The 67,804-nt window shown below is 42.1% G+C and overlaps 3 protein-coding genes and 1 pseudogene across 4 annotated transcripts; 2 read left to right on the forward strand and 2 right to left on the reverse strand.

Annotated features, from left to right (window-relative positions):
- The first annotated feature begins 5,336 nt into the window (after positions 1-5,336).
- LOC308078834 (complement component C7-like) lies at positions 5,337-17,858 on the forward strand (annotated as a pseudogene). Its single transcript has 16 exons — positions 5,337-5,375; positions 6,536-6,677; positions 7,175-7,319; positions 9,364-9,502; positions 9,939-10,067; positions 10,991-11,238; positions 11,694-11,803; positions 11,988-12,154; positions 12,893-13,121; positions 13,764-13,935; positions 15,261-15,282; positions 15,431-15,563; positions 15,790-15,981; positions 16,508-16,607; positions 16,895-17,053; positions 17,583-17,858. The product of its transcript is annotated as a complement component C7-like (transcript).
- A 375-nt stretch (positions 17,859-18,233) lies between these two features.
- c6.2 (complement component 6, duplicate 2) lies at positions 18,234-41,410 on the reverse strand. Its single transcript, XM_080420180.1, has 18 exons — positions 41,289-41,410; positions 40,052-40,299; positions 38,808-38,964; positions 37,889-38,033; positions 36,352-36,490; positions 35,679-35,838; positions 34,603-34,800; positions 33,233-33,473; positions 31,733-31,855; positions 30,872-31,038; positions 30,163-30,388; positions 29,469-29,637; positions 25,090-25,201; positions 23,434-23,566; positions 22,129-22,326; positions 21,187-21,274; positions 20,124-20,359; positions 18,234-18,792 (listed from the first exon to the last, which is right to left on the reverse strand). The coding sequence occupies exons 2-18, from the start codon at positions 40,207-40,209 to the stop codon at positions 18,617-18,619; spliced, it is 2,826 nt and encodes a 941-aa protein (XP_080276306.1). The 5' UTR covers positions 40,210-40,299; positions 41,289-41,410; the 3' UTR covers positions 18,234-18,616.
- On the forward strand, positions 25,851-28,016 carry LOC308078632 (E3 ubiquitin-protein ligase TRIM39-like). The gene has a single exon (XM_080419881.1). It carries the CDS (start codon positions 26,086-26,088, stop codon positions 27,742-27,744), a length of 1,659 nt encoding a protein of 552 aa, XP_080276007.1. The 5' UTR covers positions 25,851-26,085; the 3' UTR covers positions 27,745-28,016.
- Positions 41,411-43,009: 1,599 nt separating the features above from the next.
- rnf180b (ring finger protein 180b) lies at positions 43,010-57,768 on the reverse strand. Its single transcript, XM_080419882.1, has 9 exons — positions 57,668-57,768; positions 56,303-56,413; positions 55,390-55,488; positions 53,797-54,594; positions 51,923-52,054; positions 49,897-50,104; positions 49,224-49,349; positions 47,350-47,558; positions 43,010-43,107 (listed from the first exon to the last, which is right to left on the reverse strand). The coding sequence occupies exons 2-8, from the start codon at positions 56,384-56,386 to the stop codon at positions 47,368-47,370; spliced, it is 1,638 nt and encodes a 545-aa protein (XP_080276008.1). The 5' UTR covers positions 56,387-56,413; positions 57,668-57,768; the 3' UTR covers positions 43,010-43,107; positions 47,350-47,367.
- Between the last annotated feature and the right edge of the window lie 10,036 nt (positions 57,769-67,804).

Raw genomic sequence — 67,804 nt, forward strand, 5'->3', positions numbered from 1 at the left:
GGGTCATTATAATCGGGATATGATCTGTGGTGGCCAGATCATAGCAGATAGTTATTTTATCAACAGAAGCATGTGCATCAGCTGTGCATATACAATGGTCGAGCCATGACACTGTATGCCATGCTTCACTAATATATGTATAGCTTTTCTCAGGTAATAGTGATTTACTTGTCAATATGAGATTATTATCATTACAATATTGCAGTAGACATTTTCCAAACAGAGATTTGTCATCCGATATATCAGCATTCATGTCACCAATGATATAGACACTGGTTGTGGCATTGTCCTTGATGAATGCATTAATAAATGCCAATCTATTGCGATATTCGTCTTCATTTTGATATGATTCATAAGGTGTGTATATATTTACAATAATAAATGACCTATTTCCATACTTGATCTCTATACCAATGGCCCAGTTTACCTCTAGTCTAATCACTGTAACCAGAGGATCATATTTACTGTTCCAGAGAATCGCCACACCACCTGGTATTCTACCATGAGCTATTCTATCACAGAGGTCAGTAGTAGACTCTCCAACTCCATGAAAGTTAGAATGCAGTGAATTCAGCTTTTCTAGGTCTTGTTTAGGTAGCCATGTCTCTTGTATGCACAGAATGTCACATTCCTCCAATAGTTTGTCCACAACCAGCCGCCTCGCTTTGTCACCAGCACTGTGCCCCACACGTAGGCCCCGTGTGTTATAAGACACCACCCGCATCATACTGTTTATGTGCTACGGGCATTTTCATCCGTAGATGACTGATCCCCGTGTTGTACAGAAGCGATCACTTTATTTATATTATTCGTTATAGTGTTTACACCTATAAGCGACCCACTGGTAGCTGGCCGTCTTGGCTCAAAATATCGTCTCACATAGATGCCTGCTGGCCACAGTTCTGGGTCGTACATTTCAGCCACTTCATTACATTCAGCAGTGATGTGAAATGAGCTGAATCTACTCTGATACTGCGACTCAATTTTCCGACAAGTAACTGTTCGGTTAAGTTTCTCTTTCAGATACACAGCTAGCATGTTAGCTTCCAATTGTGGGGCGAACTTAGTGGCAAACACACTCACCATCTTCGTGTTTACAACATGTATGTCAGAACTCACAGGGCCGGTTCCAACAATACCTGGCGTCTTCTTCCTCTCCCGTTTCTGTGGTGCTTGAATTCCACGTTGGCGTGCAGCTGGTATTTGCTCTGGTGTCGCCTTGTTGCGTCGGTGTCCTGCCTTCACGACCCGGGACCATAGGGGAGATTTAGGTGCCTGTGGTGTAGATGTTACAGTATGATTGGAGAACCAGTACGATTGAAGAATGCGCGCTCGTTTTTACCACCCACCCAGCACTAGAGGGAGCCACAAGCCAGGCTTGTGCACAAACATATATGGCCACACACACACACACACACACAGTCACACACACACAAACACACACGCGCACACACACGCGCACGCGCTCATGCTTTTTTTGGTTTATTGAAAGCAGGACTGTTTAGATACTTTTATTGTGTTCTGGCTTTTGTTTTACTTTCTCCCTGACACACACACACACACACACACACACACACACACACACACACACACACACACACACACACACACACACACACACACACACACAGTGATCCATGAAAAGAACTATTCTGTCCCTATCGGTTTACAAATCAAACGGCGCTGAGTCGACTAGTGGAGCGTCGGCCGGTCACCGCGGGCACTCGCGCCTGGAGGCGCGAGGGCGCGCTTCCTCGGCCTCAAGCTCCACTAAGTCGGCGCGCCGTGCGTGTGAACGCGTGTTCAGCGTTCCCCTCATAGATATTATGGTTCCCCTAGCGTAGCTTCCTGGTTGCTATGTGGGGGGGAACAACAAAAGACAGGTCTCCGTCGGCGCATCAAAGCCCCGCCTCTCCGCGCTCTCCTTCTCCTCCTCCTCGGAGGAGGAGAAGGAGAGAAGGAGAGGACGGGACGGTTTAAAACGCGAGGAGGAGGAGGAGGAGGAGGCTCCTCTTCCTCGCGAGCCTCGCGTAATAACCCCCCGCCTCGCAGCGCCGTCCTCCTCCTCCTCCTCGCGAGCCTCGCTAATAAACCCTGTCTCGAAAAGCCCCGCCTCGCCCCGAAGGAGCCCCGTGCCTAAAAACGAGCGCTCTGTCTTCAATCGTACTGGTTCTCCAAACGTACTGTGACATAGACACAACTCCCTCTACGCTGCTGGAGCCTCCTCCAGCCACTGCTACCTCCTGGTCGGCGTTCTCAGCTGCTGGCCTCCGTCTCTTGCATGGCCGCACGTACCCAGCCCCTGGGTCCACGCTGGTCTGTCCACGGGGCCTCTCGATTGCCGACACTCTGTCGTCTATGGCCATGGTTGTCGCCCGTAGCCCCTCACAGGCATCTGTTTGAGCTTCGAGCGTTTTTTTCACACAGCACATATCTTTATTCAGCTGTTCCATCCGCCCCAGTAATGCCGAAACATCAATGTGGTCATATGATACTGGTGGGAGCTCATCCAGGTAGTGGGATACGAATCTTGGTATATTCTCCCCACATTCGTTTAGCACCTTCAAGCATGTCTTTATGTTGTTTGCATCCTTCTGCACTCCTTTATGAGCAACACAGCGCTGCACCGTTTGAGGACACATCTCAAACAGTAGTTTCTTCGAGGCTTCGATCCACTCCGAGTTGAAGTTATTTGAGGCCAGCAAGACAATGTCATCATGGTTCAAGGTTTTCATTTTGATAACAAGGAAGTTCAATAGTTCATCTTCCACAATCACCTTATTATCTGTCGTGCGGTACACTTCAGGCTTAGTACGGCCGGAGAAGCTAGCAGCCCCCCGCCCGGCTGCTGCCGCCATCATACAGTATACAGGTCCCGTAGAGAGTTCAGGGCTCTTGTATGGAGTGTTCCCTGCTCTTGCGGTAGTATCCCCCGGATCCTGGCTGAAAACGAGCCACACCGAGCTAGACTACTCACGAATTGTTTGTTATTATTCCATGCGGTTAGCTTTAGCACAGCTAGCACTCCCAAGGGAGCTACTGCTGCTCATGCAGAATACAGGTCCCGTAGAGAGTTCAGGGCTCTTGTATGGAGTGTTCCCTGCTCTTGCGGTAGTATCCCCGTCTACTCCAACCCGGATCCTGGCTGAAAACGAGCCACACCGAGCTAGACTTTACTATTCATGGAAAAATTCACCCCCCACGTTTGTCCCTATCATTTCTGACGATTTTGTAGTTCTCTATCTCAATCTCAGAGTCCTTTACAGAATGATCAAGTTTTTTTCCCCGGTAATGGTGGGGGGATGGGTGAAGGCGTCTGCCGGAGATGGGGGCACGGGGGGGGGGTCAGCTGGTTCTTTTCCTGCATCAGGCCATCGTGATGGGGGTACCGTAGTTGGTCTTTAGCCAGTTATTCTCCAGGGTCAGGTTATCGTTGTTGGTCTTTAGCCAGTTATTCTCCAGGGTCAGGTTATCGTTGTTGGTCTTTAGCCGGGTATTCTCCAGGGTCAGGGTATCGTAGTTGGTCTTCAGCTGGTTATAATCATGTACCAGAGTGTCGTTGGTCATGCTGTTACTGGGTGAATGATCTGCAAAGTCAGAAATGGTGATGATAAAGTCAGTTGTTGCTACTGTTCATGATGAGGTCAAGCATCTGTGTGTGGAAATTTTTATTTGAGAAGAAGAAAACTCAATGTTGTTATTCCTATTTACGTGATTAAAGTCAACACCACTTTATTCAGCATAATTTGCAGACGCATGCAATAATACACACAAAAAGAAACAATGAGAATTCGATAATAGAATAAGTCACAAGTTTTGGGTAATATACTTTGGTGGCCTTAATAGTTGTCACAGCTAGAACGTGTCAGGCAACAACTCCCTGTGATGTGGTACAGTAGTTTTGTGACATGTAATACTCACAGTATACGACCAGGCCAGTGATCACACCCAGCAGCATAAGAAACAGCATCCCCAGACACCCAGCACCAACAACTATAAAATGCCTTCTCTCTCTTTTAGAGCGCTGTCCTGTAACAGAAAGTACAGCTAATAGATGTGCAGCGACTGGGAGAGAAAGAAAAACAAGACTAGAGAGTCTAAAAGCCCTTCTTTAAATAGGGCTGTATAGGGGTGTATAGTTTTAACAGACCACATCTTTAACATTAGGGGAAGAGATAAAAAGACACGCACGCACTGCGCACACACACACACACACACACACACACACACACACACACACACACACACACACACACACACACACACACACACACACACACACACACACACACACACACACACACACACACACACACACACACACACACACACACACACACACACACACACACACACACCAGGCACCACAGAGCCAACCTAGATGATGCACGCACGTTGAATGAGCACACACTCTGGTTCTACACAACTGTCTATTTGCATTTATAAGAAACCAACACACAGCATCATTTATTTAACTGAGTAGAAGATATCAGCTCTTAAAGTATTTCTAAAACAGTATTTTAGGTTGTATCAGCCAAAGGGATAATATTGTGATAGACATTGTTATGGAAAAACACGTTAAAACTGCCAATACATATGGCTTATGGAATAATGACAAAACAACTGGTTGCAACCAACCAACAGAAAGTGTAACAGAAAGTACAGCTACTAGATGTGCAGCGACTGAGAGAGAGAGAAAAACAAGACTAGAGAGTCTAAAAGCCCTTCTAGAAGTGAACAACATCTCTCTCTTTTTTTTGAAAGAAAGACAATGCCTACTGTAGTATTTTTCCAGTTTAAACAGAGAAATCACCTTGACAACGATTCACAACTTTATCAAACTCACCCTGAGTCTGTCTTCCTGCTGCGTTGTCCCTCATGTCCTCCTGTGGTCCAGAGACGATGTCATCCACACTCTCATAGATGTTGTCCACCATTCTCTCCTCCAACTCTACACTGTCAGTGTCCCCCCTCTTTCCTCTGTCTCCATCCTTCTTTCTCACCTTCTTTGTCAAGTCTGGCTTGGCAAAAATATCTGTAGACATCGTAAGTATGAGAGGCTTGAAAAGTAACTGTTGTTGAGTATAAATAGTAACTTTGTTGTATTTGCTGATCCTGTATTGATTAGCTATATCAAACTTATTACATGAGCTAGATAACCATAATGATACTGGATTAGCAAAATATGACCATGTCTGCCTGTGGCTCATTTGGCACAATGCTGCAGCATTAAGGAAGTACAAAACTTTCTCAGACCTTATGTTATGCAAACGTGCACACGCGTGGAGATGCACCCACCCACCCCCACACACACATTAAACGTGTTGACATCGACCATGCAGAGCACAGTGACCACAGAAGGGACCACAAAGGAAGTTTGGAAACTTTATATGTACTGAAAAAATGTTCAGCAAATTACACAAAATTTTGATTCACTATCAGAACCCATTCAATTGTTGACCAAATATGAGTCCACAGCACTTAAAAGTATCTGACCCCACTTTTCTTTCTTTAAATAGGGGTGTATAGAGGTGTATAGTTTTAACAGACCACAGACCACATCTTTAACATAAGGGGAAGAGATAAAGTGTGTGAGCCTGATTCTTATGACCATTTGGACTCTGGGTACAAAAATCCCATTGGGTCACAAGTTCTGACTGACTTGAATGAGCCCTTGTGGAGTCTTAATGCTCTGAGCCCTACTCGCCCACTTTGCCTTTGTTTGTAAAGTGTGCCTCTGTGGGAACAGTGGGTGTACAGTAAGTCGGCCCAATTTCATAGACCCCGCTCACCTTTGGGCCCCTGGGATCCAGCTCTGATTAGTTAGGTCATCAAAGATGTGACACCCGTCCTCCATCTTACTTGTGTTTTGTTTATCATTGGGCCTACCTATGAGAAGCAATATGACTGACCTGTGTAGCACTTAATTTCTTACTAAGTAGGTTGGTCGGAGTGGTTTATTGTCTAGTGTGTGTGTGTGTGTGTGTGTGTGTGTGTGTGTGTGTGTGTGTGTGTGTGTGTGTGTGTGTGTGTGTGTGTGTGTGTGTGTGTGTATGAGAGAGAGAGAGAGAGAGAGAGTGTGTGTCAACGCTGATCTGTCCGATTTTTCATAATCCATCCTGTAGGCTAAGATTGGCATCTAAAGTTTGCAGGAGTGGCTTGTTTTGAACAAAATGCCTCAAATCATAAACGCAGCGTCCGATTGAATTGAAACTTTGCATGCACATTCCCACTAGGCTGATGAACACATGCAACCCTTTTCACGTTGTCCTGGTATAGTGTCACCAGGAGGCCGATTTCTGCACACATTTTAACACATTTTTTTATATTAACAGATTTTGTCCAAACATCACACAAATCAGTACACACTATCTATAATAGTCATGTGGTCAAGTCGGATCTGTCCGATTTTTCATATTCCATCCTGATCGGTGAATTTCGAACATTGCTGCCTCACAATAACCTACCTGACCTGGTGGAGACCTGTGCTCCGAGAAGCACTTTTTCTAGTTCTGTTTCTTTTGTTCCTGTCCAGGTTCGCACTCGGCGAGTGCAGGTGTATGCTCAGTATAATGGCATGCCATGCCCAGGAGCCGCCACTGAAATTATGCCATGTGTTGCTGAAAAAGGATGTCCCCTGGACCCCGGTTGTAGAGAACGGTTCCGCTGCACTTCAGGTAGGGCCAGAACACGTTCAGCCTTATTTATACTTCTCTATGAGCTGCACAAGCTCAGTCTACTTAAGCTCAAGCTATGCGTTGTGAGCTTGTAGATTCGCTATTTTGGGCAGAGATGGAATATAAAGTTTGTGTCATCGAGCTTATGGCCTCTGAGTACATCTTGGTTGTAGGGATGAATGAACAGAAAGTGAAGTCTCCTGATCTTTCAGCATTCACCATTAGTTTAAATATAAAAACGCTGATGCAGGGGTCAGGCTATTCCATTAACATTTATGAAGATAAATGTCACAAATGAAAAATGCCTGAAAAGGACCATTCATACTTGTGTATATACAGTATACTTTATATGTCGGTGGCTTAAGTTTATCATTCAGCATCTCATTAAATACCCTTTTCATTGTCAGGCAATCACTATATTTTTTAAAGTGTCTGTTTTAGTAGTGGATATCTATGTTGCTGGGACCATATTTTGACAGTGATGACTCTTGCTGCAGGTCGGTGTATCAGCCCGTCTCTAGTGTGTAATGGGGACCAAGACTGTGAGGACGGCCTGGACGAGAGAAGCTGTGATGTGGACACCAGCCACCATGTGTGTGACATGAACCAAACCCCACCCAACTCTGATTTCACAGACAGAGGGTACAGTATACTACATTGCCTATTACTAATATAATGGTTTCCCAAACATAGGGACTAGCTGGCTTTTATTGGTCACAAGTAAATAACCTGCTTTTATTCCGTGAACTTTTGCACGCACATTTCCACTAGGCAGAGGAAGAAAAAAAGGCCACTCAAAAAAATTCACATCAGTCTCATGGTGGTTCTTTTAACTGTGGCAGAGTCACTTCATAACTGGCACTGTAGCCCAGGACATACAGTACACATACCCACCCCCATAAGTGCAACATGTAAAGGCTGTTTTTCTATGTATTGAAAGTAATGTTGACCACAGATGTTCATGTGTTTCGTGAGAACAAGGTCTAACTGATCTCTACGTAGGTGTTGCTTTGCGCAAAGATGATGTGGTTAATGTGTGAAAAAGCACTGTTTCTCTCTCGGCTGCAGTTAACTGTTTGATGTCTGGAAGTACATACAGGACTTCCGGTAGGGCGCATTCAAGACAATCACGTTCCATAGTGTTCTGTCACTATTACGTCAGATCTAAAAAATAAAATAAAATAAAAAAGAAATATGCGATCTAGCGCAAGGCCTATTGGCGTGCGTTTTTAGCTGTGGCGGACCCGGGATTGAGTTATGTAATTTTTCTACTGTACCATTCATCCTAGGATATCATAACATCATAGAAAAGGTAAAAAAACAGTGGTCCAAAATTCCCCTTTGATTACAGCGGCCCTCATATTTGTGATTAAATAAATAATCATAATGATAAGTAGTGAAAGCTCAATCAAATAAATACAATACAATCTATAGGGCAAGACCCCTACGGTCTTTTTTACAAACCAGTATTGTACTGCACATGGCTTATGAAATCTCATATTTTGACTATACTTGCCTTTTTTATGTTATGGGAGGAAACTGATAACAAAAAGATAAAATAAGAGAGAACTGATCAGTTACAGAAGTGGTCAATTTCATCATCAACTTTATGTTGAAATTTGTTTCACACTAGATATACTGTAAATGGTGCTAAATAGCAGTACAAGTGGTTCTCTGGCTGTGTGTGTGTGTGTGTGTGTGTGTGTGTGTGTGTGTGTGTGTGTGTGTGTGTGTGTGTGTGTGTGTGTGTGTGTGTGTGTGTGCACTATGCAGTAACAAGAAGATACATAGGTGGAGGCATGATTGGTACAGTATCAATAGTCCAGCAAATATTCAGATGGATTGAAAAACGTATATATTTGTGACAACACTAAAACTGCTGACTAGAAACAAATGTATGTTTTCCACTGAAAATATAATACATTCATATTATTTTTATGATTATTATTGTATTATAAATGGACTGCATTTAAAGGTTTGTTTTTGTCTGTCTGGCCATTCAAAAGTGCATGTAGTGTAACCTGTGTAGCATGCAGTGTAACATGGGGGTTACGGGACGTCAGAATAATGGGCTGTCTAAATAATGACATGGCACCGTCAGCACTCACTATGCAACACTTTTAATAACACACAGCAGCAGAAGGATTGGACACAGAATTGGACACATGTATCAGACATGTGGGTGTGAACTGTGGTTTACAATATAGTTATTATTATTATTATAATTCGAGTCAAAAGTCCACTCAAAAGTGTGGAATTGGTACTGCAGTAGGTTCTGCTGACGGGCTTTTTAATGGGTTAAACTGTAAAAATGCTTAGGGCTTATCAATAAATCATTATCATTCATTTGTGTAACTTCTATAAAGTAGGTACTGGACTGGGTCTATACTGTACTGTATGTGGTGGAGACCTGTGCTCCAAGGAGCACTTTTTCTAGTTGTCTGTATTATTTACAGAAATTATCCGTAAAATGTTTGAATATTATACTGTACAAAACTATTCAATATGTTTACATTGTTTGTTATGCTATTATATTTTATCATTACTGTATGTTAAGTTGTGTTATTGTATGTTGTGTTATACTCTATTTTATTATGTTATACTCACGTTATTTCACGTTATCGCCTTTCTCCTCTCCTCTCCTCTCCTCTCCTCTCCTCTCCTCTCCTCTCCTCTCCTCATACAGATATGATGTGTTAACTGGAAAGTTGAAGTTGGGGGTCATTGACACTCTAAGATTTGGAGGCCAGTGCAGAAAGGTGTTCAGTGGAGACCATAGAGTATTTTACAGACTGCCACAGAGTATCCTCAGATACAACTTTGAGGTAAGTGATACCCTGCGTCTTTTAACCACATGAACCCAAGTGTCCCTATTCTGAGGCGAACATTCTGCAGCTCTACAAACTCACAAGGCGGTTTCGAGTTTGTAGAGATAGACTATTTTGCGCAAAGAGATTTGGTGTAGAGGAGAAAAAGGAGGGGACCAACAGAAGAGCCCTGGGGAACCCCGGTCAACTAGGGTTTAAGTGGTTAATCACTGCCCACAGCTCAGTTAGAAAAGGTTGACTTCTCCACAGTAAGTATAAAGATTTTACTGTATATTAGACAGGGTGAATTAGATACTGTACATAAATAAATCTTGATTGATTGGAGTTACTTGAAGTCAAATTTGAGCAGTTACATGTAATTACACTAGAGCCCTGCAGTAGTGAATGGTCTGAGCAGAATGCAGACAGTTGAAGTGTGTTCTTAATGCTCCAGGTGCAAGTAAACAATGAGGAGAGCGATGAGACCTATGACAGCTCCTGGTCCTACATGCAGCACATCCAGTCCAATGCTCTGTTCATACACGACCGACGCACCTTCCACAAAGAGCTCTCTGAAACCAAGGTCAGCAAGCACACATTACTGTGAGTTTGTAGATCAGCTGGGGTGAAGTAGTGGCTTACTACTTAAAGGATGACGTCATCTGTTTTCGACCTATCTTTTCATACTAGAAAAGGTGCTCCTCGGAGCACTGCCAGACACCTAGTGGTTGAAATCTGAATGGCCGGACTTCGCATGACGTGTGTGCAGAGGAAAAGAGGGACAGACCGACCGACCGACCGACCGACCGACAGACAAAGCCTCATGTAGGCCGACCACCTGGGTCTGGCAATAATTGGTCCTCACTAATCCTCATTATAATAAGGTCCCATTTTCGTCTATTCGGTCTGTGTCTCAGGAGGTTCAGTTCAGAAACCCGCCTACCAGTGACATCATCGATGGGAAATCCAAGCTAATAGAAACGGCAGGCTTTCTGTTCCTGGAAAGTTAGCAAGCTATAATGGAAGCCATTGTTTTCCCGTTAATTAAAAAAATACATTTTAAATATTCTTTGAAAAAAAAGAGGGGAAAAAACCTTCCTAATGATGATGTCACTGGTAAGCGGCTTTCTGAAGTGTCCACATCCCTTCTATGAGACACAGACCGAGTGTCATGAGCATTAGTGAGGACCAATTATATGAATTCTACAGTTGTGAGCTATTTTCAAATGGCCGAAATGTAAATAGGGCTTAAGTAGTTAATATATGTTTTGTAATTATAATCAAAATCTACGAAGTAACTAGTAACTAATAATTGTAGTGGAGTAAAAGTACAATATTTGCGTATAAGTAAAAGCACAGAAAATTGGAAAAACTCCAGTAAAGTAAAAAATACCTAAAAATTGTACTTAAGTACAGTACTTGAGTGAATGTACTTAGTTACTTTACACCACTGGAATTCTATTCACTTGGAAATGACCTTACAGTGTGTCTATCCATCCCAATAAGGCTCACAAGCTTCTAATCCTGAAGAACCGAGTGCAGCTCGCCCAGTTCCAGAACTCCGCTCTGCAGTACCTCCCACTGGCTGAGGGCTTCTGGAAAGGCCTGGCTGCGTTGCCACTGACCTACGACTACTCAGCCTACCGGCAGCTCCTACAGACCTACGGCACCCACTACATGTCAGAGGGCTCTCTGGGAGGGGAGTACCAAGCCCTGCTGGATTTTGACCTGAATGCAATGAAGCAATCCAGTAAGTAGATAGAAGAATGTTCCCTTTCACATCATGAACAAAGTGCACCCACATCGGTCTGGTCGATTTATCAGGCATTATTCTGCTTTTTTCTACAACGTTGGCATCGGCAATAAAGCATCTGATTTTATTTATTTTTAAAGATTTATTGGCTTTTTATGCCTTTATTAATAGTACAGTAGGTAGAGAGGAAACGAGAGAGAGAGAGATGGGGAGTGATTAGAATAGATTTTGTGCTTTTTGACAAAATGGTCAAAAACTAAACATGATCAGACCTAAACATCTGGCATTGGTACCAGTGGACCTCAAAGAGATACATTATTCAACTTATTTTGGAGAGTTCTGACAAGACGCTGTAGTTATGCAGAGCGACTAGTGGAATGTGAATTGACTCAGTTTGGTGCTTTGACAGGTATATAAAGGTGTCACTTCAAATTGCCTCCTCTCTTGTCCATATACAACAGACATAGATTACCAACGGTGCTGGAGGAAGGTGAAACGTCGTTTATTCTGGAAGAAAGTCAAAACTACATGTGAAAAACTTACTCAGGCTCTAAAATCAAGCAGTGGTAAGTTTTAAATTTAACACAGTAACTTACAGTAAAATCTTCTGAATTATATACTGTACGTACACAATGTATGCTGCAATTGTTCAGTAGAATCTTTACGTTGAATACAATTCAGCGACTTTGGGATTACATTTAATCTAAAACCGATGTGAAACCAAACAGTCAACTGGCATCTTTCTTGCAGGGCATGACTTACAACATCTGTCTGTGAAGACCAACACCATCGGCGGGGACCCGGCCTTCTCAGGAGCCCTGGGCGTTCTGGATCTGGAGAACCCAGAAGCTAACAGAGACTCTTATGCCACGTGGGCCTCCTCTGTCAAAGACTTCCCTGATGTCATCAACCAGAAGGTACCATGGACGGACATTTTAAAACCTACCTACTGTAAAGTCCTGACAGTGTTTATTTATCCATTTGTAACTCTGAGAGTGTACAAAGGGTCCATTTGGTTACATTCGTACTCTCTCAAGGCCCTGACCCGCTGAAAGTGTCATTCATGTGAGCGTCATCTAGCCCGCCTGTTCACAAATTCTATTTCAGTGGTTCTCAAACATTTTCATGTCAAGGGCCCCCAAATTGATATGTATTTGTGTAAAAGTTTCCAAAAAGTATTCCACATTTTTCAAACATTTTCAAAATGTTTCTAAAATAGCAAATCTACAACATCTCACAACACACAAATTTCCTCAAAGGCGTCAACAGGTTTTCTTGGGCGCAATTGCAGATATTTCTTTTTTTTGTCCAATTGTGTGTGTTTTTTGGCATAATAATATTTTATACATAGTAATAATATTTATTTATATACTGTAGCACCTTCCCTAAGAAGGCTACAAAGTGCTTTTACATAGAAAGGAAATAAAAGAAACATGAAGAAAGAAACAATAGACTAGACTAGAATAGCTATTGATTTGATATTTTGTTTCATTGCATACATAAAATCCATTTATGCCAGCTGTATTGTCTTTTCTTCATCATTATAAAACTACAGACACATGCATACACGGACAGAGATTTTGCACATTATCATCATCATTCAACATGTTATGTCTAAATGTTGTCACTCACAGCCTACATGTTGTCACTCACAGCTGCGTCCCTTGTATGAGCTGGTGAAGGAGGTGCGTTGTGCTGGCCTGAAGAAGATGCTCCTGAAGAGGGCGCTAGAGGAGCTTCTGGCTGAGGAGCACCCCTGTCACTGTGGTCCCTGTGGCAACAACGGCCAGCCTCTCCTGACGGACACACAGTGTTCCTGTGTCTGTAGGCCTGGCAGCTCAGGACTGGCCTGTGAGAGGGGGACAGTCACTGGTGAACCCCCTGGTAATATACAGTGATTCTCCTTTTTTATTCTTTTCCAGGGACCCCCAGTTTGACATGCATTTGGCCACAGACCCCTATGACAAATGTTATCTCTGGGAACCCAATGTATACGCTGTTTATTTAACTCTGAGAGTGCACAATTAGAACCAAATGGGACCTTAGCTTCCTTGAGACCCCCAGGCGTCCTTGAAGGGGGGTTCCAGGGGGTCCCCAGCAAAATGAGGCCACATTTTATTTTTTGGCTATTTGAAAATCACTCATCTACAAGCTCTCAACGTGTCACGACACAAGGCAATGTGAGCTTGTAGATTGGCTATAGTTTTTAAAGATGTTGACAAATGTTGATAAATATCTTATGGGGGTCCCTGGCACAAAATCTTTTGGGGTTTGTGGCAAAATAATATATCACTTAAGGAGTCCTTAACATGTTTGATAACCACTGATACACACCATTCACAGTCACACAATAAACTAGTAGTGAAGTCTGATTGACCGGCTTTGGACCCACTGACACCACACAAAAGACTGATTTATACTTTGTCAAATGATGGTGTTTCGAGCCAAAAAAATAATAAGAAGCTCACAACTTGTATATAGGCTACCGTATATATTATCTTGTTAACGTGGATATTGTTCTTTTAGGAGTAATCCATGGAAGCTGGAGCTGTTGGTCGTCATGGAGCTCCTGCTCTGGAGGTCAAAGGTCGAGAGCCCGTAGCTGCAATAACCCCGCCCCCAGCAGAGGAGGACAGCATTGTATCGGTATGGAAAATGAAACCTCAGCATGCGAAGACCCAGATATACACTACTTACAGTAAGGAAACACACTCTGAAATAAGCAAGTGCACACACAAAACAAAACTAAATCCACAGAAGTGTATCTGCATTCATAGGATTACATCAAAATTGTTAGAGCCAAGTATATCTGAAATACTACATAACATGGAATTTTATGGCCACTGAATCTGGGGTGTGTGTGTGTGTGTGTGTGTGTGTGTGTGTGTGTGTGTGTGTGTGTGTGTGTGTGTGTGTGTGTGTGTGTGTGTGTGTGTGTGTGTGGAGCGCCTCCAGCCCTGAGGAATGGATATGTTGTGGTAAGGAAGGATTTTCCTGGGTTGTCATTACTGTCACTGCACTACTGTACACAGTACGTGATTCATGAAAATGTTGGAAACCATTAAAAAAAATCACAAAAGACCCCAGTGTAAATGAACCAAACGTAGCAGTAGTCTAATGTTTTATCAATGTATGTCAGCAGCATTGTACTGTATAGCATTGCATGTAGATAACAAATAAAGGACCATCGCTAGAGGAAGAATATATAAAAGAATATGAAAGAAGGTTAAACACAAAGAGCAGTGCACACCAACATACCTACAGTAGGTGGCGTCCATCTTGTTTGAGTGAGGAGTGTCATGAGGCAGCGGTGGCTCAGGAGGTAGAGAGGCCGTCTTGGAATCGGAATGTTCCCGGTTCGATGCCCGACTCCTATTGGCTTAGTGTCGGCACTAAGCCAATAGGGTCGGCAATCATCAGCACTAACCATCTGGTTGGGGACTCAAGTGTAGAGACAACTGCAGTTCAATTAAAGAAAAGTTTATCACAGCAAAATGAAAACCCATTGAAGTCCCAAAGAAGACCAGAAGATGAATCCAAAATCAAACGCTCAGAAGTCCTCACCGAAAGTAACAAAATACAGGAGAACAAAACACAAGTAATCCAAGTGAAAAGCAATGTCCAAAAAAAAAACACGATTTCTCAGGTTACGGCTAAAGTCGTACTCGGTGTACCATTCTTTAGAGACAAGAGTCGAACACAACAGTGAAGCCTGAGAGACAAACGTCATACACACCAGGTGTGCAAGTTATCAAGAAGGCACACATAAAAGCTGAATGTGACCAGAAAAGGCCACCAGAGAGTGACAAAAGCCCAAAATAATGACTGGAAGTCACGATGACATAAACCTGATATACTTAATTGACTGGAGTCCCCCAGGGGTCTATTAGGCCCCCTCCTGTTTTCGCTCTACACTTAATATCATCGGCGAAAATAGACGATCTACAAGCTCAGTATCACTAAAATCATGAGAATCATTTTGCTAGGATGCTAGGATTCACGTGGTTTCTTGCTCCTGAACAGACTGGTGCCTTTCATGGTGGCCGTCAGTGTGTGAAAGTGTGTGTGAATGGGTGAATGTAATGAACATTGTAACGCGCTTTAAAGAGGGGCGCTACATCTATGCACTATTTTATCATTTCATGACCGATGTGTGTTTCTGTTGTCTTGTGCTTTGTTGTGTTTTGGCTGAGAACCCCAGAGATTTCTACCTGGTGGGGAATAGAATCGAATACAGCTGCATAGACGGCCACTTCCTCAGTGGAGATGCTGTGGCTGAATGCACTGACAATCAGAAATGGACGACTGGACAAATGGTTTGCAAGAGTACGTGTTGCCACCCTCTCTCTCTCTCTGTCTCTCTGTCTTCATTAACCACTTATATAATTTATTGACAAATCTGCTTGCAGAAAATAGGCAACCTACAAGCTCATGTGTCCTGTTGCGATGCGTTGTGAGCTTATACATCGGCGCACAGAATGTTCGCCTATTTTTACATGCCCAGAATAGGGATGCTGTGGTTAATTTAATAATTCCAAACTGTGTCCCATAGGTGCAACATGTGGGGTTCCTCCACTCAGCAGTGATGTCACATTCACACCGACCAAGGCAGCCTATCAGATCGGAGATAGGGTGACCCTGTCCTGCCCGGTGGGAGGAGCTTTACAGGGTCACGTGACAGAGAGCATTTGCAACCCCAGCCTCCAGTGGTCCCCCTCTCTAGAGGAGGCCAGGTGCATGGAAGGTACACCTGAAGTCTGTATGGTGCTTCACTTCACTTCTGACGGGCAGAAACCTCTCATCTCCATATTTTCACTTTTTGTGTTTTGCTCGTAAATTAATGCCCTACTTGATCATACTACAGCGTCACGCAAAAGTAGCAGATCCACAAGATCAAAACGCGGCACGTTTTGAGCTTGTAGATCTGCTACTTTTGCCATTTTTGAATTTGAATCTAGAAAAGTACCAATTTTGGACATATGAGGTTTCCAACCGACAGAGAAGATATGCATCTACAAACAAGTGAATTTAGAAAAAAACATATTTGAAAATCTACCAGTGGATTTCATGGACCTTTGGGGGTCTTAAAAGTTCTTCCAAAATCTAATAAACAAGTAAAGCAAGTAAATACATGACATTTTTCAACTTGAAAATGTCAAAATCTTTTCAAATGGCGGTGTGCGTCCAAATACAATGTGGGGGTCCTTGACATGAAAATGTTTTAAAACCACTGACATTATTATCACTCCTGTTGCCTTTTTCTCTAACAGTGCCAAACGTTGCTGCCACCACTCCACCTGGTCTTAACTGTAAACCATGGCAGACTGCAGGAAAGGCTCAGTGTGTATGCAAAATGCCATTCCAGTGCGAGTGAGTATATGCTCCTGTTGTTGTTTCAATATATATGGAGGTGTAAATAAATAAATAATATGTCGTTGCTGTCAGGCAGTAACCTTGTATTTCATATTTAATTTTATCACCGTTGTCGGGCGGAAACCTTGTTACAAAATAGCGAGAATAGCAGATATGCTTGTATAAAGTATAGAATAGGGCATTGATGTATGGAAAAACATTAAAAGATTAAATATTTATGGTAGTGAAAGTAGATGCTCTACAAGCTGAACACCTTGTTATTTATGAATGTGTGTGTCTTGCAGGCCATCAGTGAAGCTGTGTGCTAGACTGAGCTCCAGCACGCGCCTCCTGGGCTCCTGTCAGCTGGGAGCTCTGCAGTGTTTAGGGCGGAGCTTCACTCTAGCCAAGGAAGGACACTGACTGTGATTGGCCAACAGAAACGTTCACTTCCTGCCAAAACTGCAATCCAGCGTAAAAGTGTAATGGTTAGTGTGTGTGTGTGTGTGTGTGTGTGTGTGTGTGTGTGTGTGTGTGTGTGTGTGTGTGTGTGTGTGTGTGTGTGTGTGTGTGTGTGTGTGTGTGTGTGTGTGTGTGTGTGCGTGCGTGCGTGCGTGCGTGCGTGCGTGCGTGCGTGCGTGCGTGCGTGCGTGCGTGCGTGCGTGCGTGCGTGCGTGCGTGCGTGCGTGCGTGCGTGCGTGCGTGCGTGCGTGCGTGCGTGCGTGCGTGCGTGCGTGCGTGCGTGCGTGCGTGCGTGCGTGCGTGCGTGCGTGCGTGCATTAAATCTCCAATCTTAATTCACAATATGAAATTAGACATTTCATTAAAAATGCTTAAAAGCAGGACACTAGGGACTCTATACTTTGTGTTTAATTGTAGAATCAGCTACGTTTTTTTGACTGTGTTTAATTGTAGAATCAGCGACAAACTGCGTATGCCGGGACCCCACGGAATGCCCCGAAGATTCCACCCAATTGTGTGTCACCCCGGCAGATGGGAGCGTTGCCGTGACGATGACAGAGTGCGAGGTGGGGGCAAGGAGGTGTGCTGGGGAGCAGGTTACAGTGGTCAACCTGGAGGCCTGCCAGTAATAAGGATTTTGTTCTGACTTTTATTCCATTTACTTCTTTACACATAATGGTAAAAGCCTCAGTATTCATTGATTCATACTGTGTCACTTTTTTAATTAAACAAAAGTTATTTCGGATATCATCTTTCACTGGTATATGTTTCATAATAACCATTCACATACATGTGTCTGCCCCCGACACTCACGCAGAAATGTTGTAGGCACCAGAAATGTATCAGAAGTAAAATGAACATTACACACAGTATGACCTTAACTCTGAAGAGTGCAGATATAAGGCATGTAATGTACAATGGAGTGTGCATTAGTACACTCTTTGTACACTAGAGTTATATTAACTCTAGATTTTGCTGAGTATATGTACAAGAGGACTTTGACTATTTTCAATTAAATGTATATAGAGAGAAAACACTTTATTAATGTAAATATATAATGTCTGCTTTTAGTATTTGTTCTGAAATGTCAATGATGGATGATAGTCGATGAGAAGATATTATGTAAGTTGATGTTTAACTGACAAGTTTAGACGCTTTGTCATTTATTTATTTTTTAGACATTTTTTTTAATTTATAACAGCATAACAAAACGGCAACAAAGTCTCAAGCTATTTCAAAAGAGTGCACTCAATGGGATTATGCAAAGTACATTACAGAATAGTGATTTCTTACATGTTTTGGAAGTAGCTAGAACTGGTCAACCTAGCAAACAATAAAATGATGTCTTATGTATATTATATTTTGTGTGTGGTTTTCTTTTCTGAACATTGTTGATGGAAGCAACCAAACCCATTTGAAAAATGTACATTTTCTATTGCAGCACCAGTACCTGTGCAGCAACGCAGTACCATACTGGTACACAACAGGTTGTATTGTTGTTTACATTGTATTGGTCCAACCTCTGGACCAATACCACTGGACCCACTGCATAAAGGTCACAGTGATCATCTAGCCTCACAGTTACCTTCGTTGAGGACCTCAAACACATAGTTTGAGCATTTGAGCGTGGCCATTTTACACAGGTTCATACTCTTGTTTTTGTTGCGTATCTTCAGGCAGTACATACTGTCTGTACCTCCGTGGCAGTCTCGTGTAGCTATGCACTCGCACCTTTCGAGCGCTGAGAAAAGAGAGTAAATAAAAATGTAGAAATGAGTCGAAAGCTCAATGCAGCAAAAATATGTTTTACTGCTACTGAGTTAAAGCAGCGCTTTAAACACATGAACCCGTCATAGCGTCCCTATTCTGGGGCAAACATTCGGACAAAATTGAGGATCTACAAGCTCACATAGATCGGCAATTTTCGGCGAAGAGATGATGTACAGGGGGAAAAAAGAGTGGACCAAATACAGAGCCCTGGGGGACCCCAGTCAACAAAGTATTGTTGGCTCTGTACTCGGTCCGCACAGTTTTCCCTCTACACACCAAATCTCTTTGCCAAAGAATTGCCTATCTACAAGCTCACAACGTATCGCTGAGCTTGTAGATAGGCTATTTTTGGTTCCCCCATAACAGGGATGCTAGGGTTCAAGTGATTAAACTCCTCTGATGAATTATTGTATTAGTTACATAAGTGACTTGAATAGACAACAGCAGGTGAACCAACTAACTAACTCAGTGATACCCAACCTGTACCTGGACTTTAACCCATTAAAACCGGGAACGCATCTGTGTCATTTTAAGAATTATTTGACTAATCAAAAATAGCAGATCTACAAGCTCATAGCAACCGAACCGAGTCCATTCAATTGTTCAATCTGTCAGTAGCAGATTTACAGTACAATCAGTTTACAAGCTCAAAACGCTTCGCTTCGCGCCGCGTTTCGCGCTTGCAGATCTGCTACTTTTGATACTCTTGTGTGACACTGTAGTGTGATCAAATAGGGCATTAATTTACGAAAAAACACAAAAAGTTAGAATATGGAGATAAGAGGTTTCTGCCCGACAACAGCGATAAAGAAGCAGTGTCAAGTGATTTACATATAGGGTTTCATGGTAGTCATAGGTCACTGCCTGTGGGGCGGCAGTGGCTCAGGAGGTATAGGCCACTTGGGAAACGGGAGGTTCCCCGGTTCGATCCCCGACTCCCCCTGAGTTAGTGTCGAAGTGTCCTTGAGCAAGACACTGAAAGTTGGTGAGTGCTACATGTACAATATATAAAAATTGGGCGGATTTTGTTAGTTTCTTTTCGGTTTTTGGTTACTTTATTTCGGTTTTAGGGTTAGGGTTAGGGTTAGGTTAGGGTTATGTTATTTAATTCTTATTTTTGCCTGATTTAACTGATTTATTATCAACAAATTAACTAAATAATGCTGCGCACATATATTATATATCATTTGCACAATTCCCAGAATTTCCCAGCATAACATTTGGGAAGGCTTAGCCTACCCTAGCCTTCATTACCCGCCGCCTATGTCTCTTTGCAAAGGATCAAGGGCGGTTAATACTCACCAGAGCAGGTTTCCCATTCGTAACAGCGGTCCAGTCCACAGGGGACATTAGTGGAGCTGATGGAGGACATTTGGGCTCTAAACCTGGCCCAGTCCAGTTTGGTGTCATCACACTTGCCCTCGTTGACAAAGAAGAGGGGATCGCCGTGGCATCGGCCAGCGTGGAAGGAACAGATGGACATGGGTACTGTGACGTTGACGTCCACATTTAGCACGCAGATGGCTTCCTTAAACGAGCTGAAATCATATAGAGAAGTGTCAGTGAGTGGTGGAAAAAGTACTCTGATTATTTACTTAAAAGCAATACCACAATGTAGAAATACTCTGTTACAAGTAAAAGTCCTGTATTGATTACTTAAAGTATCAAAAGTAAAAGTTTTTTCGAAGGTTTTCAAAATCTGTCAAAATCTTTCAAAAATAGCCAATCTACAATCTGTACAAGCTCATAGCGTGTTGTGATGTGACGTGTTGTGAGCTTGTAGACAAAGTACACAATAGGGGTTAATGCATGTTTTGTAATAATAACTAAATCTGCAAAGTAACTTGTAACTAAAGTTCTCAAATACTAAGTGGAGTAAAAAGTACAATATTTGTAAGATGTAGTGGAGTATAAGCATAAAGTATTGGAAAATGGACATAGTAGTAGAAGTAAAAGTACCTCAAAATTGGACTTAAGTACAGTACATGAGTAAAAGCACTTCCACCACTGGCGATAAGGATAAATAAATGCATTATTTACTGTATGCAGATTCCTAAATATATACATACACAGTATGGAAGCTACATTTCTTGGTACTTTTATCTCAGAATATTGTTTATTTTTTTCACAAATGAGAAAATACATAGAAAATACATAGAATACAAATATTATTATAAAACTACACAGAGATATGTCAACTGTAGAGAGAGAACAGTGGCTTCACTCAGCTGCTGAGCTCTAAGACATGTCATATCATTGATATTTATTATATCTTTCCTATTGATGATGGACAAAACCCTCAAATTCCATTGTAAATGTTCTTGCAATAACTCTACTGACTAAATCAATATGGAATGTCACTTACAGGCAGCTCTCACGTCGAACGCAAACACACTGACCGCCCTCTAGTGTCTGTCCCAGATCACACTGGTCCTGAACAATATATGGATTTTCTAGACAAACACAAGAATATTAGTTTGTTAAGATTCAGGTTTAGATATACGGTATATCTTATAGTATTATGGTACCCGCACAATGTCAGATTTAAATTAATCCTATGGATTTCCCACTTCGTTTCACTGATGAATTGAGTACAATAGACCACAATGGAAACCGGGGCTTTGTGTAATCCTTTTAGCATAAACTTTGACTGTACTACCTGTACTGTTAACCCATTAACCCATTTAGACCTGAGGCCGATTCTAAAAACGCCTAAATCCTGACCTAAGTTTTCTGAAAGAATTACAACAAATGTATGTTGCTATAATACAGTACATAGATAGCAACAAGAACCCCAAAAGGGGTTCCTGTCCTTAAAGGTATAGTTACAAATAGGGACTGGGAACGCATCTGTGTCATTTTTTGATTTATTTGGCTATTAAAAAAATAGCAGATATACAAGCTCATAGCGAACATTGAACATTTTTGCTAATATTTTTGTAACTGTCAAAATGTCTCAACAAATGTGTTAATTTTTCTGAAAAACTATGTTGCTATATCAGTGGTGCTCAAACTTTTTCATGTCAAGGACCACCCAAAATTATATGTTTTTGGCCACCGATCCCCATCAAAATATGTTGTTCCAGGGACCCCCCAGAAGCAAAGATTTGAGTTAAAAATGTTGTTTCAAAATAATATATGTATTCGGTGCCGTGCTATGAGCTTGTAGATATGCTATTTTTGAATAGCCAAAGTATAAAATAATGGTTTAAGTGGTTACACAGATGCGTTACCGGTTTAAATTGGTTAACAAACATGTTAATAAATTATTCAATCAATCAATCAATCAAAAAGACTATTACTGTACCGTCACTGCAACGTAAGTCAGCAGGTAACGGTGGTTCCCAGGTGAGTCTCTCGCTGCATCTGTAGAAGCCTCGTGGAATAGGGGCCAGGCCTCGCTCCTTACAGTTAAGGCCAACCTCTTCCCCCACACGGTACACCTCTTTGGTCGGGTACAACGTCATCGACTCAGGCACGTTCTCAGGAGCAAAGCACTGCTTCTCTGAAAGACAAGAAGAGTAAGTGGTGTAAAGTACATTTACTCAAGTACTGTGCTTGAGTCAAGTAAGTGCAATTTTGAGGTATTTTTACTTTACTGGAGTATTTCCAATTTTCTGTACTTTTACTCCACTGCAACTCAGAGGTAAATATTATACTTTTACTCTACTACAATTATTTGAAAACGTACTCGTTACTCGTTACTTCATAGGTTTTGATTATTATCACAAAACATACAGTAACCACTTCAGCCCACACATTTCGGCCATTTGAAAATAGCCGATCTACAAGCTCATAATGCGTTGCGATACGACGCATTGTGAGCTTATAGATTTTGATACATTGTTTGAAAACGTGTGAAATGGGACATTCTGCATAAAGAGTACTTTCTACTTTTGGTACTTTAAGTACATTTTTATACCAATACTTTTGTACTTTTACTCAAGTACATTTTTTATTCCGGACTTTTACTTTTGCAGTATTGATACTTTGACTCAAGTAAAAAACGTGAATAATTTTCCCACCACTGAGTAAGAGTGAGTAAGAGGCTGACTGAATGTCTAATTGATTGGGGGTGCTACTGTAGGGTGTATGAAACTATTCTGTATATGAAGCAAATCCTAGTTTGTTTAAAGAAAGACCAACATACAGTAATACACTGTACTGGGCAACATACACCAAATTCATCCGTCAATGTTCACTTTGTTTCTTTTTTTGTGCTTTAGTCGTTATGTCAATTGATTCCTCCCCACACACATTTCCTGCTGTTGTATCCTACAGACAAATACCACCCTCCCCACACGGCTTCCCTCCCCCGAACACAGGCCAATTGTGTTCGTATAGACGCTTGACAAAGCCGGATGCGCGACGGTGGATTCGAACCCCCAGCCTCTGCGGCTGTGGCTATCTACTTTACCACTGCGCCACCCAAGCGCCCAAATCCCTGTGAAAATTTAGCTCTGCTCCACTATTAATACAGCAGCAGAGCAGTTAGGGGTTAAGTATCCATTTAGTTACTCCGTTACAAGTAAAAGTCCTGTATTGATTACTTATGAGAAAACAAATGACAGATAAAGCGATCTTGAATCTTGAATCATGCTTTAGCCCTTACTGATGCATTGTCCTGTTGGCGGAGTCCAGGTTCCATCAGGAAGACAGCTGACGTACTGGAACCCATCCAGTTCAAAGCCTGTGAAACACTGGAACGACTCATGCTCTCCAAAGTCATAGTACAGCTTGGCTTTCTGACAGCGTGAGGAAAGGATGGGGGTGGGGGGCAGAATGAACAAAGGTGAGCTGTGAGTTTGGAGATCTTTATTCCTTTCTCTGGCCTGCTTTTACATCGTTAGAAGAATCAATCAATCAATCAATCAATCAATCAATCAATCAATCTCTCTTTGTCTGTTTGGGTGCTAGTAGTCCAGTACAGTGGTTCTCAGAGTGAGGTCAGGGCACCCCCAGGGGTCCTTGAGGGGGTCCCGTTAGGAGTAGTTCACCCCAAAAATTACTTATGAAGCATTGACTTCATGTGGATTTTTTTGTTTTTATTGCATTCCTAAGCCAATAATTTGATTACGGGCGGAAATATGCTAATGTATCAAGTAGGAGACTCAAAGTAGACTCTTTGAGTCTCCTACCGGAAATACACCCAGTCATCAAATTATTGGCTCAAGAATGTGTCAAAAACTAAAAGATCTCTTCATGGGGTGTGTAATTGATAGAAAATAGGTAATGTTTTGGCTGAACTACAGTATTCCTTTAATATCAAAAGTGGTTCATCTGTTTAACCACTTAAAGGGATACTTCACTTTAGGGCCGGGGACACATTTAAAAAAAATATTAAAAATAAATGAAAAAAGTTATGGAAAATTCATGGCCCCCTCACGCATTAGAGTGTCCTACTAATGTGTGAGGGGGCCATGAATTTTCCATAACTTTTTTCATTTATTTTTAATATTTTTTTTAAATGTGTCCCCGGCCCGAAAGTGAAGTATCCCTTTAAACCCTATATTCATGTACGTACATCCACAGCTTGTAGGTCTGCTATTTTTGAATATCTTTGAAACATTTTAACAACACAGATCTCATATATGGGGGTCCCTGGAACGAAATATTTTTCAAACGGGGTTCCGCGGCACAAATACATATTCGTTTGGAGGGACCTTGACATGAAAATCTTTGAGCATGTGACATCCTGCATAACCACAGCATCAGTGTTGATTTCGACAGCACATTTTTATTTAGTTTTAGTCATAGTCTTTTGAATAAAATTCCATTTAGTTTAAGTCATATTTTAGTCATCTGAAATGTTTTAGTTTTTGTCCAGTTTTAGTCGACTAAATATCACAAGATTATGGTCAACTAAGTCGACAGTTGATTTAGTCAACTAAAATGTATTGGGGGGTGTATGTATGGGGCCTTGATGGCATCGTAATGGATGATTTTACACTTGGTTGCATGCTGAAAATAGCCGATCTACAAGCTGACAACGCGTCGCAGCGCGACGCGTTGTGAGCTTGTAGATCTGCTATTTTCAGAGCGCAACACCCGAGCGCAACCAAACATTAAATGACTTTTAGTTCTACTGGATCTCTTCTCCACTCGTCCTAACATTAAAGTCTAGTTTTTATTTGTTGACGAAATTGTCAATATATTTAGTCTTTAGTCTTAGTCATCGTAGCTTAGTTTTCGTCAGTGGAAAAGGACATTTTTCGTCATAGTTTTAGTCGACGAAATCAACACTGCACAGCAGGCTTGTCAACGTTACCAGCAGATAACTGTTCCCCGGCCTCTTGGGTCTCAGACAGCCCTGCACACCAGGAGGCAGCTCATCTCTCAAGCCCTCTGTGAAGTCATCGTCATTGTCACAGGTGTCTTGTCTGTAGGGAAACACAAACACCTCGAACATATAGGGCTGCAGGCGTAGAAAGTTCTTTCAGTTATGTTAACCCATTAAGACAGGGAACGCATCTGTGTCTGAACCCCCCTGTTCACTGCACGAAAAAAAAGAAAAACGAACATTTGGCAAAATAATTCAGCGAAAATCGGGCCAGATTCAGACTTAATTTGTCTGTATGCCCAGCTCAACCCTTTTCCAGTCATATTCTAACCATTCTAACCACAGATGCGTGCAAGGAAGCACACACGACCCACCCACCCACCCACCCACCCACCCACACACACACACACACACACACACACACACACACACACACACACACACACACACACACACACACACACACACACACACACACACACACACACACACACACACACACACACACACACACACACACACACACACACACACACACACGGTCTCCATGAGCTAACCTGTTTTCCCGTAAATGCCATGTGACAAAGACATGCACATGCTTGTTTGACAACATACCTGACGGTTTGAGGCACAAACAGAGTTTCCTTGTGTGTCTAAGCTCCACCCAGACTTTGCCAGATTCATCTGAGACGGTAAGAGTCACCTTCAGATCAAACACACAACTTCCAGTGAGGAGGACAGACTGTCTTTCCACAGCTACAGGAGGGAATACTGACGCAGACCACTGGAACCCTGCTGCTGCCTCTGTCAGCTGAATGGACTTTAACTCTTTCAGTGCCAATGAAATAAAAAAATTATTGCGAACTTTGCCAGAATTTTTTTTTAGTTTTTTCAAAGAAAATAAAAAGTGCTTAGGAAGCGAGATACAGCCTTTTTCAGTTTTAGGTTAAACAAAGAGTGGATGGAGCTGCAAATCTTCAGATAATGATATCTTGGGTTCTGAACACTTTTTTCCCAAAAAAAACCAAAAAACAATATTTTTTTATTAATTTTTTTAAACTCGGGATTTCTCGTTCTGGCACTGAGGGTATAACCCAAAAACTCGGGATAACTCGGGGTCTGGCACAAGAACCACGATTCACTCTGAAAGTAAACTTCAGGGAACATTTTAGAAGAGGGACCACCACTGACTGGCTGATTTCCTGTCTTGATCAGAGTGTTTGTAGCTGCACAGACAACATGGCTTCTAACTCATCTCGCCCAGAAGAGGATTATTCCTGTCCTGTGTGTTGTGACATCTTTAAAGATCCTGTTCTCCTGTCATGTAGCCACAGCTTCTGTAAAGCCTGTCTGCAGGAATGGTGGAGAGAGAAGGTAATAAAGGAATGTCCAGTTTGTAGGGAGAGACATTTAGTGGATCCACCGAGAAACCTGGCTCTGAAGAACCTGTGTGAGGCCTTCACACAGGAGAGACGTCAGAGAGCTTCAAGAGGCTCTGAAGTTCTCTGCAGTCTGCATAATGGGAAACTCAAACTGTTCTGTCTGAAATGTCAACAGCCAGCGTGTTTTGTGTGTCGAGATTCTAAAAAACACGTCAACCACAGTTTCAGATCTATCGATGAAGCTGCCCTGGATCACAAGGAGGAAGTCCAGAAATCGCTGAAGCCTTTACAGGAGAAACTGGAGGTCTTTAACAAAGTTAAAACAAACTGTGACCAAATAGCAGAACACATTAGGGTCCGGGCCCAGCACACAGAGATACAGGTGAAGGAAAAGTTTAGGAAGCTTCATCGGTTTCTACAAGAGGAAGAGGAGGCCAGGATCACTGTACTGAGGGAGGAAGAGCAGCAGAAGAGTCAGATGATGAAGGAGAAGATTGAGGGTCTGAACAGAGAGATATCAAGCATTTCAGACACAATCAGAGCCATAGAGGAGGAGCTGAGAGCTGAACACATCTCATTCCTGCAGAACTACAAGACCACAATGAAAAGAGTCCAGTTCACACTGCAGGACCCACAGCCGGTCTCGGGAGCACCGATAGACGAGGCCAAACACCTGAAGAACTTGACCTTCGGAGTCTGGGAGAAGATGAAGGACATTGTCTCCTACACTCCGGTCATTCTGGACCCCAACACTGCCAATCCAGTATACATCCTGTCTGACAATCTGACCAGTGTGAGACGTGGAGAGAAACAGCAGCTTCCTGACAACCCAGAGAGGTTTGACCATTGGCACCATGTCCTGGGTTCTGAGGGCTTTAACTCTGGGACTCACATCTGGGATGTTGAGGTTGGAGACAATACATACTGGTCACTGGGCGCGTTAGAAGAGTCTTATCAGAGGAAGGGAGACAGAGGGGGTCAACTCTGGAGCATAGGGTTATATGAAGGTAAATACAAAGCATACTCCCCACCAGGGTCCCTCGCTGTTCTCTCAGTGAAGCAGAACCCCAAGAAGATCAGAGTCCAGCTGGACTGGAACAGAGGAACGCTGTCATTCTCTGATTCCGATACTAACACACACATACACACCTTCACACACACTTTCACTGACACACTCTTTCCATTCATTGGCACTGGCCATACTCTCCCTCTGAAGATGTTACCATGGAAGATCAGTGTGACTCTGGGACAACGTAGTTAAACATGATGATGATGAGGATGATGTATTAATAATATCAGTAAAAGTAATGATGCCAACAATAACAGGATTGTAAAGGTAATGGTAATTAATAGAGGATTCATGTAGAAATTAAATTATCTCAGTAGTAATCTTGTTGAGGAATCAAGATACAGATACTTTTACTCTCGTACTTAACTGTACTGTACTTTTTACACTATTTCCTAATATATGACATTATAAAGTATGATGTGTTATATGATGGTTAGCAGAGGTCAGTATGTTAAATATTACATTCGTTTTATTAAACCACAAGGGCTGAGGTAGACTATGAACCCTGCAGTCACTTGAATCACTGATAATAAAATATTAAAGGTAATATTGGAGACCTTGTGGTTCTAAATATGTCATATTGCCCTTTTGAAATGTCGCTTGACAAAATACTTATGTGTTTTAACTCAATTGTTTATAGTGTTCAGTGGACACTGCATGGATTAAAGCAAAATAAAATCTCACGACTGAAAGAATGTGTATGGCCAAGTCTTATTATGTGCTTTGTGAAACAGTGTGAAAGGAGTGCTAGCGCCGTTTCCTAAACAATTAACACAATATGTAAAATGAATCTTGATTATGTTTTAGTAATATTGTTCCTGCTGTTCTACATACTGCCAACCAGGTGAAGAAATCACACATTGAGGCTTTAACCGTTGCTTTTGTGACATATCCGAGACTATTAGGGTTTTATGGAAACATTTTCTAAACATTTTGCTAGTTTGACCACTTTAAATGCTCCAATCTTTGAAAAATATTAACCGAAAATAGACGATCTACAAGCGCATTGAGAGCTTGTAGGTCGGCTACTTTCCCTGTGCAACATGCTCCAAAAGACTGAAATCAATCGTGGCGACTGAGAATTTAATTCATGTGTATATCTGCTATTTTTTAAAAGCCAAAGTATAAGATAATGTTTTTTATAACCCACAGATGCGTTCCTGGTTTTAATTGTTTTGTAGACAAACACACACATTTAATTCACGTCATGGTGTAATGCCTTGTCTTGTGAAGTAATAACATTAAGCACACAAACAGAACTAAATGTAGGCATTGGCAATAGTGGACTCACTCATGTCCACAGTATTTAAAAAGGAAACGATGCACTCTCATCAAAAGCTATTGTACCATTATTCACTGACAGTAAAAGCCATGACGACCATGCAGTCTTATGCAAAGGTTAAAATGTAATTAAAGATAGCAGGTTATGTGGACAGATGCCAGGTTAATTTGTTGACCTGACATTATATAGTTTCTATAGTTTCAATGTACAGATTATTTATCTTGTGATATTCTCTTTAGAGAACTTTAGACTAATGCCAAGTTATTTGTTTACTTATGATCCTAGATTACTGAGGCACTACACTGTCTCTATGCATTTTGATGTGTGTGTTTACCCTGCATACTGTAAGTCGCTCTGTACAAAGAGCGTCTGCTAAATGCCTACATTGTAAATTGTAAAAAGCCTCCTGAAGACAGATGTTGAAAATGAGTACATGTATACTAAACAATTAAGCAATCTGGTTTGTCCAATGTGATGTCCATTTCACACACCAATTAATCAATCAATCAATCAATCAATCAATCAATAGTCTCTGCTACCTTATTCACTGTAGCATCTCCTACTTGATTGACTGATACTTGATTGACTGTGTCCTTTATTAACAGTCTCTCTGTTTATTCAGTGTTTCTCTTACTTTTCAAAAAGAGATATGTGGCATCTCTCCTCTGCTCTGCTGAGACCCTGGCATGGCTCGCCTCCCTTCATGGGACGAGGGTTATTACATTCTCGCGTCCGATGTCTCTTCAGGACAGCTGAACAGCTTGACCAAGGCCCCCAGCAGCTCCAGAAACCGTCCACCGTCTCTGGACAAATATATGCACCAAAAATATGTACAAAGTCACATTCATTTCCCACTGTTCTCTCACCAAGACCAGCAGTTACATACCAGCACATACATGTTATACTCTGATAACCACTTCTTAACCCATTAATACCGGGTAGAATCGGCCTCAGGTCTAAATGGGTTAAAGCTACACTGTCACTTTTGTGTGTGTGTGAATAAAATGTTACTTTGACCAATCTGTATAGTGGAGTATGTTAATACAATAGAGGTAAAACTAACACAACTGTGTATTTGGTCTCCATGCTACTTCTACTGGGAAGGTTTGATCCTAGTAGGGTCTGACCTCTACTGGTTGACAAGTGGTACTGCCCATAGTAAGTACTGTATTATAGTAGGAGTGCTCAGTGGTAAAAAATGTATGTAAACCTATTCGGGGAAAACTCACTAGTATAGAGCCCCGAGGGTCCATTTGGTTCCATTTGTACACTCTCAGAGTTATCAGGGGGGGGGGTCCTTGGAATTAAAACAATTGAGAACCACTGACCTGAAGTATAGTCTGGGGATCTTTTCTCGCAGTTGTCACCAAAAGTGCCGCTCTGGCAGATACACTTGCACTCGGTGCCAGATAGGACTACCCTGGCGTTGTTGGGGCAGGGAGCGCACTTACAGGAGTCAAACTCCTGCAGGTACTGGATCAACGCCGTCCTCAGGTGTCTCCGTTTTGTGGCAGCACATGGGATCCCCCTGACCAGGTTAATGAGAGGCCGCACCTAGATGCAAAGGCACAGACAAGCAGTACTCTGAAATACATTGAAACATGCAGTGGTGGAAAGTAACTAAGTACATTTGTAGTACAATGTTGAGGTATTTGTACTTTACTTGAGTATTTCCAATTTTCCAATACTTTGACTTCTACTCCACTACATCTTAGAGGCAAATATTGTACTTTTATTCCACTACAACTACTTAAAAACTTGAGTTACTAGTTACTTTGCAGATATAAATAATTACGTTATAAAACATACATTAATCACTTTAGCCCTATTTTATACTGTGGCTACTCCTCCCACCCAACACTCCCCGCTGACAGGTGCTGCAAATATCACCCTCCCCGCCCGGCTTTCCTTCCCCCCGAACATGGGCCAATTGTGTCAGTATAGACGCTCGACAAAGCCGGAAAAGCTACATCATTTCTACGTGCATTATTACTGTGTAATGTGCAAACAAAAGCTCTCCATGAAAATCATCCTAACCTCATACTCCACCAATGCAGGGTTTACTATGAGGGTCTTAGCCCAGTCCCTGTATTTTTCCGTGCTGGGAAGGGCGCCTCTCCTCTCCCAGGCCAGCGCCGAAGCCTCTCTGGCTCCACCTCCTCTCACCATGGAGAAGGACTTCTCTGCTGACTTGATGTAAGACCCTGAGGATTGCACACATTAAGGTGTTCAACAGTTAGTCAAACTAATCGATTGAATCAATTATAACAAAAATAAATAGATATGATAAATAAATAAAAACATACTTCTCGGTTATTCAATTAAACGAAAAAGTAATAGAAAGAATAATTGCAAAGGAAATTATATGATATGATATGATATGATATGTGATATGATATGATATGATATGATATGATATGATATGATATGATATGATATGATATGATATATGGTGTTCATTAGTCCCAAATCTGAAGTCGGAATCGAATCTCAAGTATTTTAAGGATGCGTCTCAAGTCACTGTGTTCACTTGAGAGAAACTCAAGTCCCCATCTCTGCAACAGGCAACTGTAACTGTGACTGTGCTCTGCTTCCAGCATTATTTTAGCGCCGTATTTTTTTCAAAGTGCCAAATGTCCTTTAAATGTCTTAGTTTAAGAAAAAGAAAGAAAGAAAAAACAAGATCGGACTAATTTTTGTATTGTAAACGTTGTGAGTGCAGTGTTTGTCATTAGTTAGGAATCGTCTTTTTTCTTGTCCAGTGTACTGTACAGTATGATACTGAAATATTTGAGTTTAAAGCCTAATTTATGCCTTGGTGAATAACCACTATACAACATGTTGCTTGAAAAGAAAAAGTAATTTCAACAGAAGAAATGCCTAATTGTTGTAATTTACCTTCATACATTTCCGTCATCTTGTTGTTATCGCATCTATTGGAGTGATCGCGTCGATTATAGAAAATCGTGATGATTAGGATATCTTTTGCAAGACAACTTGCAGTCTGCTTTAACGTTTCACCTTGGAGGAGAGGAACACATCGGATCAAATCACACATTACGTCGGTGGAAACCTTGTACTGTATGTCCAATGTTTTTTTTAAGTGACACTCTTGTATAATGAAGTAGGTCATTAATTTACTGAAAATAAAAAACAAACAGAATATTTGAATTTAAAACATATGGAGATAGGAGTTTTCAGCCCAACAGCAACGACATGCAAAGTCTACTGTAGGCTATGTGAGGTAACTGGTTCCAGGCGGTCCCCACCCAGCAAAATGATAGTTAGGAACCGAATGGACACTTACAGTTCTGTAACTCCAAGAGTGTATAAATGGACCCATAATATGGGTCCATTTGGGACCCATATTATGGGTCGTAAGGGTCCATTTCTGGGGGTTCCTTGAAATTAAAAAGGTGGAGAATCGCTGGCATAGGCTACTACTGTATTTACATTATTATGACAGAGTGGACCAAAATGGAGAAACAAGCCTTTGGCTCATTTTTGTCATGTATGATGAAAGTATCCATGTCTCCATGTGGGCATGTCTCAGCACAAAGAGACAAATTATCTTATTAACTGACATGTTTGTTATTGTCCTTTTGAGTTTTGTCCACTAGGTCAGTGGTTCTCAAAGTAGGGTCCGGGGGAACCTGAGGGGTTCCAGGGGGTCCCCAGCAAAATGTGTTAATATAGCATTAAAATTTGTTTAACCACTTTAACCCCTATATACATCAGCCATTTGAAAAAAAGCCAATCTACAAGCTCACGAGTCACAACTCATCGCCGTGTTGTGAGCTTGTACATCTGCTATTTTCAAAACCTTGATTTTAATCAATTCGGTTTTTAAGTCTGATGTCATTTTGTAGTCCGACGTCACTTCCGGGTCCAAGAGGCACCAAGCGCCGTCCACTTTTCATTGTAAACAAACATGTCGGAACCCGGAAATCTTTTTACAATAACCTCCTTTTTCAGAAATGAACCATTGAGGGTTAAAAAACATATTTATTATATATTATTATTATCATTACTATATTATTTATTTTTTATATTTATGTGTATGTGTATATATAGTATATATTTATATATATAAAATAACCATTTCCTCTTCTCCTTGTCGTTGTCAGGAAAGCGGTAGAATGACACTTAGTCGTTATTTTAGTCTCAGATCTGTTAAAACAGCGAGGGACACAGCACTGCACATATTGGCAAAACACACACTTGGACCCGGAGGTTGTTCTGACGGGGCGCATACAACAGAATACAAATCTTGTATGGGGGGGGGGGTGTTCCTGGCACAAAATATCTTCATATGGGGGTCCAGATGCACATTAATTTGGGGCATCCTTGAAATGAAAAGGTTTGAAGACCACTGCACTATAGGTTGTACTGTTGCACCTGAGGTCTTGAGGTCCTCCTGGCTGTACTGGTACAACAGGTCATAGTGGCCTCCCATGGTCCCAGAGGCGTAGTAGTGTGTGCCGAAGCGCTGGAAGATGTCCCTGTAGAGGGGGTAGTTGTAGTCCAGTGGGAGAGCATGGAGGAACTGGAGAAAAGGCCCGTCTAGGATCAGGTCTTCGCCCCTCAACTTGAACTTGGACACTGGCAAAATCTGATTCACCCTGATGAACGAAGACACCTGTAGATAATAATAATAATAATAATAATAATAATAATAATAATAACTAGAAAATGTGCTCCTCGGAGCACAAGTCTCCGCCAGCAGACCCGTGCTATTTTAATAGCACGGGTCGTCTTGGTAGAACGGGTCGTCTTGGTAGAATGCGTGTGGTTTTTGGTGTTCTGCAGGGGCGACTGAATATGTAGAGTCTGCATCTAAAAAAAAACTTCTTGAAGCAATGTGTCATATGGGAGTCCTCGTAATTGACTGGTTTGTTCAAATGCTTGTCTGTCTTCTTCATCTTCATTGTCTTGAACAGTTTCAGCAGTTGATTGGTGTGTTTGATCTATGTCAGTTTTCTCTAGTGCTACATAATGTATTTGATCAAGGTGGCCAATTGTTACAGTATTAAGACTTCGGCCTTGTTGTGGGATCAATTCAACTCTACAGTCCTCTTCTGTGTTACTGTTGTAGATGAGTATGCTTTCTTAGCTTTGGCCTTCTGCGCCTTTGCTTGACCAATGTTAGGTGTTCTCAGAGGGACACACACACGCACGGACGGGTGATTTGTACTGGAAGGTACTGTTCCAATCAAGACTGATTGATCCTGTCTTACCTCACTTCAAAAACATAAATGGCTTTTTGAAGTGACACCTATTTATAGGATTTTATTTCGTCATGCGTCTCGCTAGCCAATCAAAAGCATTGGTGACAACATATTGTCACGTGTCACGTGAAGTTTGACCAATGTTAGCTTGGCTAGGAGGGAGGTGAACACACGGCGGGACGAAGCGAAAACATACTCTCCGCCTCCGGCGGAGACAATAATAGTAATAGTAATAATAATAATAATAATAATAATAATAATAATAATAATAATAATAATAATAATAATAATAATAATGTTGATGATAATAACCATCCTAATAATAACATAATATTTAGGAAAATATTCATCTTCGGTTTAGGGTTGTGTGTGTGTGTGTGTGTGTGTGTGTGTGTGTGTGTGTGTGTGTGTGTGTGTGTGTGTGTGTGTGTGTGTGTGTGTGTGTGTGTGTGTGTGTGTGTGTGTGTGTGTGTGCGCGTGCGTGTGTGTGTGAGACAGACACACAGACAGACAGACAGACAGACAGACAGAGAGACTTGCCTTGTTTTTTGAGGCCTTGAAAGCGTCGTTGTACTTCCAGGAAGAATCTTTGCTTTCACTTCCGACGAAGAACATATGGCCCTTCTTGATTTTTTTTGCAACATCGCTATCAGAACTGCTTTTGTCCACATTGACTGGATTGACTACCTCAGCTTCCACTGGCCGAGGATCTATTGAAAAGTGGTCCGCCACCCCCACCTGTAGGACAGCAACCAGCATAACATGTGTCAACTACTACTATATATTTTCGATTCATTGCAGATAAAGTGAAATATTTCAAACCTTTTTTTTGTTTTAATCTAGGTGATTACAGTATATAGGCATATATGACATTTTCCATGATATATATATATTTTTTTAGATGATCCTGTATAAGCTCACAACACGCCACATTGCGGCTATTTTTGGTGAATACATTTGGTGTACAGGGAAAAAAAGGAGCAGACCAAATATAGACCCCTGGGGGACCATGGGCCAACTAAATAGGGTTTAAGGGTTTATTAGAACAGGTGCAGAGCCTTATCTTACAGGAATGGAAAAAATTAACATGTCTGTGTCGGGTGGACCTTGTATGTCCAAGTTACTTTTCAGTAAATGAAAAAAAATAAAAATAACCTGTGTTCCATTGGATACAATGTAGTTATTATTTAGTCAAAAGCTCTTGTTATACTTTTCATTGGTTTAATATTTATAAAACCCACAGATGGACATGAAAATTTCCAAAAATAGCAAAAATAAATAAATAAATGTTTGCTACTTTTGTGTACGCTGTAGTATGACGAACAGTCTGGACAGCATGAATAAGTGCTGTTCTCTCCTTCTACAAAAATGACCAAAGGCAAGCTGCCCAATGATGAACTACTGAAGTGTGCGTTTCCATTTTGCATTGTATGTAAATATGAATAATTATGGATAATGAGTAAAAAAATATATAGCTTGAGGAACCGAACAGAACATGGCGCCACTTCACCATTAAAATCAATGGACACGGCCACCCCGTTCTTTTCTGTCACTATTACTTTGAATGGTACGTGTCCTCAAGCTTGATATACAGTAAAAATGCAATTATTTAGTACCTTAATCTCAAAACGTTCAAAGTTGTAGGGGATGCGATAGTAAATGAGTTGTGGCAGGTCAGCGGCGGAGTAGTTTCTCGGCCTCTCGCGAATGCAGCTGCCTCCCATGAACATGTTGCCCAGCACGCTTCCTCTGGGCTCCTCCGCAATGGCATCAAACCTGCAATAGAATGTTGATAACAGGATGTTGGCCCGTTTGGTCCGCCCTCAGCCCTACTCTTCCGGTTGGGGCACCTATGCTTTAATTCCCACAAACAACATTTCTCCCACGGAACACTAACAACATTTCTCCCACAGAACAAGGATCGTTTTGGTTATAAGCCCACTTGTTTCTATAATGGAAGAACTATTTAAAATGCTACTAACTTTCCGTGGTGTTGTCGGCTCCGAGGACGCCATTGATGAATGAGTTTGGGTTTGTTTCCAGTGGGAACACATTAGAAAGCGAACGCACAGATGTAAATCCCTCCCACTACATTTGATTGGGTAAAGCGCGGTTTGCTTCCTGATCTGAGGCCCGCCCACTTGTAGGCCAACGTTCACACTATTAGTCATGGCGCATCTCCGGCGTCCAGCGCGTCCCTTCCTTAAATAAGCTTCCTTGGTTACTAGTAAAGTTGTTGTCATACCGATAACTCCACGGCGTCCGTCTCCTTCATCACACAATGCCTACCCGTTTCCTATGAGGTCAGCTCCAGGGACCACTGCTGTGGTTGGACAGAATCCTGTGGTTTGGGCACAGTTCCTCTCGTCCGAGTTGTCTCCACAATCATTCTGGGTGTTGCATGTTAGCGTCATGTTGATACAGCGCCCTGTGATGGTAAGACAGAAATCATTATACGTTGCCACAGGCCCGGAAGTCATGGGGTGGGGGGGGGGGGGCGTGAGGGGGGCCCCCTCAACCGGACCATCTAGCCCCCCTCAACCGGACCATCTTGCCCCCCTCAGTCAAGACTGGCAGTAAAAAAAAAAAAACTTCTGGTGCTTTTTAATTAACTCATTCACTGTCGTAGGACGACTTTGACGACTTTTTTCCAAAGGCCCAGACTAACGTTTTTTTTTTTTTTTTACATTTCTCACACAGAACCAGGAGATAACGTGATCCAAAGATTTACTGCTCCATTCGCTTCCTGGTTAAAGTATTTGGGAAATATTCTGTATCTCGGCTCCTGTGTTTTACTATGTATTTTTGGCGAGACATCCTATTTTCAACGGCGCATGACGAGCGAACGGGAGGTCGCGATGACATTTTTGTTTTTTTCCGCGGAAGCACAGTGAAACACGCCGTGATTAGGAACCATCAGGGGATCGATCATACTGGAGATAAATATTCTTAATAGCATTTCGGCGTCAAGCCTTCCTCAGCGTGTTAAGAAAGTGGTCAGTGGTGTTGTGTTTACCAGAAGGAACTAATAGACAGAGAGACATGACAAGGACTTCTGCTGCTGTCCGTAAAAACAAAGAATTAAAAAAAGAATCCGCTGTACTTACGCACCGCCCCCCCCACGCCATCGTTTTCGGCTAGCGGCGGCTCTGCGTTGACATCAGAGTGTGTAGTTTTGTGCATGTGTGCACACGTGTCTGCTTTTTACACTGACACACATTAAATTGTGTGACACCTCTACTTTATATGATGTCTGTATATGTGGTGTCATATCTTCTAACGATGGACCTTATGTACTGTGTACCGTATATATTGTAACGTTTCGCGCACCGAGCTGGAGTCGAACCCCGGTCTCCAGCTCGGCAGACGGCAGGTAACGAGCAACGCCAAGAAAGCTAGCTCGCTTGGAGGAGCAAGTTACGGCCGGATCTTTTGCGGGGTCGCTACAATATTCTCTACTCATATTAGGGAATTATCTGACACTTCTGACATGTTTTCCTTGTTTTATTTCTATCCATTTCTTTCCTATTTTTATCATGAATTGTTTCAAACTGTACATTGATATTTTTTATATTGTGTTGTTATCTGTTCCACTGTTGTTTGTCCAGTTGTTTGATTGTTGAATGTTTAATGGACCACAATGGAAACAAGCCTTTGGCTTTTTTGTGTCTCATCCATTTGCTGTTTTTTTTTACTTGTTGTGCAGCTGTACCTTTAAAAATCATCAATCTAATATTCCATCAATCAATCAATCAATCAAAAGAAAAGTTTCGCACCTGTAAACCTATGATGTGAATAGGTTGAAAGTGATTAGAACATTGCATACCGTTTTCACACTGAAACTTGTCTTTGCAGTTCACCGCTGGGATCTTGCATTCAGTAGAAGGGAAACAAGGCCTGTCCTCTGTCAGCACCGGGTCGCAAGCAGCGCCTCCAAACTGGGCTGGTCTCTGGACGTACCGGGTTCGAAGCTACAGCGGATAACAAGAACATAAAATACAAGCATGCAGTTCCAAAGTAAAAGAGAAAGACAGATTGAAAGATGAACAGTGTACACTACAGCAGTGGTTCCCAAACATTTCAGCTCGAGACATTTTAGCTCGAGAAAATTGATGTCTCCCCGGGACCCAAACTAGTGAAAAAAGCCGATCTACAAGCTCACAACAACACGTTGCGATGCGTAATTTAAAAAAAAATTAAGTGCTTGAGTAAAACATGCTATTTTCAACTGAGTATAACAAGAGAACGGGAGGTCTATACAAGCTCAGCTATTTTCTTGTGAGCTTGCAGATCTGCGATGCCATTCTGCTATTTTTGAAATGTGAATGTGAAAGATTGTGAATGTTCGCCTATAATGACATGCCTAAAATAGGGACGAAAGGGGTTAAAAAGTGTAAATAAACAAAGAAAGACAGAATTTGTCCAGCCCTTCATAATACAAACGTTCAGATTAATAATGGCAGCATAGAAACTCAGTAATTCATTGTATTTTGTGCACGCGTGCGTGACTGTGTGTGCGATCGCACGCGCGCACTCACACACATACAGTACACACACATACAGTACACACACATACAGTACACACATACAGTACATATCGTTGCTGTCGGGCAGAAATCTCCATATTTCAACTTTTTATGTTTTTTCATAAATGAAGGCTCTACTTTTTTATGTTTGCTGAAAAGTAACAGTTTTGGACATACAAGGTTTATACCCGACAGCGACGAATACATGCGAGTCCTTGCCTGTTTCTTGGCACACGGCGAGCAGGCTGACCACTCCCCATACTCTGTGAGCACACAGTTGATTGGACAGAAATGCTCGTTACAAGCTCTGGTCTCCGATTTGCACAGCTGCTCACAGCTGTTCTTCCAGTAGTAATCGTCATTTTTAACAAGATTCCTGCCAAAAGAAATGTGAAAACCTTCATTCAGATAACTTGCATTAGGCTTATGCCTGATTTATTTATACTTGTTTTGGCAATCCAAAGCACTTTATGTGAGGCATAGAAAGGCATTCAAAAACAAAAGGCATTTAAAAGCATAATAAATAAGATGACATATGATTAAAAACAGAGATGTCCATAAGAGACCCTACAGGCTATAGTGCCAAATAAATAAGGTTATTATGTTGAACATTTATGGTCACTACTCTCAGAACAGAATCTTATTTAAAGATGTATTTCTTGCCTTTCCACAGCATTTGAAAATTCTGCTACTAGTACACTTAATAGTAGGACTACTCATACTAATTCTACTAATACTAAAAACATTAACATTTTCAACGCCCTCTGGTGGACAAATGTAAAAACAATGACAAGCATACTGACACAGAAAGACAGCTGGCTCATCATTATAGTTTTGCAGCTAATAACAGCTGTGTCTGTAGCATATTATCTTAGTTACAGAGTGCTATAGAATAGGCTTTTTTTATGTCACACAGAACCAGCAGTGAAACCGTGACAGAAAAAGCTGATAAGAAGTGCATTGACAATGAAGAAAGGCAGACTTAATGATACATGCTGTGACACTGTGGAAGTCTGATACATTACAAGGGTTCCCTATTTAAGAAGTGTACAATTTAAGGACTATACATTTTAAGCGTACAAGGTAGGTAGTAGGTACCAGTGGTGTAAAGTAACTAAGTGCATTTACTCAAGTACTGTACTTATGTACAATTTTGAGGTACTTTTACTTTACTGGAGTATTTCCAATTGTCTATACTTTTACTTCTACTCCATTACATCTCAGAGGTAAATATTGTACTTTTACTCCACTACAATTATTTGAAAACTTTAGTTACTAGTTACTTTGCAGATATACATTATTACATTATAAAACATACATTATCCACTTTAGCCCTATTTTATACCTAGGCTATTTGAAAATATTCCGGACGTTTACTTATAACAGAGTACTTCTACATTGCAGTATTGAATACTTTTACTTAAGTAAAACATTTGAGTACTTTTTCCAACACTGGCAGGTACCTGCGTCGATGTTGTTCGCCATGGTTGCATGTTCTGGAGCAAGCAGACCACGGTTGCCACGGGTAGCGATCACAGAAGCAAGCCTGGACAAATGTCACCCAACCCAGGACCTGCATCAGCAGCAGGACAAGGAGGAGGAGAATGCTGCTGCGAGCCATCAGTCCACTAAACAGTGACAGTGATGTAGTCCTGACACACGGGTCACAGGCCTGAAGTCAAACTTGTTTGTGGGTCTTTACTCTCCTTTTCTAAAGTGGAAAAAAAGTGACAGGTAAAAGCATGCAGGGTTTAAATTGGGTTTTTACTACTGTTAATTTTTATGTTTTCTTTGAACATGGAGTGTAATTGTGACAATTATGAGTTAATAGAGTTTGCACTGGTGAGAGGGGGTAGGAGTTTACAAGTTTGCACTTCATCCTCCTCCTTTTCGAACATTGTTGTGTGGTTATGCTTGCTTTTTTCTGTTTTGTATTTTATTTGTTTTTAATTAATGTTTGAAATAAAACTCATTCATTCATTCGCAGTGGCAAGAATCCACTGCAATTTAGTTATCACGTAGAAATAATACACAAAGGTATGTGGTACAGTATATTGAATGCCTATATCAAATCAAATAAATGTTTGACTGCGGTTGACAAGTAGCAACACTGCAAGGCAACAATCATTGCTGCCAATGAAATGCTTATTCTGCAAGTCCCTCGGCTGAATATAATAAGAAGTAGGATTAAAGGTAAACTGTAAAATATATTCAAATTGAGTGAAGCAATTACAATGCAAATAATGTGATTTTACTTAGAATAGCCTGCAGCTTCTGTTGCAGTATGGTTGATACTTGATATGGACAGTATACATACAGGCTGAGAAGAGACAATCCAATGCAAGTATCACAGAGCTCAATCATGTGCATCGCCCACTTCTAGAAGGGCTAGTGAAAACTAGAGAAAATCTCTGTACTGTATGTCTCTATGCACATAATGCAGTAAAATGTTGCCACTGGGTACAACAGCTAGCCTACAACATCTATGCAATGTCACCCAAACAATTTCATGTTGTGTCACATTAACTTCAGAATGAAAAACCTGTTGAGTCTTTTCTGCTCATCTTAATGAAGCAGTAGCAACAATGCCATATTCATGCTGCTGCTTCAACTTTAGTTTTTCTATTGTTCTCAGATGTGATCATTGCCATTTAAAATCCAATCAAAGCATGTTCTCAGAAGATGCAAATGATGACTTACCATGTAAGTAAAACAAAACAGAATCAAACTCCGCTGATGTCCTTCCCTGCAGGGATAAACCCAACGGTCACCTTGTGTCTGACTCTGAACAGATAAGAGGACCCCCTAGTATAAGGCTTGCCTCTCACTGCAATCTCAGCCTCGATCTTAAGTACTATGAAGGGGGATATTGTAACGCCCCTTGAATGCCCCCCCCCCCCCATCACAGTTGAAGTTCCATGGAAATCTTGCACAACCTCTGAACCCCATCTCTTTACGGGAAGTTAGAGCCTATGGACGTTTCCCAGCACCAAATACAGATTCACCAGATGTCCTCCTTTGAGAGGCATAAACACACTGCAATCTTTTGGACTAAAAGTGTTGTTACCGTGCCATGTACTATCACAAAAGCTTAAATTTGTGTATACAAGCATTTGCACACAGCATCAATTATAAGCCCCAGAAATGATAACTACGCTCTTCACAAATGATTTAATTTCACCATCTTTGCAACAGTTGTTGAACTTATATATATATATATATTATGTATACTCAATGTAGGCTACTTCATCATGATTTAAATTATCAGTTTTGCTGGGACTTGCATTTTATGCTTCCCTCACCACAATGCCACGCAATTTATTTTCGTAATTTTGTATTCACATCATAAAAATGTCATATACACACGTTTAGGAGTGGACTTTCTACACTGTTTGTCAGGACCTGGAGCTTTAGGGTTTGTCCCCTTGAGCACCCTTTCAACAAACCCTTGGGTGAAACTCTACGGCCAAATTGCTGCCTCCTCACCTCCTTCTGTTATTGTGAAATTGGTGACCTGGCAAAATATGTGACTAGTGGAAGTGATTACATGACGTCCACAATAGGGTCAAGTATTTCCGCAGGTCACCAATTCTACCATACTGGTGGACGGAGGCAGAAGGGGCATATGTTGGTGTTAGTATGCACATTTGCAGTGGTGTAAAGTAACTAAGTACATTTACTCAAGTACTGTACTTATGTACTATTTTGAGTTACTTTTACTTTATACTTTATTGGAGTATTTCCAATTTTCAGTACTTTTACTTCTACTACATCTCAGAGGTAAATATTGTACTTTTACTCCACTACAATTATTTGAAAACTTTAGTTACTAGTTACTTTGTAGATTTTGATTATTATTACAAAACATACATAAACCACTTCAGCCCTATACTGTATACATTTTGTCTATTTGAAAATAGCCGATCTACAAGCTCACAATGCGTCGCGATGCGACGCATTGTGAGCTTGTAGATCTGCTATTTTAAAAAGATTTTTATACATTCTGCATAATGAGTACTTTCGACTTTTGGTACTTTAAGTACATTTTGATACCAATACTTTTGTACTTTTACTCAAGTAAAATTTTTATTCCGGACTTTTGCTTGTAACAGAGCATTTCTACATTGCAGTATAGATACTTTTACTTAAGTAAAAAATGTAAGTACTTTTTCCACCACTGCACATTTGACAAGATGTTGGAGGTCAAGTGTGGTTCTCGTATCAGCCCTCCTAGGGTTTCTTACCTCACCGGCAAAACAATATTCTGGCATCTTTCCTAGGAAAGAAGTAGTATACTGTTTATATAATATGTATACGATTACTGTTGTGCAAATCAATAAATCAAATCAATCGAGCTCCTCCCTGTGGAGTTGTGTAGTCAAACCTGCAGTAGAGGCTGTTCAGGTTCTCTGCAAACTCACACATTCCTCTGGTCTTATAGGAAAGGGGGGCCGTGATTTGGGAGGCCAGTGTCATAACATCTTCCCAGGCATGCCTGGCTCTGCCATCTCTGCAAAATCTTAAAAGGGAGTTTGAGTGAAATGTTTTTGTTAAAAAGTTAAAGTTACCGATAGTAATCATTGCTATATAGAGTATTTGTTCAGTAACAGGGGTCTCAACATCTTCCCAGCTCTTTAGTAAACAGAAAGGAAAGTTTCAGGCCAGGATACCAATTTTATCCAATCAGGAGAGAACCCCACAAAGATCATTTTATCAGCTTAAGTTTTATAGTGTTCCAGTTCCAATTCAGTCTTCTTTTTTTTTGTCTTTTTTTCCCCCATCACCTCCGATTTGTTTATTTGTTTATCCTGTATCCTGTACGAGTTCTCTCTCCAAAGTGTGTTCTCTCTCTTGATTGGATAAAATTGATATCCCTACATGAACATTTTTGTGTTTACTAATTAGCTGGAGAGAAAAAGTGACCAAAAATGTATTTTACGTTATTTCGGAAACACTGCTGAAAAAACGTATACAATATTCTAAATACATTTTGACTACTGGAAATGTTTTCTCCCATACACTGGTACTGTAGGTGACATTTTCCCACATTTGAAACATGAAATATATATATCTTACCATATGGTGTGTGTGTGCGTGTGTGTGTGTGTGTGTGTGTGTGTGTGTGTGTGTGTGTGTGTGTGTGTGTGTGTGTGTGTGTGTGTGTGTGTGTGTGTGTGTGTGTGTGTGTGTGTGTGTGTGTGTGTGTGTGTGTGTGTGTGTGTGTGTGTGTGTGTGTGTGTGTGTGTGTGTGTGTATAAACAAGTAGGCAAACTGTTGGATCACCTACAACAAAGCAACGTGGATCATGATGTTTGTAAGTGTCAGGCATTTATTTTTCACAACATCAAAAACTTCTAGGCAACAGTAAAAGACAGGCTCAGAACAGTTGACAATTTCATTGTACGTAAGTCTTCATACAGCTCATAATAATATACTCTACCGTACCACAAACTTCAGTTTGTGAAATACCAGTTTCAATTTACTTGGTGTACACAATAGGTACTAGGAAACGAAGGCACCAGGCTTGAAGGGGTGTTTCGTTAACACATTCTCACCCCAAGGCGTCATATTTGACCCCTTGGTCAAGTGCCCCAGGTGTCCCTTTCTGATTGATTCTCAAACTTTTTACAGACAGTTACAGACCTGTAAGGGTCCAATTGTTTCCTAACTATCAATAAGTTAGCTGGTGACCCCCTGGAACCCCCTTAAGCACCCCTGGGATTCCCCAGACCCCAGTTTGAGAACCATAGGTTCATAGGTTCGGTATTTGTAGTGCGGCCCCCGTCCAGTTATTACACTGGCCCGGGCGCAGTCCGAAGAAAGAGAAAAGGAGAAAAACATGGGACAAGACAAAGAAGACTAGACTAGGACAACAAGGACTCAGTCACACTGTCAGTCAGTCACGACAGGAGGGAGCAGAGGCTAAACACACACACACACACAACCCACAAAACAACGAGTCCTCTACAGTGAAAAGGGGAGTCTTAAGCATGTTTTTAAAAGTCCCTAGGGTGGGGGCATCTTTGATCCTCAAAGGGAGTTTGTTCCACAACTTTGGTACCAACTCAGCAGACCGTGGAGTCTTCTCATATACAACTGACTGTCAGATCTGAGTGACCTGCACATGCCTGAGACATCTCAGGCATGTGCGGACACGTGACAAGGGAATGTGGACCATGTAGACTGGACCATGTAGACTCAACACGAAAACAACGCATCCCACAGTTTCTGCTTCCTTCCGACAGTAAAAAAAAACGACAACAAGGCAGGTGCACCATCAGAGGCGGGCTTGAGCCCTGTGAGGCACGTGAGTGAGGAGAAGGCCTAGTGAGTGCCCACTCCAAGCGGTGCGAAGCCCGCTTCTGCCAACTCAGCACCGTTCGAGTTACATAACGATAGGGTGGGAATCCATTGGGATCATTCCCTTGCCGTCTGCATCGGACATGAAAGGCACCTGACCAAGCGGCTAAATATGAACTCTTCTTTGCTCCTAACTAGGATGACACAGATTGGCGATTTATTTTGCTTTGGTTTGCTCTGGCATCCGCCTCTCATTCATTTCCTTTGCCCGTGCACATTCAAATCCTGAGTGTTAATTATACTCTGAGATAGTAAATGTCAGGATTCTGCGTTGTACTGAAATAGTACATGTTCTTGTTGTATAACATAGCAAAACAATGAAAAGGGGACACTGATTCTTCTGTGTGTCCATAAAGCAGGTGCACTGGTGCAGGTCATACAGTAATTCTGTACACTGTACCTTTTTAACACAAGTTTAACACTTTTCTCTAACACTTCTTAAAAATACATCAGCGTTTACAATTTCAATCAAAATGCATCACATCGTTTAGATTGCAAGCAAACTATTTTACGGCGTGGCTTCTAGGTGCCAAACCGTCTAGGAGAGGTCTGTAAGTGAGTCCGGGGCTAATCTCACAAAAATATCCAATAACGGCGTCCGTTCTTCTTTTTTTTTTTTACTTCAATACTTTCACAACATGTGTGTCCTCTGTATATACAGGTTCACATCCTAACTATTAGTAACAGTGGCTGCCATTAATACAGCAAATACATGGATGCATTCATTTATCCAGTTTCATTTAAATACCAGTGTTTAAGTAGAGAACAAATACAGAGCCAAATCCTCATTGTTAACGTATCAATTTAGTGGGCCATAGCTGAATGGGTAGAGAGGCCACCTGGGAAACAGAAGGTCCCAGGTTCGATTCCCAGCCTCAGCAATGTGTCCTGGTATCCCTGACCAATTGAGCAGCCATCAGCTGGATGAAGCTGAATGAATTTGTAACTCTAAGAATGTAACCAATTTACCAAATCAGTTGTTTAGTTGTTGTTTTTTCTCTTCAATTTAGTAATTGCCAAACCCTACTGTTGGCCTGTGGCGGTGCAGACAACCACATGTCTAATCTGATACATGGAGTCACAAGCAGTGTTGGGCAATATCTTAGGAAAGTAATATGTTACTTATTACTTATTACTCCTTTAAAAATAAATATTATACTATTTATTACTTTGTATCAAGACTAATATAAAAACATCCCCATCCTTATACAGGAGGAGTCAAAAATCAACCAAACAGCAGAACTAAACACATTGAAAATAGCCGATCTACAAGCTCAAACGCGCCGCGTCCGCGACATGTTGAGAGCTTGTAGATCGGCTATTTTCGGTGCGCTCCGACTCCGTCGTATGACTAAGTATAAATTTGGTTTTAGATGTCAGTTCAATACTTGAAAGCGATTGGCCTATGCCGCCCGCACAAAGTTTACAATGGACGACAATGTTTGTATCTTTGACTGACACAAACTAAAATACAATAACGACAATGTATGCATGTGTACATGGCTTCGTTTCTGAGCCGCGCACGGAGGAACACGGACCTGCGTCAAGACCCCAGGCCTGCATGTACATCATAACTTTGATGTGATGGCGCATGCTTAAAAAGAACAGATCTACAAGCTAACATCCTGTATCATCGCACGGTGTTGATAGCTTGTAAATCTGTTATTTTTGTGCACGTGACAACTTTGGTTTGTACTCTGCCGTTTTACTGCGCTGCTCCACGGATCTGCAGCCGACTGCTGGACACAGATACGGCGCGGCGCGGCTCATAGACCGATACAGCGAGAAGAGAGAGGCTTTTATCTCAGGAACAGGAACAAAAACAAATCGCGTTGATTGTAACGAGTAAGGCAGCTTTACTTGAATCAGTAATATGTAATAATATTATTACTTAAATTATTACTGTTTTGGCAGAGTAATAAGTTACACTACTCGTTACTGGGTAAAGTAATAATATTACAGTAATATATTACTAAGTAACGTGTTACTGCCCAACACTGCTCACCAGCCATTTCTTTTCACCTGACAGTGAGGAGTTTCACTGGGAGAACGAGACACATGCAGTCCAGTTCCACTCCCTGCTGAGCAGGAGCCCCGACCAATCTGAAGGAGTCATTAGTACAGTGACAAAGAGTACCCTCCTTCATGCCCACGAACACGGCCAATTATGTTCTTTGGAACCAAGCCGGAGGCACTGCGGAGGATTCCAATCCCAGTCTCCATGGTGGTGGGCAGGAACTTCACCCCTGTGCCACTAGGACACTATAGTTAATCATTTCAAGTGAACTGAATTACAGTTAAATTAAACTGCTCCTCATTTTTGTGTTAGGGCCCCCCCCCCGGAAACCCCTTGAATGACCCCTTGGGGGTCTCTCCAGAACCCCTGACTTTAAAAACACACCTCTGGCGCTGTCGGCCTTCATGAGAAGAAGAAGTAAACGAGGAAGCAGAGCAGGAGGAAGGCCAGGATCCAGTTGACTGAGTGAATGTAGATGATAACCAGGTCGATGTCAAAGAGCCAGCCTCGCATGTCGGCCAGGTCCAGAGCATCCAGAGTGAAGCCCGCCTGGCCAATGTGCCAGCGCCTGCCTGCCGCTTGTCTCTGGTAGCCTGGAGTTACACAGTGACATGTGAGGTTAGAGTCAAATACAAACAAGAGGTGTGACCACATGGCCATGCTTCTCTCTCGCTCTCTATAGATGAATGTCCATGAAAAACTAAGTGATACACTCCCTTTTTTTCCCTAATTTATTTAGCCAAGGGAGAACAAATTCTCTTTTTCAGGAACACCCTGCTTCACACTCACACAGACACACACACACACATTAAAACCTGGGAGCTGACCCAGTGCAACCACAGTCTTATGCTGTTTGCCACTGGAGCAGTTGGGGGTTCCGTGCCTTGCTCAATGGCACTTTAGCTGTGTTGGGGGAGCAGCCTGATCTCCAGAGAATACCGTAACATTGCACGGAACAGTGCACTTCATTCCGTGGATAGTCGCCTCGGAACTCCCAAATTGCGTGCATATGTACGGCGAGTCCCACGGTGGGCGTAACCAGTCGCAACACGGAAAAACCCGGAAGCAGAGCAGTCCCCACAATAAAATGTACGATTCTGTGCCTATCGGTACATAACTCAAACGGCGCTGAGTAGGCACAGGCGAATGTCCCACCGTTCAGGACGGCAACTCGGTCGCCTTAGCTCCCTCGGTGGTCCTTCACGGGGGGACAATTCGCCTGTGACTCCGCGCCTCCGAAATGGTTTTGTCACAAGGCAGCGCCGTACCATATGCACGCAATTCGGGAGTTCCGAGGTGGCTATCCACGGAATGAAGTGCACTCGTTCCGTGCAATGTTACGGTAATCTCTGGAGATCGGGTTGGGGGGAGAGTTAAGTGGTGGCCATTCACTTCCCCACCCAGATATTTCCTGCCGGTCTGGGGAATCAAACCGGGAACCGTTCGGTCACAAACTCGCTCCTCTAACCTTTAGGCCACCTCTGCTCCTTTTTTTTCTTAAAAATGAAAAAGGTTTTGTATCCCTGCGACCGAAATGTCATCTTTGTAATATTTAAGGATACATTTAAATTAATGTACAAAGAGAATAATCTACTGTTTTATAATATTGCTGATATACACAATCACATGTATGCATGTGACCATGGGTGTCTGAGTGCATACCCTAATACAGGCTTGTATTACATGTCACATAGTTCCACTAAGATCTTGTACACAGTGGAATTGAGTGTGAATTTAATTTACGAGCCCATTTTTACACTTTCAGAGTTCAATTCACATTTTGCTGTGTAGCAAGTATGTCAACTTTACATTAACTGGTGCAGTTGCATACACCAATAAATGAATTAAAATAATAACTGATACATGGGTGCTCATCACAAACATCCATAGCCTATTGGAGATACTGTATATCTGTAGAGTTGTGTGGCTTAAACTCCAAAGTGTACTGTCGGAAGAAATCTGCTTTTAGTTTGCATGTATTTGACCTGTGCAAACCCCAAATGTGTAATGATTTGAAATAAATGGGATTTGTGTGGTTAATGGAACTTGTGCTAATAAAGCAGCATTAGCACCAACTAGCTTAGATGTTAGAGCAAAAGGCAAGGTGGGGTGTTACTACGTCACTGTAGTTACTATCACAGATGTTTTACTGAGTTACAGTACATTCCAGACACCTTCAGAAGGACCCACAGAGAATCCTGGTGCCCCAGAACATAAGACAAAAGAAAAACATCTGCCAAACAACACATCTAACCAACCCCAGAAGATCCGGAAGCGTTTCCGACAGCTGGGCAGAGGCCATTTAGCACAGGTGGCTCTCTGGAAGTTCTGCTTGCGGACATTGTAGATCTTAGGAAAGAAGGTCTTCACTGTCTGGTTGAGGTCTGAAAGGGAAAGGAAACGGTGGGTATTTCATTCACAGAATGTCCAAACTGTACATTCCATAGATATAAAAAATATCGATCGGTCATAAAAATATAAATCAGTCATAAGCACATCTGCATCTGTGTTCACAGTCACTTAATTTGCTGTGACGCTAATTCCTATAGGCTGTTGCATGCCAAGGACCGACGTATAAAACAGTCTTTGGCTGTGGTATCCCTACTGTAAAATGGCATGAAAAAAAGAAAAAAGCACCAAATGCGCCAATCTAAACTCTGCGTTTTGAGCAGAATCCAAATGGTTTTAGTCAGAGATACGATATCTACTGTATAAAGCCTGATTCTTTTTCTCTTTTTTTATTTGATTTAACCTTTTTTCCCCCAATTATACCAGTTGATTCCTCCACATTTCTGTGTCTTGTCACTGCTGTTGTATCCTACTGGCTCACCTGCCAGTGAGGAGCCCCCATCGGGGGGACGTAGAGCCTCCGTCTCACACCAAATCAGTATAACCAATATTTACTTTCCATCAGTCCTGGGGGATGCTGACCTTTCTGGAGGAGGGTGCTAGAGATGAGGGTGCGGCACAGCGGGCAGGGGGTGTTGGATGCCCGGTTCTTGGCCAGGGTGCGGAGGCACGGCTCGCAGAAGACATGGCCGCAGGGATGACAGCTGTAGGGGCTGTAGTAGACTTCTAAACACACAGCACACGTGTAGCCTTCTCTGTCGTCCTCTTCACTGTCCGTCAACAAGCTATTCTGTGTATCAACGCCGCGCACACACACACACACACACACACACACACACACACACACACAGGGGTTAACAAACAACACTCAACAGTCAGTTTAATGACTTAAGCCCTTAAAAAATAGGTGGTTACAAATGCAACTTTGGTTGTTAATCGCAGCTTCATTGTACTGTAGCTTCCTTTTCAACATTAATAGTAAATTCAAACACAATAATTCACCCTGCAAGTAGAATAGTTATGTACTGTATGTACACACCATGTTCTTTGTCCTGCTTGTACTCTCTCACACTCAAGATAAGTGTGTATTGCCAACACAAAGCCAACAGAGAGACAACAGAACTCTGAGGGAGTAACCACTTCACAGGAATTCCTGTCTCAAGAGGGAAAATAGGAACGTTTAACCACATTAACCCTGTCGTCACTATTTTATCTAAACTTTTCAATTTTTTTTAAAGAATTTCACAATGTATTTATTTATTCTTTTGGGGGGGGGGGCGGGGCATTTTATGTTTTATTTCAGATAGGTCGGTGTACTGATTTGTCAAAATGTACACGCGCACAAAACGTTGCATTCAACACCCAGAATAACAGAAAGTAAAAAATACAAATAAACATTTACAAAGTGATAAGAGCGTTGATAACGGGTTTTCTCTGTGTGCCTAAGGCACAAAAAGTTAGAAAAACACTACTCTAGTCTCACACAAAATTCTGCAGCTGGTGTGTGTATGCTATCTACCCTTGATTCCATTCCCACATCACAAGTGCGTTGGTTTGGGCCAAGCAGAGGGGATTTTGTAATGCTCTGGTCAGAATCCAAATGGTTTTAGTCAGAGACACGTTATCTAGACAGCCTGATTCATGCTTAAAGCTGCAATCCATACTTTAACCAATCTGTGTGGTAGACTCAGAATTTTGATACAACTAACCCACAACTGTGGCGGTTGGATATGGTGTCCCTACTCTCCCTGCATATTGTGCTGTGTACAAAAGAGAAAGACGGCCATCCAGAGTTCCCTTCACAGAGTCTACAGTCTGATTGTAGCAGCAGTTTATCAGGGCCTGCTCAATCCCAACCAAATACATTTAAGACGTAAGTCCCTGACCTTCATACAGGCTGTTATCTGTTACCCTACTTTCACACTGTGCCAAGGTCCACTTCTGGTGAGGGGCCCTGTCTCAGAAAGCATTTATTCGTTGTTGCTGCCAGCACTTTTCTACCATGTATTTCTAAGGTAAAGACACACTTGGAGCACTCCTCTTCCTAGCACCGAGCATCGTGTTTCAGCTCTCTCGGCGTCCAGCATTTTTTGGCAGAACACTCGGGGCCGCTCAAGCAGAAAATAATTCATCTTTTGGGAGAGGAGTGCCACTCATCAATGTCACTTTCCTATGGGCTGGAGAGACACACCCAGTCATTGAGCACAGGTGTCTTGCTCAGTGCATGTGTAGCACTCCGGACATATCCAAAGTTTCTGTGGAAACACCCCTTTAAGCTTCCTGTTATCCATCAATAATATCCAATGTACAACGCTCTGATTACTCCAGTCCTCCCACACAAACACATCGATCAGACAATGTATAAAGAAAGATATAGGTAAACAAACTATCTAAAGAAATGGACCCAATCACTGCTTCAACAGCAGCGAGTCGGGCTGCTGAACGACAGTGAACTTGGACCCATTTACGGTATGTATTGTAGGTTTTATTTACGTGTATAAGCCATCAACAATTCAACAACAGCCGCTATGGTGTGTTTCTTGTGGGACATTTAGCCCCGTTCTCGGGACACAAAACCCAGTGTGAAGTACGGGCCCTGGTGTCTCACCTGCTCCTGCTCCAGCTGACTATGGAGCCAGCGTTCCCTTCGTCTCTGTTTCCTCCTATGGCTCTTCAGACGATTCCTCTCCCTCTTGTTCAGCCTGTTTGGTGCCGCTGAGGAGCCACTAGAGGGCTGGGGCTGAGTGAAAGAGCAGAGGTTTGGGAATTGTGCGCCACAATATCTGAATAAGGTGCTTGGCACAAAATATGAGATGATTAAGTAAATGTAAACAAGTTTCACTTTCAATTTCACTTCAGCAGACATTTCCTGCTTTCTGTTTCATGACATCATGCACTAAGTAGCATGAAGCTGTTTGACTGGACTACTTTTGAGGGGACAGAAATACTTGACATAGAGGAACCCTGATTTAGACGGCTTGCCTCCTGCAGTGAACAGAAGTACAGATGCCCTGAGTTGATCCTTGCTTAGTGGTTTATTCAAGGAGGCTGTGACTTCAACCTGGCTTTGTTGGGCCTGATCTGTACATGTACTGTACGTCACATATTAAATAAATAAAAACAGATGTTGAAATGCTGTTGAATAAACCACTAAAACATCATCAATCCACTGCACTGATTTAACAGCATTTAACAAGATTCATTAATTTAGTTTCAATTCATTCTGTAAAGTATTTCATGCAGAGAGTGCAAAATACACACAAGCCCATGTATTTCCCCAATTGGCATTTAGAACAGATATTATATAGCCTAGGCCTATATATTTTTTAAATAGGCCTATGCTGTACTCTGATCATGTGTACAATGTAAATAACATAACTTATAAAATAAGAGTAAGGTTATAGGGTGCAATATCATAGCCTGGTAAACCCTCCCTCCGGAAATCTCAATTCCATTTCATTTCAGGAGTGAGTCTGGCATGATCCGCCTGTCTGCAATATTGGCTGTGCTGGAGTTGGGCGGGAGTAATACCGTTGACTGACAACCCCTTCAGCCAATGATAATTTTTCCCCTTCAGCCAATCAGCAGTTCACCAGTCTTAATGTGACGCGACGGGACTTTTGAGACAGCCATACCCAAAATGGGTTGCCTTTTTCGGGTACAATGGTGTCACTGCCCGCCCCTACCGGTTCTCTAATTATTATTTTTTAAATAGGCTTTGTCATGATTAATTGACCACATATATGAAGTTAAACAACTAAATTCTATCCAAACGATATCTTATAAGTAAATTCCGTGCCTCAAAATAGAAGTTAGAGAGCTTTTTGAAGTCAAAAAATAGCGGAGAATTGGCCGCACAAGAAAAAGATGGCTGCCGTTCGTGTTTTGGGCTCACTCGAACTCGCCACCTGATTGGCCAACGTAAGCTGTCAATCACAGAACAATGAGCGACGACGCTGATAGGCGCGGCCGTTTGGCATACAGAGCCAATATTGTAGAAAGGCGGATCATGCCAGACTCACTCCTGAAATGAAATGGAATTGAGATTTCCGGAGGGAGGGTTTACCAGGCTAGCAATATCATATTATGAATGCAATATTCACATGAGACCGAAATCCGTGTATCTATGATCAGTGGTCAGGACAGTGAAGGGAAGCGTGTGCGTGTGTGTGTGTGTGTGTGTGTGTGTGTGTGTGTGTGTGTGTGTGTGTGTGTGTGTGTGTGTGTGTGTGTGTGTGTGTGTGTGTGTGTGTGCGCGCGAGCGTGTGCGTGCGTGTGTGTGTGTGTGTGGTGTGTGTGTGTGTGTGTGTGTGTCTGTCCAGGGCGAATCCTGCACACTGCTGGACCGAAAGGTTGATTGTGCATGCTGCCAGCAGGCCAAGGAGTAAAAAGTCATGGATATATATTTTTTTTACATATATTATAGATTTTTTTTAAATAGTCAATGTGGCTTGGATGTGGAGAGGAACCAGCATACCGTACCAACACTTGCTCCTCCTGCTCCTGTCCTGCCTCCTCCCCAATGCTATCGGTGATGGTCCTCCCTCGCAGGAACATCAGCGAGTCAGACGCCTCCCCTGGGACATCCGTTGAGGACAGAACGCCCTCCATGGCGGACGTCTGCTGCTGCTGATCCAGCAGTGAGCGTCTCCCTCTAGAAACGGCTGAATGACGGGGAACGTCGTCGAACATGTCATCGGTGACACCGTCAATCCGTTGAGTTCTGCGATGCGCCGTTGGTGAATGGACACATTGGACCGTCCCCGCCCTCATCGACTGTGTCTTGTCCGCAGGACCTGCTGGGCACAGACCCGAAGAGCCACTGGAGCCGTCATCTTCTAACACGCACCTCCTCCCAAAAGAGACACTGGGTGTAGGGTCGAGGAAAAGCGACTGTGTCGCCTCACAGGCCATCGACCGTCGTGAGTCCTCCACGCGGGCCGTGATCGGTCGTGTCTGAGGAGGGTTCATGTGGGACACGATGGCAGAGCCAAACTGTGATCCGGCTAATACGTTCCCGAGGAGTTCCGGGCTTTCCCGCCCAATGCGGTGACAGGCTCCTTGCTGGTCACGCAAACAGCCCTGTTCTCCCTCAGGCCTGCTGGCCGTCCTCGGCTGGACCGCGCGAATGGAGTGTCTGTGGTCGGGATCCACGCGGCTTTTGCTGATGTGGACGGCGATGTTCTGGCCACAGGGACACCTGGCGTGGTTGATGAAATTGAAGCCACCCAGACGAGCGCCGCAATTCTGGCAGTTCAACTTCCCTACAGTCCACTGGGCCTAAGAGAGGCCACAAGAAACAGAGTTACTATGACAATAATGTAACACACTGGATTACATTCATTTACATGCACAAACATCTTAACCACATCTAGCGTCCCTTTTTTTGAGCATGTCATAAGAGGCGAACATTCGGCTAAAATGTTGGGTCCCCCCATCTCTCCAGCTCTTTAATAAACAGAAAATACATGTTCAGGTGGGTTGCACATTTTAGGAGAGAGTAGAGTACCCATTTATCAGTTTCAAATTTAAAGTGTTCCAGTTCAAAATGTGTCAGCTCATTTCTTTGTGTCATCACTTCTAATATCACTTGTTTATCCTGTATACTGTATGAGTTCTCTTTCCTGACTGGATAAAATTGGTATCTCGACTCGAAAATGCATCTGGAGAGACAGGGAGACCCCTGTTACTGAACAAACACTCTAGTCTATAGTCTATACCAATGATTACTATCAGAATATATAGTTATTTAACACTTATTTTAACAAAGGAATATCACGTACCCTACCTTTAAATGATTGATTATCGATATTTTTTCATGATCAATTATAGTTCGATTAACTGTTGCCAACCCGGCCTGGACAGCTGGCGTAGCTGTCCAGGCACCTAGGCGCAATGTAGCCTGACGGCGCGTCGCGGGTTCGAGTCCCGAGCCCGATGACCTTTGCTGCATGTCACTCCTCTCTCTCCCCATTTCCTGTCAGCCTACTGTCCTATCAATAAAAGGCATAAAAGCCCAAAAATAAATCTTAACAAAAAAAAAACGGTTGCCACCCCTATACTGAAGACACTTACCTGTTGAACAGACGTCAGTATCCAATCTGGCAGCTTGTCAAGGTTCACGTGCCAAACGCTGCACAGGGCCGCAGCTGCACTCTCATCTGTGGCTGCTACCTGTTTCAAGATTAATATTAAGACCTGAGGCGATTCTTAAAAATGTTTTCTAAATCCTAACAGTTTTTTGAAAAAAAAAAATCATTTTTTTAAAAATATTTTTCAAAAATAGCAGATCTACAAGCTCATAGCGCGGCACTCGGTGCCGCGCTATGAGCTTGTATATCTGCTATTTTTGAATAGCCAAAGAAATCTAAAGTGACACAGATGCGTTCCAGGTCTTAATGGGTGAAATCATTTCACTCATGCATGCTGTGTCCACTGTATCCCTGCCCTGGTGATTCTGGGAAATCTCTGTTGTTGTTGTTCCTCCTGATACAAACATGTATACCACTATTACTACGCAGAACCTTAGGAATAGTGGTATAAACAGTCCTTTAGTAACATAGTAATACATTATGTTACAGGTCAACGACAGCCTACCTTCTCCTCCTGAGTCCTGACTGACAGACACACACTGATGATAAGGGGAATAGGTTACTCAGTGTGTGTGTGTGTGTGTGTGTGTGTGTGTGTGTGTGTGTGTGTGTGTGTGTGTGTGTGTGTGTGTGTGTGTGTGTGTGTGTGTGTGTGTGTGTGTGTGTGTGTGTGTGTGTGTGTGTGTGCGTGTGTGTGTGTGTGTGTGGCCATAAATGAAGCTCTATCTATACTGTGCTCCTCTACCCCTAACCCTGTAACTGGATGTGAACGACAAACATTTAAACGGCGGATAAATCAACCGTATTCCGCCAATTTCACAAAGCCAATTAAAAACCCACATTTCAGGGCACGTTACTTAGCCAGCTATAATATTAATACAGAGTTTGTCACTCACCAGCTGCAAGCAGGTGGAGTCTATGAAGGCTTTGCGACATCTCCTGCAGCGCAGCATGGCCAACTCACTTGTTAGGCTCTCCATGGAAGGCCTTGAGCCTCGTCCTGTAGGCTGCAATTCACAATTTAAGCACTTTAGCAGACGCTCTTATCCAAAGCGACTTACAATAATAAGCAAGGTAAACACATACATCAAATGCAGAGAGACAGTGTGGTATAGTGCCTCAACTAGGATCACAGGTAAACCAACCTAGCATCAGTCTTAACAATATAATAAGCTGTACATTGAAACGATAGGATATCAGGTGAACTAAAATAATAACATGCTATGTAAATAACATTTTAACCTTGCGGTCAAAAAACACAAGCCTGCACTGCAACAAAAACATGAGAACAAATGACCAGGGTAAAAGACTGCATAGATGTCAAAACTAGGTCAAGTGCTATATGGGCTAAGGTGGAGTCTGAAGAGGTGAGTCTTCAGATTACATCCTGACCCCAGTCAATAGTGTATAGTTTCAATGTACTGATTATTGATTCCCCCCCCCCCTGATATTCTACGGTTAAGACTGATGAAAGGTTCTTGGTTTACCTATGATGATCCTAGATGACTATTTCTATGCATTTGATGTATTACCTTGTGTTGTCATTGCTTACTGTAAATCGCTCTGGATTAAGAGCGTCTGCTAAATGCCTAAATTGTAAATTGTAGTTTAGAACGAATAACACAATCACACTTTTATGTTTATGTTTCATATGGGAGATTAGGCCAATGTTGAGGTATTTTCACTTTACTGGAGTATTTCTAGTTTTCAGTACTTTTACTTCCACTCCACTACATCTCAGAGGCAAATATTGTACTTTTTACTCCACTACAATTATTTGAAAACTTTAGTTGTTACTTTGTAGAATTTTTTTTGTAGACAGATAGATTTTTGTGAAATGAGCATTCTGCATAATGAGTACTTTTACTTTTGTTACTTTAAGTACATTGTTATGCCAATACTTTTGTACTTTTACTCAAGTAAATTTTGAATTCCGGACTTTTACTTGTAACAGAGTATTTCTACATTGCAGTATTGATACTTTTACTTAAGTACATTTTTTTTGTTTTACTTTTTCCACCACTGATTATAATGCTATGTTTAAAAGCTACTGCCCTAGTATTTATACTTCGTAGACGGTGTCTCTCACCAAAAATAGCAGATCTACAAGCTCATGGGCCGTGAGCTTGTAGATCTGCTATGTTCGGTGCGCACTACGTTACAGTGGAATATAAGACCTGACCAGAGGGTAAAAGATCACAACAGATTGTTACAATACGAACAATGGGCGTCTTCTTCATGCATACAATAAAGTAACGTACCGGGTATCTACAAGTAATCCCCAAACACCAGGAATCTAAAGAGAAAGGCTTTTAAAAAACAAAACATCAAGTTGTGATCATGTCCACTTCCACACACACAGGGGCGGTGACGTCACTGGAACAGAACAGCTACGGAAAGTCAACTGGACCAAAAATAAATAAAGGCAGGTTTTTTTCCCAAGCCCCCAGAACCGCGGAGAATGGTTGAAGCCTCAGATGCCTGGTGGCTAAATCTGGTATTGCAGGACTCACGCATTCAAAACGCTACTGCGCATTCTTCTTTCGTCTGAAACGCTAGTGCGCCTGCTCTATTGGCTCCAAAATTGGAGCCAATCTATGAAGTAGAGGTACTTCTGGGTGCTTCATGCGCTTGTGAGCAACTTGCGGGGCCGTCCGCCCTCTAGATATTTTATAACTATGGGATTTCCATGCTTAATATGAATGCAAGAGGACTGGGCACTTTAGATCTGTATGACAGTATGTAGTATTTTTGTATTGGTCTCATAAAGCATTAAGTTTAATTATTTCATTGAGTATCCTTAAGTAGCCTATGACTACGTCTCGTTTACAGCTGAGCTAGCCTTGGATCAAGACGGTCATCGGTCATCATAATTATGACAGTCTTGTATCAAGGATATAGATCTGGTCCATTTAGGAGAACTCCTCCTAACGCTATGGACCAGAGCAAGGCTATAGTTTACAACAATTTTAAGGACCCCCATTATTAACTCATGCACTCTCAGAGTTACAGAAAGGCTCCTTTTGGAACCCCCTCAAGGAACCCTGAGGGTCCCTGAACCCCACTTTGAGAACACTGTGGCTAACCCACTGGTTCCCAAACGTTTAGCTCAAGACCCATAAGAGAAATGTAATGTCTGCCCAGGACCCAAACTAGTGATAAAAGCAGATCTACAAGCTCACAACAAGTCGCATCGTGACACGTTGTGAGCTTGTAGATCTGCTATTTTCTGCTATTTTTACTAGTCTTCACTCCCTGTCTTTGACTACTTCTTAAACGTTTATATATTTCTTATTTATGGAAATTATTTTATTAGTTTAATTTTATTTATATAACACTTTTGAAATATGTTGGAATTAATTTAATTGATGAAAAGTGGTGATTGTATTATTATCATTATTTGTTTTACCTTTTTTAATCTTTTTAAATAATATATATATATATATTATTTTTTTTTAATGGAAGACACAAAAAGGGGATATTTACTCGCAAGTCGCAACCCATAAAAATTGCTCCGCGACCCAAACATGGGTCCAGACCCACTGTTTGGGAAACAATGGGCTAACCAACTCCATAACAGGCTTGTCAACAGCAGGTGGCAGCACGCTCACAAGCACGCAGCACCGGCGCTGACCATGGTGCTGAACCCAACCTCAGCATGGTGATGCCCTGCTCTATATTCATTTCACATAACCTCTCACAATGGACTGTGCCTGTCCACATAACTATGCCCATGTCTCGGTCTGTATGCATAACCTATTACTGCTATAGCGACTATGATAGGCTATGATAATCTAAAGTTAAGCGTTGACACGAAACATATTGCCTAAAACTACCTAAAACTAGGCTATATAACTATTGCCCTGTAGCCTAATACAAATGAGAATTAATAATGTATTATGTTGGAAGAGATTGATTGATTGATTGAATAGTTTATTTAGACGTTTGCAGAAAAAAAAGCACAAGAAAGTACAGTTCAAATACAAGGTCAACTAAATAGGATTTAAAAGCCCATAAGCCATGCACTGTTTCAATTGGGGTCCTTATGTACTCAATGCATAATAGAATGACAGACAGATAAACACTACTGTGCGTGCAGAACATCATATAAACAGTTTAGAAATGAAAAATAAGACAAATAAGGGATATATGTACAGTACAAAAGTTCAAGGGGGGGGGGGGCTGGGTTATGACATTTACAGGGGCCAGTTTGGAGAGTGTACACAAATGGTAGATATCGGATACATCTTCACTGTGTTTGCCATTCACTATATGCAGTGAATTGCCAGTGCACAGCCCACCTGCGTTTCTACAACTATGTACATTTATTCAAGTATAGTACTTAAGTATAATTTTGAGGTAGGCTATATCTTTACTTTACTGGGGTATTTCCAGTTTTCAGTACTTATACTTGTACTCGTACATCTCAGAGGAAAATATTATACTTTTACTATACAATTATTTGAAAACTTTAGCTACTAGTTACTTTGTAGATTTTGATTATTATTACAAAACACACATTAACCACGTCAGCCCTATATACATTTCAGACATTAGAAAATAGCCGATCTACAAGCTCACAATGTGTCAGGATTGAGCTTGTAGATATGCTATTTTCAAAAGATTTATATGATAATTATCTTGTGAAATGGGACATTCCGCATATGAGTACTTTTAATGTTGGTACTTTAAAGTTGTACAATGCAAAATCACAAATAACGATTTTTAGCAACCTCTGCTGGTCACTACCGTCACTGCATACAATTTCCCTAGTCCTCGATTACCCAGAATTCCATTCGTTTTCACCGGAAGCCGGAAGCGTTTCAAAAAGCGATCTTTTAATTGTTTTATACTATCTACGGATCGTTTCTCTTAGCCAGTGGAGCATTAGTTACCATGAGCTGTGCTTTCTTTTTCTGTTCTTTTTCGATCTCCCAATCCTACATTATCTTAAAATCAGCGTGAGGTTCCTTTTTGTTAATAGCGCGGTAGTTCCTGGCCAAACAGGAAACCGTTGCGGTAGTTCCTGAGGACGTCGGCCACGACGTCATGACGTTGGCCAGGAACGTCATTTTCCCGGGAAAGTCCCCCCCGTACACGTTCAATAGAAAATATATAAATAAATAAATGTGTGTGTGTGTGTGTGTGTGTCAACAACACAGCAGTATGGGTTAGCGCCCCAGCCTGTGTCTTCAGTGAGGAAGTAGCCCAACAAATCCACGGTGAGGCATTTACGAGAGCCATTCAAGCAAGCCGCAAGTGGAACCTTCAGTACCACCATGGCCCAAGAAACCATCACGCCAGAAGGAAATGTCTGGAACGGGGGGAGTCTGGTGCAACGCTCAGGTCCTGGACCTGGTGAGACGAAGGAGGAGCCCGGCCAGGAGGCCACCCACAGAGCCTAGTCCCTCCACGTGCCATAATTCCACCTCTGCCCTACCATCTCAAATAAATGGTAGTAATTGCGTAATTTCAGATCCTTTGGAGGTATGCTCTGCTTTTAATCTGCATTTTACAGATGCAGGACACTTATTTAGTAATACTTATAGTGGACCCCCACTTTCCACGGATTACAGCAATTTTAGAATTAGCCCAACTGCTCAGTTCTCCATACAGCCCCTTTCTACCTCTATTGTTCTGGAAGCTTTGCTTACCATAAACCATAAGACCTCGACTGGTGAGGATCAATTAGATCCTTTATTTTTAAAGACAGCTGCACCTCTTATTGCAGAGCACATAGCTCATATTTTTTATCTTTCTATTTCATTAAATATGTTCCCTCGTATTTGGAAAATTGCGCACGTCCTCCCACTTCACAAAGGTGGTGATAGACAAGAGCTAAATAATTACAGACCGATCTCAAAGTTGTTCTGCCTTGCCAAAATGTTGGAATCCCTCATAAACTCGCAGCTCAAATTATTCCTCTCATCCTTCTCAGTGTTAAATGAAAATCAATCTGGTTTCAGAGCCAAACATAGTACAATCACTGCAGTCACCTTAGTTACAAATACCATTCTCACTGCTTTTTTGTGCATCCCTCTTTGTGGACTTATCCAAGGCCTTTGACACCGTAGACCATAACCTACTCCTACTGAAATTACACAACATAGGTTTTAGTAATGAAACCTCGGAATGGTTTCAAACTTACTTAACAAATAGACATCAAGCTGTGAAGTCCGGAAGCTCTCAATCTGGGTTTAGGCCAGTCTCCGTGGGCGTCCCACAGGGCTCAGTCTTAGGCCCAGTTATTTTTACTTTATATATTAATAATATTATCTCTACTCGTCTATTTTGTTTGACTGTAATACCCACCTTTATGCAGATGACACGGTCATATACTGAGCTTAGACTGGTTTTAAATGCAAGCAAAACCAAATTCATGCAGTTCACTAGAGTTAAAACCACCAACCTTAGTGACATAGTCATAACCTCTTCAAGTGGTGCTACAATAGAAAGGGTCTCGGAATACAATTACCTGGGCATCTGGCTAGATGAGAAATTGTGTTTTAAATTTCACATTGATAACCTTGTCTCCAAATTGAGACAAAAAATGTGGTTTCTCTATAGAAATAAATCATGCTTTCCTGCATCCAGTAGGAAAACAATTATTGAAGCCACTTTTGTCTCGGTTTTAGACTATGGAGACATTATTTATAGAACTGCTGCTCCATCAATGTTAAAGCGCCTTGACACTGTGTACCATTCTGCCCTAAGATGGGTCACTGGTGACACTATGGTACCCATCACTGTACACTATACGGGAATGCAGGCTTATCCTCTTTAACTGAGAGGCGTGATAAGCACTGGTATCTATTTATTTTTAAAGCCATATCAGGAATGCTCCCCCCTTATATTTGTTCTATGTTGGTTCAGAACCCTATTACATACCAGACCCGCTCGAGTGATCTCCTGACGCTCAAGGTTCCTTTTGCGCAGTTAGGCAAGACAGCATTTTCTGTCAGTGCTCCATCTGCCTGGAATGAGCTCCAGAGGTCCTTGAAAATCAAATCACTTCCATCTTTAGGTAGTTTCAGGGAAATTATTTCCAACATTTTTGTTCAGGATTGTAACTGCTTTATTTAATTATTTGATTATGGTATATCTGTTCTAGTTCTTTGACTATTTTAGTTTTTGAGTTATTTCTGTATTCTGATTCATGTGTTTTATTGCTGTATTTTATTATGTGAATGTCTATTCCTGTTGATTACTGTGTTCTGTATCTCGGCTACATTGAAAATGAGGGCCTGCCCCTCCACTGTACTCCGAGCTGAAATAAAGGTTATGATGATGATGATGATGAGAGCCTCTCCTGTCCCCCAGCCCTGGGCAGAGTAGTTACGGTGAAGCGGATTGAGTGGCCCTGTCTTTCCCTAAGAGGACTGACCGTGGGTAGCTACTGAGACGTAAGATCAACCCCGGCTGGGTCACCTTGGTGAGGGTGTATGTTGCGAGACCCGAAACACCCGTCGACCCCAGGATGATGATACGTCCCAGTTGCATCCATGTGATGTTTTTCTTTATAACTGTTGTTAACTGTATACAATAATACATTATAACAGTTTTTAACTGTATACAGTAATACATTATAACTGTTAACTGTATAAAAAAATACAGTATAACTGCTGTTAATTGGTGGGAAATACAAGGAAACTGACACAAATAAATAACTTGCACCTGCAGGTTCTTGGAAGGAAATCAAATAGTGAAGGCATGAGGAAGAAAAACATTGATACTTCTGTAACTTAATACTGATGGAGGAGATAAAAGGAACTAATGTATTTCATCATCGTAGGTTGATTCATTCACGCACGCACGAACGCACGCACGCACTCACGCACGCACACACACACACACACACACACACACACACACACACACAAACACACAGATAGAAGAGGGACAGATACAGTAGTTGCTGTCAGGTAGAAACCTCTTATTTCTTTCACTTTTTGTAAAAAACAATTCTCGTAAATTCATGCCCTAAATTGATCATACTACAGCGTCACGTAAAAGCATCAAAAGTAGCAGATCTACAAGCTCGAAATGTGGATAAAATCTGAAGGAGTGATATCCAGAAATGTGTTTAGCAAAAAGCGGCCTCCTGGTGGCACTATAACAGGCCCATGTGAGAGTGTGGGCAGAGTTTCGCTGCGAGCATGGCATGCCAACGGTGCCGGAGATTAGCTGATCACAGACGGAGGGGGCGACGGACGGACAGGGTGCAAAACATACTCTCTCGCAAGGCCGGTTCTAGGGGGGGGGCACGGGTGGGCAGAGCCCACCCAAACATGCATCCTGCCCACCCAATCAAAATTGGTGGAAAACAATATTATTATTTTTTGCCAATTTAAAAAAAGACCACAAAATATATCTGTAACATTTATTCATTTTGATTTTAGACCCACCTGAACACGCACCGCTTATAGTCTCTCTCCGAAGCGAGGAGGGGGGGACTGTGACGGGCCGACTGCTCGCAAAATGCACACACAGAAAAAGTGAAGCCGCACCTCACTGCTAGTAAAATAACCTTCTAACTCCTGTATGGATTGGAACAAAATAGCGTTCTAAGCGTTAGTTTAAAATGTTTATTTCACTTCGTTTAAATGCATGAAGTTAGATGATGAAGAGAGGGCAGAGAAGTGTTCAGACCCACTAAGGGCACACTGGGGTCAGGGGTCATCAACATGTCCGTACACGTCAAACGTGTCCGTGGCAAGACTTGTCTATGTGTGGCCCATTTTATTTTATTTCTTTTGAAAAAAAAGTTAAACATAGTCTATATATTTCTTCACGATAATGTAAAAACATACTAAATATTCACAATTTAATGTTTGAATTAAAAATGGTTTGAGGATGGTGTCGTGTCGGGATGACATGCTCATTAATACGTTTTAGGAGATTTGTGGTATTGTACATGATTGCATCAGGTGAGGACAAGACAGCTAGAAGCTACCTTAATTCCCTGAAAATAGCTAAATGTGTGTTTAATCCTTTGTTGGAGAAACCTTTTATTTTTTAAGACAATGGATTCATATGTGGTGTGGTCAGACAATTAAACTGTATCAAAAACAGATCTGTTCAGAAGGATCCATTTGCTACAAAAGCAAAGGAGAGCAGAACTGGACAAGTAAAGCTTGCTGAAAAAGATTTTCACCGTTGAGAGAAAGTGTTTCAAAGTGTCCAAAAAGAATAATATATAACTATAATAACGCTCCACAATCATAATTCGTGGAAACCCTTGATCCACAGCCTGGGATCCACAATCACCATCAGACCTCCATGTTATATATTTGCTCACCTCTGATTAAAGTTAGGAGCCCTTGCATGAAACTAGTTGTGACACTGCATTCCTTTAAATCCTGTCATCCTGCCCTTTATCATAATCTAATCTCTCATCATGTACGCACAGGTGTATGATGGTTTTGACTCTGACCTTTCTTTTTCCATTGTTCCACATATCTTACATCACAACTATGCAAGGTCTAAGACTTTCCCATCATGATAGAAGATTTCTCATCAAGATATCACCGTAATGGAAAGAAAGAAACCACAACTATCGAGGCTACCATACCAATCAATTTTTTTGTTTGGTAAGGTAGAACTGGTAGAACTTGATGTAATGTGTTGCAAGCTTTTAAAACAATGGCTTACTGTATATTTCTTTGTGGCTCAGTGGTTAATGCAGATATACTATCATTGTAAAATGTGTAGCACATTGGCATTGACAATATGGCACATTAGTTCATTATGTATTTCTGTAAAAATAATATTGATTACTTATTTTGTATGTCTGTGGCAAAAATTAAATATCGATGAAAATGTCCATCACAAGCTGGCATGGTGATGACCCCTGAGCCCTGACTGGGCTCAATGAGCTGTGTCAAAAAAAAACTACACATAACCACGCCCCAGCAACGGATCAAGAACGAATCAGTGATTGCTATAGTCTCACACACAGAAAATTACTTTTAGACGCACAAAGAAAGTTTACCTACAACTCACGCTGTCACTCACACAGACTCAGTGAGTGTGCTGCTGCTAGTCTGGGGAATGCTCTGTAGCCTACGTCTAATTTCACTAGTAGGATGTACATTAAAAAGAGAAGATAGCGATGTTGATGTATCGTTATTTCAAGCCCATAAGCAAAAGCAAACCCAGTGCTGCTTCAGCGTATGCCTCTGAGGAATGTGGCCCTAGCAGCACATCTGATAACAGTAGCACTGTTGCTAACACAGAGGCTAACGCTACAGTACCCACCACAACCACTGCCTCAACCTCGGCCAGTGCAGCCACACACTCGGCTGCCGCCTCAGCCCCACTTTGCATGGACACAGTCACGGACTTGAATGGCGATGCACCATCCCAACCCATAGTATCCAAATAACCGAAACGAGCATTTGGTGCCACATTGCGTGCATTTAATCCAGCCTGGTACCGCACACGACCGTGGCTGGAGTACTCCGTTAAAAAAAGACACATGTTTCTGTTTCCCCTGTCGGAAATACAGCAGTGCCAGTGGCAATGACAGAGATGTTGTTTTGACCATGCGTGGTTACACCAACTGGAAAGCGGCATTGGAAAGTGATAGGGGACTGCAGAAACATGCATCTAGCCACAATCATGTGCAGGCTGCAGCCACTTGGTCTGAACACAAAGCCAGAGATGCGACGGGACAATTGACAGTACAAGAAGTTCGAGCTGCTGCCCGGCTCTCACATCTAGCGTGACGTAGCGCCCACTTCGCATCGCAGATCCACCTGACAGCCACCTCACAGTGTTAGAGAGACCATTTTGTTAAAGTTGGCCAAAGGCGCTTATAATTCTCGGACATGGCAACACTGCTGAGAGCGCTGTGAAAAGTAGGGCAAAGCCGCTTATAATTAGTGTACATGGCAACACTGGCGTGCACGCTTGTTTCTGTCTGTCTCTCTCTCCCCCTCCCACTCCCTCTCTCTCTCTCTCTCTGTAGCTCTCCTCCTCGGTCTCTCTCGCTCTCTCTCTCTCCCGCCGTCTCTCTGTCTCTCTCTCCCCCTGTGTTTATCTCTCTCTCTCCGCGTTTGCACACACGTTCTTCTTATATTCCCTGTATAACACACTATGTGTCAGAAATGTATGATGCTCCTTGTCTCAGATGACTAATTGAAATTCGCTGGACAAGCCATTATGAAGTGACAAGGTGCATTGTTGAGAATGAAGAACGTCTTTGCACTATCCTGTCAGAGATTTCAGAGGATGATGAGGCCTCAGTTGATTTGTGCACTGAGGCATCAGGCCTTTTAATTCAAACGTAAAGGCAACATTTATTTGAGATTGGCAAATTTCTAGTGCGGCTGCTTGGGGTCTTGAAACCAGCAAATGCAATGCTACAGTCTCACTCTGTAGATGTATGTGCTGCTGGTGAGCTTGTTAGAGCATCACTGGAGTCCTTGAAAGACATCCGTAAAGATGATTGCTGGACTGAGCTTTCTCAGTCTGCTGACTCTGCTGAGCCTGAGGATGCATCACATCATCCAAAAAGAAGGAGAACATTGAGTAAGCGCCTTGGTGAAAGTGTTGTGTTATCAACTATGGGTCATACAGATTCTGATAACCCCACCATCACCCCCTCTCAGTCTCTCAAAAGATCCATGCTTAACATCCTTGACAGGGCCATTATTGAATTAGAAAACAGATTCTCAAAGACGAATCTAGACCTAATGACAGCCATATCCAGCCTTGTTGTACCCACATCTAGTGCATTTCTACACTCCACCTCGTTGCAGCCTCTGCTTGCACTTGCTGGAACTGGAAAAGACTATGAGACTATGAGAATGTTGGTCAAGGAATGTGCAAATGAAACAGACCTGTCCACCATGTGTAAATACGCATGTCTATAAAAACGTCTTTCCTGCACAAATTATATGTAACAGCCCTGCATGGTTATTGGCGTGTCCTCAGCATCATGTGAGAGACAGACAGACAGACAGACAGACAGACAGACAGACAGACAGACAGACAGACAGACAGACAGACAGACAGACAGACAGACAGACAGACAGACAGACAGACAGACAGACAGACAGACAGACAGACAGACAGACAGACATGATACTGGTGAGATGGAGACAGACAGACAGACAGACAGACAGACAGACAGACAGACAGACAGACAGACAGACAGACAGACAGACAGACAGACAGACAGACAGACAGACAGACAGACAGACAGACAGACAGACAGACAGACAGACAGACAGACAGACACTATACTGGTGAGATGGAGACAGACAGAAAGACAGACATGATACTGGTGAGATGGAGACAGATAGACAGACAGACATGATATGGTGAGATAGACACAGACATGATATGGTCAGACAGACACGATATGGTCAGACAGACACGATATGGTCAGACAC

Source organism: Gymnoscopelus braueri (assembly GCF_963280865.1).
Source record: "Gymnoscopelus braueri genome assembly, chromosome: 22".
Classification (NCBI taxonomy): Eukaryota; Metazoa; Chordata; class Actinopteri; order Myctophiformes; family Myctophidae; genus Gymnoscopelus; species Gymnoscopelus braueri.

Coding starts and splice junctions, on each gene's coding strand:
- LOC308078632 (XM_080419881.1), top strand. CDS start 26,086: ATGATATCTTGGGTTCTGAACACTTTTTTCCCAAAAAAAACCAAAAAA.
- rnf180b (XM_080419882.1), bottom strand. CDS start 56,386: ATGGAGAGCCTAACAAGTGAGTTGGCCATGCTGCGCTGCAGGAGATGT. Junction 52,055..53,796: donor AGCAGGAGGAGCAAGTGTTG/GTACGGTATGCT, acceptor TCTTTCACTCAG/CCCCAGCCCTCTAGTGGCTC. Junction 49,350..49,896: donor TAGCACCCTCCTCCAGAAAG/GTCAGCATCCCC, acceptor TTTCCCTTTCAG/ACCTCAACCAGACAGTGAAG.
- c6.2 (XM_080420180.1), bottom strand. CDS start 40,209: ATGGCTCGCAGCAGCATTCTCCTCCTCCTTGTCCTGCTGCTGATGCAG. Junction 33,474..34,602: donor TCAAGGCCTCAAAAAACAAG/GCAAGTCTCTCT, acceptor TATTATCTACAG/GTGTCTTCGTTCATCAGGGT. Junction 18,793..20,123: donor CGAATGGGAAACCTGCTCTG/GTGAGTATTAAC, acceptor CTCTTTTCTCAG/CGCTCGAAAGGTGCGAGTGC.